General features: G+C 32.5%; 2 protein-coding genes and 1 long non-coding RNA gene across 4 annotated transcripts; all 3 read right to left on the reverse strand.

Annotated features, from left to right (window-relative positions):
* Positions 1 to 10,877: 10,877 nt before the first annotated feature.
* Positions 10,878 to 21,665, reverse strand: LOC148604788 (uncharacterized). Its single transcript, XM_088550375.1, has 10 exons — positions 19,928 to 21,665; positions 18,773 to 18,859; positions 17,590 to 17,625; positions 17,186 to 17,339; positions 16,698 to 16,927; positions 15,832 to 16,110; positions 14,797 to 14,859; positions 12,042 to 12,065; positions 11,577 to 11,612; positions 10,878 to 11,184 (listed from the first exon to the last, which is right to left on the reverse strand). The coding sequence occupies exons 2-10, from the start codon at positions 18,822 to 18,824 to the stop codon at positions 11,039 to 11,041; spliced, it is 1,020 nt and encodes a 339-aa protein (XP_088406501.1). The 5' UTR covers positions 18,825 to 18,859; positions 19,928 to 21,665; the 3' UTR covers positions 10,878 to 11,038.
* Positions 21,666 to 33,208: 11,543 nt separating this feature from the next.
* Positions 33,209 to 37,740, reverse strand: LOC148604789 (uncharacterized). Of its 2 annotated transcripts, XR_015916140.1 has the most exons (3): positions 37,586 to 37,740; positions 36,925 to 37,196; positions 33,209 to 35,152 (listed from the first exon to the last, which is right to left on the reverse strand). It is a non-coding gene; the product is annotated as an uncharacterized LOC148604789 (long non-coding RNA). The 2 variants fall into 2 exon arrangements; XR_015916141.1 differs by lacking the exon at positions 36,925 to 37,196.
* Positions 37,741 to 42,821: 5,081 nt separating this feature from the next.
* Positions 42,822 to 49,013, reverse strand: LOC148604790 (heavy metal-binding protein HIP-like). The gene is made up of 2 exons (XM_088550244.1): positions 48,951 to 49,013; positions 42,822 to 43,263 (listed from the first exon to the last, which is right to left on the reverse strand). Exons 1-2 carry the CDS (start codon positions 49,011 to 49,013, stop codon positions 42,850 to 42,852), a joined length of 477 nt encoding a protein of 158 aa, XP_088406370.1. The 3' UTR covers positions 42,822 to 42,849.
* Between the last annotated feature and the right edge of the window lie 23,076 nt (positions 49,014 to 72,089).

The raw sequence follows: 72,089 nt of genomic DNA on the forward strand, positions 1-72,089 counted from the left end.
GTGCCTGTACCAAGTCAGAATCATTGTGGTGCCAGCTCCCCCGGTGGTGTTATATCTATTTTGCCAGATTTATTTGGGACTTGACTTGATTATAAATCGGATTTGTGTTCGGTAATTTGTTGTTACCCTTATTGGTGCATCAGAGTTACCTCTTTTTAATAAAGTATTCAGAACATTCCAGAATTCTTTGCTATTTGAATTCAAGGTCTTTCTTAGCTTGTTCTCAAGTTTAAATTGAAAGTTTATAAGCTCTCTGTATTGTGTTTTATATTATTTTCTACACTCTAAAACTTCATTGCTGTTTTTTTTCGAAGGTATGCAAGTTGAACTTTTTCTTGTATTATGAAAAGTTTTCTTCGACTCTTATATGTACATGTATGTCAAGGTTTTGATCCTGGATTATGTGTTTGTTTTTTATTGTAACAGGGAAGGTTTCCTTTCTGCTTTTAATTTAAACTTGTGATATTTTGGACATAATTGTATCGACAACTTTTTTATCAACTTGATCAGAGGATTTTAGAGTTTCAAGGTCAATACATCGGTGATCTCGTTATGTTTGATATGTACACTGTTAATGAACTCGGTCTTTTTGTCGTTGATCCACCTTAGTGTATTCTGCCTATGATGTTTATCACGTTGTTGTGGTGGTGAACTGCATAGTGTATTAAATAAAATTGTAGTGCATTATGCACATATGACAAATCTAAATTGCAAATATCAACACGTTTTTTTTTTTGTATATTTTGGATTAAAGCTGCCTTAGCTATCATTTTCGTAAATTTTCGTTTCTTTTGAAATATACCTTAACTTTGAATTATTTCTACTAAATAGTACATTTCTTGTACAATTTCATTGGATATCCACAAATAATATGCATTAAATACCTGAAAAATGTGTCTATATACTTATTGTCTTGCAAGACAAAAAATCGACCTAGATAAGTTCTTATGCATGTGACTTCTGGTGACCTTAATCCGCGCATGTGCTATAATCTGATTGCAAAGCAAAAGTAGTTATTCAAAGGCAAGGAAGACCGACGGATTCAAGCCGTAAAAGAAAAAAAAGTTCGAATATAACACAAGGATCCTTTTGAAATTTACGTATTGTGATATAATGCGGCTCAAATATGATCATTATATATTTGAAAACTAATCAAGAAATAGATTAAATGAAATGAAAACAAGACACGTGCTTACCTGCGTATCCGTTTTTGTTATTTTTTTGCCAAGGTTAAAGTATGTTTAACCCTGATGAAGTTCTGTCGGTAATCTTTGGAAGTAATAATTTCTATTCAAATATCATATGTAAATGATTTTTTTTCTATGCACTCTTTTTAACGCAAAAGGTCCCAGAATGTAATCAAATGTAATTGAAAAGTAATCGATGATTACAGAGCTTCCCTAACAAAACAACCAAATTTTGCACGAAATAAAAAATAAGCTCCCTTTTCAATGAATTGAAATACATTTTCCGTTAATAACAATTTGATTTCTCTTTTGTCGTTGCAGTTAATAAAAAACCTAACATTCAACACTGAGAAAAGATGAAATGTGTTATGGAAAGGGCTGTAAAAATGTTTGAAAACAAAATTTGTGATGTGCCACTCACTGCATGGTTTTAATATGGACACACTCTCAAATAATTATTAGCAGACATTTAAGTAAATGTTGTTAAACTGGAACTACAGTAATTTCTTAAGCAAGGCAAAAATATTTTTACCCTTTAAAAACTTTTCTGTGCAATTTTTCTCTGTTTAATCCATACCAATTATTTCATATTTCTATACTTCACCCACTGTATCCAAAATTTTCAATTATAAAAGGCTATTGCAGAACCTCGAGATTGAGGACTTCAAGGCTAAACCACCTGACTGTTCTTGCAAAAACTTTCCATTCAAATATGGTCCTTCTGGTTACGTCGTTAGGGGAGATTTAACCATCATCGAAAACAAATCTCTGCGTAATATATTTTCTAAAGGTCCCAAGTACCGTGAACCACGCTCCATAAATTGGAATTATAACTTTAAAGTTTTATGGATGCCGTCGAGCACTATGCAAGAAAATGGATAAAACCAGAACAAGAAGACATTGATTCTCTGTCAGAGTGGTTAAAAGCCGTGAGGTCTTTAATTTTGAAACGAATGAAAGTTTTAAGTAGGTCAATCAGTGCCAAGGCTACATCAGTTTTCAAAGACCCCGATGTAGCAAAAACATTGTCTACTATACATGACAAACATGTTGTCGTACCAGCAGACAAAACCCAAAACAACATTGTTTTTGTCTGCAAAACGTTTTACATCAAATGTTTATTATCAGAGGTAGACGTAGAAAATAATAGCAGTGATAAGACCTATACAGCTACCACACTCTCCAAAGAAGAGATTGTGGAAAACCATAAATCTGTGGTATCCTCTTTTGGTCTCTCTACCAAGGACGATGATTGTGATTTACCGTCTATGTACTGGATTCCACAAGAATCAGTACAAACAACGTTTCATAGCTGGATCTGCAAAATGTACCACCAAACCTATTTCAAAACTTTTAACTTCTATACTCACAACTGTCAGAGAGGATCTGCAGTCCTACCACAACATTTGTTACTCCCGCAGTGGTATTAATTCAATGTGGATCCTGAAAAATTTCTGAAAGATCTTTTGGAGACAATCAGTTCAAGACTATTATCTGAATATGATAGCATTAAAACCTATAATTTTTCAACACTGTATACTTCTATTCCCCATACTCACTTAAAATCCCGACTTAAAAACACTATATATCGTTGTTTTTCCCAAAAAGATGGTACACCTAGATACAAATATATAGTTCTTGGTAGAGATTCCTCATTCTTTGTAAGAAATAATTCCAAATCATCTTCCAAATATACAGAGGAAGATATTTGCAAAATGCTGATCCAGTGTGGTGGACGTGTTTTTCAACAAACGGTCGGCATTCGAATGGGAACTAATTGTTCTCCTTTACTTGCTGACCTATTCCTTCACTCTTATGAGGTTGACTTTATAGCTGATCTGATCAGAAAGAAAGAAAATATCGTTTGGCGAGATCCTTTAATCTCAGTTTCCGATATATAAATGACGTATTATCGCTAATCAATCCTAATTTCGATTCTGATTCATCGCATCTACCCCAAAGAATTTGAGATAAAGGATGCTACAGACACTGTGAAGTCAGCCTCATATCTTGACCTACACTTAGAAATCGATGGTAAAGGAAAACTATTGACCAAACTTTCGACAAACGTGATGACTTTTCATTCAGAATTGTCAACTTTCCTTTCATTTGTGGCAACATTCCTTCAGCACCTGCGTATGGAATGTTCATATAAAAAATCATACGTTATGACAGAGCTTGCCGAAACTACGCAGACTTTTTGTATCGCGCTATAACTCTAACAAATAGGCTTCTACAACAGGTTTATGTTGCTACAAGATTGAAGTCATCACTACAGAAGTTTTATGGTCGTCATCATGAACTTGTGGATCGTTATGGTGTATTCAACTGCACCATGAAAACTGATTTATTCAACGGGTCATAGTTTTCCTTTCCTCGTTTGTCTTACCCGGACTTGACTTTTTATGAGCAACTCGGCGGGTGTTTCTAGAAAAGCAGAGCACGCTTACCCTACCGGTGCACCTGGTCCATGCTTCCAGTTTTTAGTGGAGTCCGAGTTGCTCATTTACTTTTGTTACTTTGTTTGTATGATTTTGGTTACTTTGTGTTCTTTGTTGTGTATGTCTGTTTTCCATGTCTGGTCTTTGTCCCTGGATTACATTCTTTTGATTACCGCTATAACCTTGGTTCCCTTGATTACTCTTTAATACACCGACAAGCTTACGGATAGATTTATGATAGCGTTTTCATTCAATAATGTATATTTCTAACACATTTACAAACTGTGAACCATCGACACTGAAGTAAATGATTGTACCACATTGCGGAACACGATATTATAAACTAACCGTGTCTGTCCATGCTGTATTTGATTGCGCTCCTTTTTGGTGGAATGAGGTCCATCCAGAAATGGGTGGTTGAGTTGCTATAGACGTTAATGATGTCATAGAGTTCACATGCCTATTTATTGATTTCTGTTCATATACATCAACATGGTCTTCGTATCTCTTGGTGTCATTAGATTCCAAGAATTCAAATACTAAATTCCGTGTCTCGTTTGCTGGGACCTCAATGCCTAACACAATTACACACCGCCCATGGTCATCACAATTACTTTCGTTAATTTTACCCCTTGCTGTGAAGGTGAAGGTATTTGAATGGTGTCTCTGAAACGGCATCAACGGGTAAATATTTACATAAGCCGACGCCACATGCATTCTGAATCATATTCGCTCTCATTCCTACGTAATTACTAAGCGAAAGTCTACTATGAGTAACCTTGACCTCTATTGAAAGAAACAAACCACAATTTATACAATGTAATACCCGTGACCTCTAGTGGCCAATACAAACTATACAACATGGGAAATACCTCTCTTTTTCTACTGGAGCGACTATGACCATGTAGGTTAGGACTTTGTTCATTGGAATTTTGTAATGTTTTTTAGTTCTTAAAGTGTTCTAAAATTTTAAAATCTTAGTGAATTTCTATACTGAACTTTATTGTATGGAGTGTTGGTTCCTTTAAATTCTACTCGTGTGTACAGGCAAAATTTTTAATTTTACTATAGTCGTACAAGTAGTGTAATACACTGGTGTTTTGTCATCGTGTGGTGCATGCCATTACTGAAAATAAATTACTGTTAATTTTGTCTGCGTGTGATGCATGACATATAAGTATTGCTGACGATAACCCTGACATTTTATTGCTTCATAATGAAGTGGAATGTCTCCAGGCGACATTGTTTTCCCGAGTGAGAAAGTGAAGCTTTTTGCTGCTGATTACTTTAGGAAAACAATAATAAGTTGTTAGATTCATGATATCTTATTGGGCATGAAAAATTATTTCCGTTTCAGAGAAGACGTTCGTTGATAAGGCCCAATTTGAATGACAAACTCAAATTCATCTGTAATAATGATGTACCTATTGATAATACAGTACACTATCCGCACCAAACTAAAACTGTATAACAGTTGCGTCTTGCCTATCCTGCTTTATGGGTCAGAGTGCTGGAGGATAACAGAGTTAGACCAACACAAACTCTCAACCTTTCACACCAGGAGTCTGAGGAGGATCCTAAGAATATTTTGGCCTCTTAAGATCAGTAATCAGGACCTCCTTAATAGATGCCAACAAGAAGACATGGCCACCATCATTATGAAACGAAGATGGAAGTGGTTAGGACATGTCCTGCGAAAAGACCCAAAAGACAACACAAAAACAGCCCTATTCTGGACACCTGAGGGAAAACGCAGGAGAGAACGCCCAAAGATCACCTGGAGACGCACCATTGAAGCAGAAGTCAAAGAACATAAAAAGACGTGGGGCACATTACAGAAACTTGCCAATGATAGACAAGAGTGGAGGAACTTCGTTGCTGCCCTACATGCCAGTGGCGTAAAGGGCAGTAAGTAAGTAAGTAAGTATTGATAATAATCGTTTTGGTAAAGATTGTATGAAAGAAGGAGTTGCGGATTATACTAAAATCCCCATTATATTTTAGCTCCAGCGGAAATTAAAAGAATGTAATCAATGCAAGAGAGACCAAAAGAGGATAGATAGCACAGATTCATGGTTTCCACTGTCTTTTCTTTACAGAGTGCAACAGCAGTATAGGTCTTATTTTTGCTGTTATTTTCTACGCCTCTTTCTGATATCAATGATAACTAAAATATTGGAAAAATATCTTGGATGATATCAAACCAATTAAATTTTTACTGTCTGGATCAATGTATAGAAAATTTAAATTCCTTAATGCATGCCTTTGATATCACAATCAGATTTTTTTTGATAATTTGTAGAATTATCAATTTTTGAAGTTTTTGAAAAGTAAAATCATGGAATTAGGATAAACCTATATCTCAATATTATTATTACATATAAAAATCCTTATGATATCTGAATCCATAATTACAGTATATGGAGGTAATTGAAGTAAGTTCAAATACGTTTTTTCATGACTTTTAACAAAACATTCTATTTTAGATATCTTGAATAATTACCATGAATACTACTTACACTACCGAAGTATTTATCAAACAGCTCTACATATCCATGAATAATCTCAAAGGCAAGTAATGCATTATCATCATCATTTTCTATTGCACAATAGAAATGTAAACTGGCATATCTGAAATTACAAGATTACAAAAAGCTAACGTTGGTTATTTGACAACCAATAAAAGTTCACGTACATGTACATTGTAAAAACAAATATTTAAGTATCAGCCTGTTTACGAATCTTGCAAAATCTGACAAAAATGTGATACACCTGCAAAATAGCTACATATTTTTATTTTTGTAATTAAGTTGTTTTATGGGTCTATATTATGAAATGTGTAATTATTCCAATTTTTCCAATCCGTCTGCTCTTAAAAGATTACCAAAATTGAAAATCCAATAGATTCTACTGTATTTGAGTATAAATTACAGAGTTACCACCCGTAAATTTACAGTGCATCCTATATAATTTTATTGTCTAAGAACATTGGTGATGTGAAAAACCAAGTGTTAATTTCTGTTAACAATGGCAATTTTAACATGATATCAAAAATATAAATATGTAGGGTTTTCACCCATGAATCACATTTTGCATGATTCTTATGTGGAGTGCTACATAACTACATATACAGATCTTGCTACTGAACGTACGTTTTAATATATATCTCGCAATACTCTTATGAAAAAATGTATTTTCTTTTAAATTCATAGTAAACATTTGCTTCTGATAATAAAATTGGATATAATACATTTGCAAACAAACACAATGTTGTTTTAGGTTTTGTCTACTGTCTTTTGTCAACACAATATTTGTCATGTATAGTAGACAATGTTTTACTACATCGGGGTCTTTGAAAACAAACGTAGCATTATTAATCATTGAACTAAAAACTTTCATACATTTCAAAATTAAAGACCTCACAGCCTTTACCCACTCTGACACAGTTTCAATGTCTTCTTGTTCTGGTTTTATCCATTTTATTGCATACTCCTCCATTGCATCCATAAGAACTATAAAGTTATAATTTATGGAGCGTGATTCACGGTACTTGGGACCTTTAGAAAGGAACTTACGGAGAGATTCGTTTTCTATGATGTTAAAATCTCCCTTAATGACGTGACCGGAAGGATTATATTTGAATGAAGAGTTTTTGCAAGAACAATTAGGTGGTTTTGCATTGAATTTCCTTGCATCGCCAATCTCTTTTTTTACTGGTTTGATATTTTATGCATGTAATGCGGTGATGCTTGGTCTATTACACCATACATGTTAAGAAAAGGATAAAATAAGGGCTTTAAAGACATGTGATGGTTTGATGACACGTTCAGTTGATTCCACACAGGAAGTGTTTCGGTGGGTTTCTATAAAATTTCTGAAGCCAACGGAAAATTAATTCGCCCTAATCGTATTGATTGCTGGATTGAAACTGATGTATCGCCATTAGGCTGGGTGCAAATTCTGAAGGTAGTCGGACGGGGTAGATGGAGCTTAGACGAAAATCGTATCATATAAATTATTAAGAGTTTTTAGCCATTTTTTTATTCCTGAAAGGGCTTTTTAAGTCCGAAAGTTCACTACATGTTAAAATTAAACCAGATAATGAGATGGGAGGTATGACTTCTGTTTCACTAGACTCATTGTATTCAGACATTATTTGAACAAGCAAATACTTAGTTTTGTATCATGGTCAATTGATCTCCAGGCAAAGTTAACTGATGCATTTTCTATTTCTTGGTCGAATTTCAGACTTTATATTTGTTAACCGTTCAGTTTGATCTTTTAGATTATTACTAAAACTATTAATGACAAAATTGAAAAAAGCAATTATTTTTAGCCCTTTTGGTCTACTCATAACTGCTTTTCAGTCCTATAATCTATCTTAATTTCTTTGCCCGCTAGGCTTCCATGGAGACCTTTAAGGATGCCACAAAATGGAGAAGTTTATCCATTTTTTAACCGACTAAATTTAATCATGTGTCTTATATCAGAATGGCCATCATTAGTACACCCTCAACAGCTAAACTTTACGAATATCCACAGAGGACATTTGCATTTTAATGCAGTAGGAGGGTTGTTCATTCCTTTCGTCCAATGGAAAAGGAAATGATTTTGTTTCGCATTTTTTCAGTCTTAGAAATGTTCTTAACCTGTAAAAAATGCAGCTAAGTCGATGCCTTTGAAAACTACATTTTGGGAGTGGAATTACGACAACAGCAGAACGTGTGCAGACACTTTCTGTATTAGATTTAAATACACATTTTCGAAATTGTAAATTCGGTTGTTTTTTTGCCATTTGCCAGTTATTGAAAATATCTAGACCGGGAAAGAATTCTTCTAAAAATATAATAGAAAATAACTTTGGGTAGTTACTTTGACTATCGACAATTTCAACTGACAAAGCATAAAGTGTACAGCGAAATATGGATAAATGTTGCGGGTCTAAGTTTCCCGTAAAAGGTCACGAGAATGTTAAATAAATACAGTAATTGTCATATCAGATTCGAAATAAATCACGGAAACTCCATTTTAATCATTGCTTAACGATGGGCGGAGCATTTATGCCGCTCTATTTTACCCGAGGGACAGCGAGGTGGAATAATAATAATGAAAAGTTTCCATGATTCAGTTCTTCATTTATTTCATCTATTCATATAAAATTATCATTAAAAAGTCAAAATGAAGTTCAAAATTTGAATACTTGTCAGGACATTTTTAGGTCTTTTAAAAGGTGCGCAGTGTTCCTTTAACTGTATTGATTGTAAGTTGATTGTTCCGTTTACAAAGTGTTAGCTTTTACTTTTGAGAAGTGACCCTTAAAAGAAAATGATTCATTAATATCCACTTCTACATGGATAGTTTAACATATATTGGTTAGTTAATCAACAAAACAAGGTATACAGAATTCCACCAACTTTGTAACAAATTTTACCTAAATGCAGCAAAGCTTCTGCAACAAATATAGAATATAATGTCCAGCGGATGTTATGTCATTGACTTGTTTACCTCCAATGAACCGCTGCGCTCCGAATAGCTGCAAAATCAGAACTACTACCGTTTTGTTATATTTTGTTATTTGAACAGTGGCAACTAGTAAATAAATAAAAAAAAAGAATAAATGAACAATCTTATCGGTTACATGTTTGCAGCAAGGATCTATAAAAATGTACATCTTAAAGTTTTATCAAATTGTAAAAAAAAATAATTTGAAGATGATGTAAAACTGTAATAGGTATGCATTTTTGTAAATTTCAATATATTCTACTTCGTGCTCTTACATATTACATCTGCCTCACATTAAACATGTATTTTTAATTTTACTTACCAGAATCAGCTCGTGCAATGTGCCAGTGGTAGCACAGTTCTTTCCTTGTCTGGTTTCTACTTCAATGCAGTAGATGCTGAAACATCATATAGAGTAATAATATATTATCCTCCAAAGTAGTTTTTATGTTTACAGCTGATCTACAAACAAACAACAGCTTCTTTGGGACAACATAGATTCTTTCGCAAGAAGTAGGAATATGCTTTTCTGGTATGGTATGATTACATGTGAATTGACTGTGAATGACGAACACTTTCTTAAGTATTTAGAGTGTCTGTTTTGCATGTGGTTATTGTTTTTTATCTTGAAACAAATGGACAAAATCCAAAAGATAAACAAAACTTCTTAGTGTAATGGGGCTGCCATTTTGCAATGAACTATTTTTCCTCAAGATTGAAGATTTTCAAAAATTGATAATTGTTCACCTTGTAGGGTACCAATAGGGAAAACCGGTTTATTTTATATCATTTAGGGAGTTTATTGGTAACACAACATAAGTAAAATACTAGAACTAGAATTCATGACCGGAGATGATCGTTACAAACAAATTATTCAATTGAAAATAATTTGCTACATATTTATTGAAACGTTAAGGTATATTTTAACAGTCATTTATTTCTAAACCGGGAAAACCCAAAAATGCAAATTTGCACATATATGAGGAAAACTTGGTTTAACAAAATCACTGTCAACAAAATGCTTTCATTCTTAGCTTTTATCCAGGGTAAAGTTGATACTAATTGAACCATAGGTCACGTGCGTGACGTCATTTCGCGTCGTTGCCACAGCAGCATGTCAATTACTATTTCAAATAAATGTAACTTAAACCAGATTTTATCATTTTTTTTTAAACATTTTAAGTGTTAGTTTGTGTATTTTACAATCACAAACCTAAAGTTGTCGTTTCATTTTTTCATTTTTGGCTCGATATTGTTCCTCATTTCTATGCATTTCAATTCCCCTTTTAAAATTATGGAAAAAAAAAACAGAAGACAATAGGACATGTATTTGTATCCTTTAAAACAGATATACTTTCAAAATCTAATACAAGTTTTAGGTTTGATAATACCGCAGAAAATTATATTTTTCTAAATTGCCTGGTTTTCTCGTAGAATGAAAGTTAAGAAAAGTAAAGTTTGGATTTGTATCTGGATGTCATACATATCAATAACGAATGTTTCCAAATCGATTTATTTTTTAAGTTAACAACTGCAAATTAAGTCATTACATTGACAATTACTTTCACTCAATGAAGAAATATATGAGTGTCAAACACTGTACCAAACCTTAATTTAGTACAAATCTGCATCATCATAAACCAGCCAACAACCCAACAACTGAGTTGCACTATTTCCGAGAATAACTTGTACATCAAATAGTCGTAAATATCGGAGAATTGTTCGTATGAAATAATTGCTAAAGCACTAAAAATCACCCAGTTTTGGTCTGAGCCGTTTCAGTTTGAGATATACATTTTGGACGTCTGCTCCTAATACTGACGCAACAATAGCTCCAAGAATGAGACCACCAACCCAACCAATCGCCTTTGATGACACGCGCGAATCGTCGGCAGAAATCAGTTTTCGTCAAACTGATGAAAGCACTGTTTCGTCGACTTTTAGTTCGTTCTTTATTTCATCTTGCATTTCTTTGATCTGTTCATTTGTAAGTGATGTTGAATTGCTTGATTGGCATAAACAAATACAACTCAGTTCAGAAGTGGTATATTCTCCTGTTAATTGAACACTGTATAGAATAACGTATTTTTAAAGATATAAACGATGATCTTGTTGCTAACAAAAGTTTAACTCCATTTAACGACATATATGTTCTGTTCGTTATTCTTGTGAAATAGTCAAAAACCTTGTAAAATTGAAACATTCCGGTGATTGACAGCTATTAATTATAAATGATTTTTTTACATTTAGGTAATTGATATTCAACAAAAAAAAACTGTGACACCAAACACTTTCGCATGACTTATAAAAGCATGTACAACTTACAGGCGTATTCAAAACATATGGAATTATTCAGTTTGCATCTTTTTAAATGAGTTAACCAGATATTTGACCATCAAGATGCTTACACTAAAATTTAACCTTTCTAACTGATCAATGAACTTACCAGTTGTTGTTGTTGTTTCATTACAGACACTTCCCGCTAAAACATGAAGCAGTCCCTTTTTGAAAATGGTATTTCACGTATGCATGGTTATTGTTGTGATAATTTAGTGACAAGTACCTCGAATAAAATTTACAAACCGCATTGATACATTTTTATCATGATCATATACTCATCATAATCTGTATTTAAATGTTTTTAAGTTTTTTTATTTATTATAGTGTAAATGGTATAGGAACAACGATGTACCAATTATGTGGTCAGGGTCTAAAGCAAAGCATAAAAGAATAAAAGTAAATGATCAGGTTTTTTTAAGAGTGTAAAATCATATGAAAAAACAATTTTAAGCCCACAACCTTTGCCAAACTTTAATTAATTGTGTGCGTTTGACCAAGAAACATAAATGTACATTGAAAAACAGTAGTCAGTACAATACTAACAACAACAACAATATGATAAGATTCTTACACTGACTTTTCTGGATATCGATACCTACAACGAAAATATGCTTTATCACCTTCTATGGAAATGGGCTATCAGTTCCACTAACTTATAATCAAAGTAAATCGTAATGTAAAATTGAATAATACAGTCATACGTGTGAAGTATATCGTAAGTTTGTATGCCACTGGAGAGGTTATTGTTCCCATTTTATTATTGGACTTTTGGTCCATCACAAAAACGTTAGGAAAAAAATTCCCCTTTATTTCAAAGACAAATCTATACAAATTATTTCACATTCCTATACTTCACCCATCGCATCCAAAATTTTCAATTATAAAAGGCTATTGCAGAACCTCGAGATTGAGGACTTCAAGGCTAAACCACTTGACTGTTCTTGCAAAACCTCTCCGTTCAAGTACAGTCCTTCTGGTCACGTCATTAGGGAAGATTTAACCATTATCGAAAACAAATCTCTGCATAATATCCTTTCTAAAAGTCCAAAGTACCGTGAACCACGCTCCATAAATTGGAATTATAACTTCAAAGTTCTTATGGATGCCGTCGAGGACTATGCAAGAAAATGGATAAAACGAGAACAAGAAGACATTGATTCTCTGTCAGAGTGGTTAAAGGCCGTGAGGTCTTTAATTTTGAAACGAATGAAAGTTTTAAGTAGGTCAATCAGTGCCAAAGCTACATCAGTTTTCAAAGACCCCGATGTAGCAAAAACATTGTCTACTATACATGACAAATATGTTGTCGTACCAGCAGACAAAGCCCAAAACAAGATTGTTTTTTCTGCAAAACGTTTTATATCCAATGTTTATTATCAGAGGTAGACGTAGAAAATAATAGCAGTGATAAGACCTACACTGCTACCACTCTCTCCATAGAAGAGATTGTGGAAAACCATAAATCTGTGGTATCCTCTTTTGATTGTGATTTACTGTCTATGTACTGGATTCCTAAACTTCTCAAGAATCCATACAAACAACGTTTCATAGCTGTATCTGCAAAATGTACCACCAAACCTCTTTCAAAACTTTTAACTTCTATACTCACAACTGTCAAAGAGGGTCTACAGTCCTACCACAACACTTGTTACTCCCATAGTAGTATTAATTCAATGTGGATCCTGAAAAATTTGAAAGATATTTTGGAGACAATCAGTTTAAGACTATTATCTGAATATAATAGCATTAAAACCAATGATTTTTCAACACTGTATACTTCTATTCCCCATACACACTTAAAATCCCGACTTAAAAACATTATACATCGTTGTTTTTCCAAAAAAGATGGTACACCTAGATACAAATATATAGTTCTTGGTAGAGATTCCTCATACTTTGTCAGAAATAATTCCAAATTATATTCCAAATATACAGAGGAAGAGTTTACAAAATGCTGGAATTTTTAATCGACAACATATTTGTCCAGTGTGGTGGACGTGTTTTTCAACAAACGGTCGACATTCCAATGGGAACAAATTGTGCTCCTTTACTTGCTGACCTATTCCTTCACTCTTATGAGGTTGACTTTATAGCTGATCTGATCAGAAAGACAGAATATCGTTTGGCTAGATCATTCAATCTCAGTTACCGCTATATAGATGACGTATTAGCTTTGAACAATCCTAATTTCGGGGATTTGATACATCGCATCTACCCAAAGAACTTGAGATACTACAGACACAGTGAAGTCAGCCTCATATCTTGACCTACACTTAGAAATCGATGGTAAAGGAAAACTATTGACCAAACTTTACGACAAACGTGATGACTTTTCATTCAGAATTGTCAACTTTCCTTTCATCTGTGGCAACATCCCTTCGGCTCCTGCGTATGGAGTGTTCATATCACAACTCATACGTTATGCCAGAGTTTGCCGAAACTACGCAGACTTTTTGTATCGCGCTAGAACTCTAACAAATAGGCTTCTGGAACAGGGTTATATTGCTACAAGATTGAAATCATCACTACAGAAGTTTTATGGTCGTCATCATGAACTTGTGGATCGTTATGGTGTATCCATCAGCACCATGAAAACTGATTTATTCAACGGGTCATGATTTTCCTTTCCTCGTTTGTCTACCCCGGGCTTGACTTTTTATGAGCAACTCGGCGGGTGTTTCTAGAAAAGCAGGGGACGCTTACCCTACCGGTGTACCTGGTCCATGTTCCCAGTTTTTAGTGGAGTCAGAGTTGCTCATTTACTTTAGTTACTTTATGTTCTTTGTTGTGTATGTCTGTTTCCCATGTCTGGTATTTGTCCCTGGATTACATTCTTTTGATTACCGCTATAACCTAGGTTCCCTTGATTACTCTTAATAAAAGATGGTTTACAATAAAAAGAAAACAAAACAAAACTAAACTAAAACAAAACAAAACAAAACAAAACCAAACCAAACAAACAAACAAAAACGAACAAGAACATCCTTTTAAAATAGATGCAAACTTTTATGCAAATAAATACAATTAATACAGTGAAGAAGCATAGAAGCTAATATAAAATATTGGTTATGCATGTTTGTATTGTGTGTATTTAGAGTTCGTAACATACTGATTTCATTTATCTAGAAAAAGTTTGGTTTTCTCTTTATATGAAGTTAATCTGGTAATTAATTACTGTACATTTTTACTGGTGGGGCACGTGTTCCTCTTTTGTAATGTAATTGTGCTATCGGTACTATTTTCATAAAAATATCGGTTAATTAGCAAACAAATTATGACCTAACACAAATTTGCTACACATTTATAATACTGTTGTAAATACTTACATGTAAATAGCCTGTCATCCAGCATAGTATGTTGACCGGTGAACGATCCAGCTTCAATGAAGACTGTAACAGAATATTTAAAAATCCTCCAGATGCAACAATAATGACAAAGTATGAGACAATTGTGAGAAGAATTATAGAATAATTGTTAATTTCAATTCCGATAAAACAATATCAAGCTGAATATCTCGACGAGCGTTGGTGCGAAAGTTGGGGTATTTTGCATGATATTGTCATTATTCTCTTTTTTGTTTTGTAATTATTGCATGTTTAATCATTTTTATGGTGTATTTTATTTTTGAACAAACTTTGTATCGCATACAAAATTGTAGCGGGATACACATTGTTGACGAGTGACGTCACTTTCATTCAATAACACTCAATGTTCAAATATCTTGTAATGCACGAAGAAGGAGAAATATTTGTCAACAAGATCAAACTACAAATCAGCAATAGCGTAAGAAGTTTCCAACTCCTCGATGGAGTCAAGGAAACATATGTCAGGGGAGGTAACTAAGTATGTAAGAGAGAAAATTAACTAAGATTGTAAGAGAGAGAACTCAAAACATAGCGTAATACAGGATAAAGTTTAACTTTCAAGTAAATTTCTTTACTTTTGAGAAAATAAATTGTTTATTTCGAAACTAACTTAATCAGTCTGCTTAAGTTTTGTATCAGTTGCATATACTAATATTGAGGCTGTACAAGTTTACCATAGCATAGTTTTGACTCTTTTAATTAATATCACCAACAATAAAATAAGCAACGCTTGTTTTGTAAAACAAATTCGGGTGTTTTGCTCATCCTGTCAATGTTAAAATGGTACAGTTTTCGTTTGGAAATTCAAAGGGTATTCCAATAAGTTATAAATCGCAGGCGGTCGAAAAAGTTATTTACGCTCTAACAATCTGGTGAATCAGTCATTTTTTTATTAGATTAACGAATGAATAATATTACAGATTTAGATTTATATATGCGGTTACTTTATATAGGATGCCCTTTTCATGTTACAATTTTGATTAGCTCTGAAGGTACCTCTTTGCCAAGACTTCCAGGAAAATTTTGTATACACCGAGGAGTTGTCTGTAAGCACGACCAGTTGCTTAAATCCAATTTCATAGTGTCCCAAGTTATAATATAAGTAGCACTGATTGGTATCCAGATCGAAATAAGAAGCAATGCAAAACAGCAGAAATTTGCATTTATTGTAACAGCTTTCTGATGTTAATTTATCTTGTATATAGGTACGTACAACGCCTTGCATCTCCCCTACAGATACATTTTGTCGTTTGAGTTCGAAAAAATCCGCATTTTCTACAACATCAAATGAAGGGTGATTTAATAAAAACAAATCGACCAATTCTAGGCAATTATCAAAAGGTTAACTAAAAAAATAGTCAGTATAACAAACAGCAATATTTAGGTAAATGAAGAAAGTTGAAACTAACGCAATGGTTAAGATTTGATCAGTAGAAAAAATTAGTTACACCAGGTTGTATAGTAAGCTAAACCTTCGATTTCATTACCTTTTATTATCATCCAACTTCGACACCTTTGGTGATATATTTGGAGGAGCAGGAATTATTGAATAACAAGACAGCATAATAAATCAATGTAACCATTAAATATTTTGTTCTTTATATATATATTTTTTTCACATAACATGTTCAAACATTTAAAACTAAACAAAACAAAACAAAAAGAAAACAAAAAAACATAAACAAAACAAAACAAACAAACGAAAACGGAAAAAAAACGCAGGTTGTTAATAGTTTCAACGACAGCATTCTTAATCATGTCCAAGCGTAATTAAAGTCGTATCGGAATAATATTTCATTCATCCACATTGTGTTAGACAGAGATACATGTAGCAGTTGTACTAAAAAGAAAGATCAGCTCACCAAGGTTGTACACTACGTAGGGATGAGGGGTCATACAATCGTCGTAGACATATTCCATTGGTTTATTCCATAATATGCTTGGTAAGTTCATTGCTACACATTCTCTTTGACTACAACTTGTAGGAAGATTCAGGTGGCTCTCATCTGCAGGCTCACAATCTGAATTGTAGATTAAACCGTCGTGTTCAGATTTAATTGCTCCTATCCATACCAGTGAATCATTGAAATAACTGGAAAGGAAACACACTAAATACAATCATATACTAGATGAAGTATGATTCGACGACAAACGTTGTCTCCCAGTAATATTTGAAATAGGACATACTTAAACAACTACTCAATGGTTGTCGAATTGATAAAAGCATATTCAAGAAGCTTGAAAATATGTTGTACTTTAATGACAAAAAGGGGCCATTAAATTGAAATTTTCTTTCAATAATTAGTTTGAGTCAGTTTGTATTTTGTTTTTTCATTTTTTATATACCTACCCATTTTGGATCATATAACGACCGACATGACCGATTATATTTTGTCTGTCAACTACATATTTTCCAAATTCATATGACGAATTTGCAGCAGCATACCACGTGACCGGATCTGGAACAATGATATATGTCCCGTATTCATTCCACCCTTTCCCAGCTGTTGAAAGTAAAGTAAAAACATTTAGAATAAATTGGTAGTTAATTCTTAAAATGTACAATTTGTGTTTTTTTGAAACATGTTTAATTGAAGGAATAATCACAAAAACTTAAACTACAACATTATATATCGCATTTGTTTAATTAAGAACGGTTGATAATGCAAGGTGCTGAATCATGATTTAATTTATCAGCGAAAAATGAATAATTCCACAGAGCGGAATTTTGATACTTTATAAAATATACTTTACCATAGATCGTGTCGTTAACTCCAAAACATTTATCAACTGAAAAAAAGTGAAAAATATGATATGTCTTTTAGTACCAGCACAGTAAAATCTGAAAGATGAACTTTGTAATCGACCCTTTCATAAAATCCCAACTAAAAGTCATTAAATGATATATTGTCACTGTAACAATCTAAAGCCATATAAATTAATTTGAGATAAATACCGTAATCTGATAGGTTTAAAAAATTTTGTTATATCTCAATGGATAAAAAACTAGTGACACGCCCCTATTCAGTTAAATTCAGAGCTACTTTTTTCATGTTTGCAGATAAAAATATGTTTCAAAATTAATTTATGAGAATTGGCAAAAATAAAAATTTTATCTATTGAAAAATAACATAAATTTTCCATGTGTATAATTTGTTTATTGCACTTCGCGCAATAAACAATTTGTACATAAAAAGTTATTTTTCGATAGACAACATTTTTATTATTGCCAATTCTTAAATGTAGAAATGAATACTTTCAGAAAATGATTTCTTGTTGTTTGTGTCCATTCAATATTTGATGATAGCAATCGATATTAAATTCAGACAGCGGTAGAGGTGTTTTCTTTCCTGGTGCCATAGAATCATCTCCCAAATCCGGACAACCAAACCAAGAACCCTTGCAAAGTGCAATTTCATTTATAATCTACATATTTATATCGAAATCCTAATTTACAACCACCCAAAGGAGAACTAAAATGGTCTTGTCATCCGTAATTCGTAATTTTTTTTAATACTAAAGTGAATTGTGCAGGTTTTTGACCTGCATAAACTTCTACTTTAAAGTTAGCTTAGGTCAACGCAAAACTCAACTGAAAACCGATATATTCACCTCTGTATTATGAAAACAAACAGAGCCGACGAAACCTCAATATTAACTAAAGTGATTCCTATCGATATAGAACCTTGAAAAATCCCAAACAAGTGTAAAACAGACATCTTTAAATATTTCTTAAAACAGTTTCATGTAAATTTGAACATATGTAAAGAAAAAACAAAACATTTGTCTTATTCAAATAAATTTTAATGTCCGGGAAAAATTAGGTAAAGATTAGTTTCTCTGTATAGAAATTAATACAATAAGCATTATAATGGTAAAAACACACACAAAAAAACTCCTACTACCAATGATGTCAATACATTTAATATAACCTTACCTGTCAGTGATAAAACTACACTGTACACAATCATATCTTTATCCAGGCACATATTCTGGTCGTTTGTGGGAATTTTTACAAGTATCGCTAAAAACAACAAAGCATTAATCGTTTAAAATTTACCTCAGCACTCTAACATATTAATCCATACAGTCTGAAATACAATTGGTTCGTTTCCAAGTCAGAAATTTATGAGTACCACTCCGTCTAAACATAATGCACAAAGGAACAACAAACATCTATGTCTCTTGGAAGATGTAGAAATCATTTTAGGGGACGATTCAAACGAAGAAAATAACTTATTGTTCAAGAATATTTTTATTTGAAGGTATGAAATATTTAATTAGAAAGTACGTGTTCTTTTGATGATTTTTTGTCTAAAAAACGAATGCATATCGAATGTCATACTAGTGAAAGTTTTCGTAAAGGATCTTACAAATCTGAAATGGCAATAGATCCATTAATCAAAATAGATCAACAGATCAAATACAAACAATCTTTACAAATAGTCTCCCCGTATTTGATCAGACATTATTCAATCATTTGTTCACCTTCGAATATACTTAAAAAAAAACTAATTTTCACACTGAAAATGACCCATTTTCACTCCTTTTTATGAATCTACAAGAATTTATTTGCTTAAAGTCAAAAGATAATTGGCCTTGATCTGACATTTTTTATCCCGTCTATCCCGTCGGGGTTATTGTCGCTTTGACATATTCACCATATCCATGTGCTGTTGATTTGGAAGCTCAAAAACATTTAAATTTGTGAGATTTATAAATAAAACTGTAGACATTAACTAAACTCATTTAGAGTTTATCGTAAATACAAAATAAAAAAAATGACAAGCCCGTGTATTGACTAACCATCCCGTCGCTATGAAACAGATTAGGCAAAAAAAAAGACTCAATCAATGCCACTTTGCTAATAAAAACCTGATTCATTTTACTCTTTTATCAGATAGTATTTAAATTCTGAAACGTTTTAACATCGTGATAAAGTTATATTTATATGCTTTGAATGAATTTCTAAATTGAATCAAAAACGATACTGGAGATATTTGAACTCTTGTCAACCGCAATTAAACTATGTTTTAAAGCACTTACGTCTTTTGTTTCAAATACTTCAACAAACTCTTTGATTGATATTTACTTGAATAGAACTTGTCGTTCCAATGTATGACCTTTCCTCATCTTCTCCTACAGCACATTCAAATTTACATCAATCTTGTCTTGCTCGGTGGTCATTAAATCACAACCAGCTTAGGAAAGATGGCAATAAAGATCATGCACACAGAGAAAATTGCAACATATATTTTCATATATTCAAAACATATGGAAACATAAATTATATTTAGGACTGGTATATAAACATATCTATTTTCCCCAATAAACTGCATATTTTGCCCTAATTCGGAAACATATACCTTCAATGATTTAAATCATCTGGGATATATTTGTTTACCTGTCAAGATTTAAATGAGAGTTTAATTTACACTTAAATTAAAAAAAAACATATGTTTTTCCTATGTATTTCATGTTGGTACTTAACATATAAGAAACACATGAAATATATTTATTATATAGATAGCGGTGTTCTATTGAATATTCCCAGTTTAATAAATTTCGATAATTCACACTGTGAAATAAATTTGATAATTTCACCTAGGGACTTTCTCCCGCCAAAACGTCACAACTTTGATATCAATCCGCCATTCACAGTATTTAATATTGATGTTGAAAATTTTGATACATTGTGAAAAAAATTTAAATAATAAATAGGATAATCTATTGGTTATCGTGAAAAACCAAAATATGATCACTCGTGCCAAGAACGCTTGAAGATTGTACTCTTGCGCGGAACAAGTTACGCACAGTCGTTAAATCTTGGCGTTCTTCGGCACTCGTAATGATATCTTGGTTATTCAATTAATTAATTATTCCAATTAATTATCCAATTAATGTTGCAATTTTCCTGTGTAATAAAACAACATCTACTTCACACAAAATACAAATATGCAATTCGTCAATATATGATGATGATGATATATACAGATGAACCATAGGAAGATTTCTGCAAAGATAGTTGATAAGATGCCACTGAAAACAAAACTGTATGGAATGAATACAAGCTTTTTTTATGTATTTATAAGATGACGGATGATTTGTTTTGTCGAACGTCAAGTAAAGGGAAATTGCTACTTGTACGTTGCTATTGTTTTCATATGTACAGGAAAGCTGTTAAGTAGTATAGTAATTTACTAGCTAAATACAACATGATTTTCATGAATTTCGGACAAAAAGAGTCCATAAAGATAGGAAGAGGACACGTCTTGCCTCCAACAACATATGGGCAACTTTAGCGACGAAATGTATTCTTTAAGTTAAAGTGATAAAAGAAAAATCCGGCAAAAAGATTTTGGTGAATAGGGTTTTGTGAATCGGGAAAATGCAAATACTATTCATGCATTTCTTGTTACGTGTGAATGATATAAACCGAAAGATATTTCGAATCGAACATTTTGTTTGTTTGTTTTTCTAAAAAAAATATTATATTCTAATTGACTGGGTATGAGGGAAATAGCAAGTTTATTGTTCCTCAAGACTGACTATTGCCCGAGGCATAGTCATCCTTTAATCACATCTCTAAGGTTTTCTCTTCCCCGATTACCAAAGTAAAATAAATATAAAAGAACACCCTTTTCTGCAGGGATTCTGGTGTGTCGCAAGAAAACTTTTGGTGATTGTACAGTTTTTGTAAGTCCTCACGTATAATGACGTCCTTGTGACGAACTGTCCCGTAACCTTCCTTTGATAATTTGACCAAAACTGACTTAAACATTTTATTTGCACCGGAAAACGCATCACAGTTTATATTGTCTTCATTTTTACTTTTTAAGAAAATGTTTCTGCAACCCAAAGCGAAGGGTTATCATGGATTTTTTGGCATAGTATGTACCATCCACCTTACGTACTTCACCGTAGAATTTCCTTAAAATTGTGTTTAAAGTAGCCACACCAACTTCAGCAGAATTAAGATCATCAATTGACGTAAATTCCCCATCTTTTTCCATTAGAAAGTCACTGAAAATCCTTTTCGACACGCGTATGACGGATTTTGTGTTTTAGAGTCCTTTTTGGTCAATAATTGTGTCCAAATCCTGGTCGGTAAAGGAGGCAAACCTTGCCATTTGTGATTCAGCAGACAAAACGAGCAGACGTGATAATTTCGGGGTTTTCATTAAGAGAGGGTGAAGTCCGAGCGTTCCGAATAAATATAAAACTTTTGTCCAATCCGGTGACGGAACTAAAATCCGCGAAAGCGGTTGACATTGCCGGTAAATAGTCCGAAAACTATGGACTGCTCAATAGTCAAACACTGAAAAAGGAGAAAAAATAGCAATTTTACTGTAGAAAATTTTGTATTGATGTTTATATACTGATGTATAATAAATTTTGTTATTCGTAATAACGACCTTTGTACTCTAATACTTAAAGGAAGTCTTTTTAACCAGACAGAAGTAGATTCATACATTAAAACACATTACAGTGTAACGATTTTTCCACGCAAACAAATCAAAGAGAAGCGACACTTACTGTCCTACATGTACCAATACAATATTAACATATATAAAGTTCCAAACTGTAATCAATAAATCATTTTACATTTGTGCATAACAAACTGTATCAAATCAATAAATCATTTTTCATTTGGCCCCGTGCAGGTCCGGTGTCAAAAGAATAGGCCTGCAGCGGTGCTAAGCTTGTCGTAAAAGTTGACTAAATAGTGCTCAGAAACCTAGCCGGGGACTAGGCGCTCTGCCCACAGAGCAACTGGGATGAGTGCCCCAGGTGGTGGAATGGGGTATCCCTGCCGTGTTACATGCTTGGGTTGTCAGGCTGCAATACGGAAAACCTGACCACAAACCATAGTGGTGCACCGTGTTGGGAAAGATGCCACGTTCCTTGCACGTTAAAGAACCCTGCTGTGGTATTCAATAGGAGTAGGAATCTTTGCGCTCTTCCGCCACAGGAGGCTAAATTGCCCGACCTTACCCATCCCTCCCTTTTTATAGTGGCAATCTAAATTTGTCGACCTTATTATCCTTGTGTCCCATCTCTTATTTTTTCATTTCACCATTCATGTTCATTTTATCATCCATTTCATGTTCAGTGTCTGAATATAGCTAAAATATTGCTGCTGGGATGTTAAACCCCAACAATCAATCATTTACATTTGTACTTTAAAAACTGTATCAAATTAATGTATCATTTTACATTTGTACTTCGTATAAGTTACTTATCATTCACTTGCACTGGATAAGTCATCTCTTTACACCTTTTGAAGTAAACTTCAATAATTTCATATCACTTGCCTATCAGACTATCTATTCGAATATTTAATTTATTATACTGATTTATCAATTGTATTTCCTTTCTTGCTCTTAAAATTCAGTCAGTATCAAGTTTTCGTAGATGGTTATCCTAGACAGACGTTTAATCGAACATAAATTATTGAGGGTTATTTTTTATCCAATTGTCCGAAATTCAACACCAAAACAAATATAAGGCATGCATTTGAACCAGGCTAAATTAACTAAAAGTAAGACGAAGAGCTTGATTTATTCTGCTTGTTTTGACCTCTAAATTTTATCATATTTTAAAATGATTTGTTCAACGTGTCATAGTTTTCCTTTCCCCTATCGTGTACCCCGGACTTAACTTTCTATGAGCAACTCGGTGGGTGTTTCTAGAGAGGAGGAGGTATCTGGTTCGTACTCCCTGTTTATAGTTTGTCTACTATGTTTGTATCATTTATTTATATTATATGCTCTTTGTTGTGTTTGTATATTTTCCATGTCTGTCCCTGGATTATATTCTTTTGATTTCCGCTAGAATCTTGGTTCCCTTAACAAAACATTTTTTCTTTATATAAGATCACCATTAAAGAAATCTTGATACAAAATAAACAAGGCAAAGACGGAAACGCAATTGATAAATTATCACTACAAACTTTCGGCAATAGTGCGCGATAAGCACAAACAGTTACCTAATTACATGCGTTTAAGACAGACGCGAATTAATTGAAGAGAAATACGATGTAAATGGTTTGTTCTATAATATAACAGGCAACAAAGTGAAGGGTAATTGGTAAAAGAAAGAAAAGTAAGTATCGTATAGTTTTTGTGTAGTTTGTTTAGAATTGTTATTGTAAGGTTTATATTATATCATATTTATTATTATTTTCAATTATTTTTTCTTATTGTTTGTTATATTTGTTTTGTTATTTAAGTTTTGTTTCGGTATATTTTATTTGTTGTTTATTTGATGTCATCACTCGTTTGCATTATAATACTAGGCACTCGACTCATTCATATTTTTGTTAAAATGTTATTTCGCGTCCCAAACCACAACACGCTGCGCAAAAATATAAACTGTCATCACTTTTGTAGTTAACAATTATTATTCGGAATGGTGCGGAATTATAATCATATGTTTGATACTATCTAAATCAAACCTAATAAGCACAAATATTTCCATCTGGAACGGTATTTATTATATTTTTTGAAACAAAATCGAACTTCCTATTATTTTTTCAAACAACCAAATATTTTAGAGAGGTATATTTATGATATAATAGAAAAATACAAACCAGTCAAGTATCTAAAATTTTAGATTTATAGATTCAACGAAATTACGTTTAATTGTATTGACAAATTCAAAATATCAATCAAACAGATATGTAATAGAATCTGGTTTAATCAATCCCCTTTTTGACTTTGAACTGTGATCAGATTTAAGGTTCCAAATACATATCAAATAAAATATAGAAATTTTAAGAAAACATCTGGTTTAAACAGGTTTTCAGATTATTCAGGTTAGGTTTGACAAGTCGCATCGTATTGCAAATTCTTTATGCTGTACACGTGTTTCATATATTGACCTGCAATCAGCAGCGATAGAGCAACAAATATTTGAAGATCTAAAAGTGGAATAGATTGTTTTTCTTGATTTTAAAATAGTTGAAAATTATAAAACTGAAAAAGTCGGATCATAATTTATGTTGTAAATCAGACATGTCTTACCAATTGTATTGTCAATACCATCTAGAACATAAGGTCCAGTATCAATGGTATTGTGGTATAGACCAAGCGGTTGCTAAGTACACATATTGATATTACAAATTACAGTATACTTACACGTTTCAAAAATTAACATCTCATCGGCAGGAAAAGAACCAAATTAACTGTTTCTGTTCTACATGTACCAATAATTATATAGGTACATATAGTATCAATTCAATAAATCATTTTACATTTGTACTTCGGATAAGTAAATATCATTCACTTGCACTTGATAAGTCATCTCTTTACACCTTTTCAAATATACTTTAATCATTTCATTTCATTAGGCTATCAGATTATCTATTACAAATATAGATACAACTCATATTGATATCACAAATTTCAGTATGCTTCGCATATGTTTCAAAAGGTAACATCTCACCGGCAAGATAAGAACAAAATACATAAGAATACATATGAATAAACAATATGAACAAGAAGCACCCAAAACAAAAATATAAATGGAAAGCAAAATCAAAAACTGAGAAGTGCAGCTATTTGCAAAACATGAAATGACGCCTCAGAGATTTTGTTTTAGCTTTTTCTTGTTTTTGTTTTTATAATACTTTAAACAGAAGTCACACACTTTCTTATTTTCAAATTATCCATTTTCTCAAAGGCTGTGAGTCAGCAATCTTTGTTTAATGATGTACTCGTAAAATGTCGACACTGAAATTGGATATAAAGAATGCCGTTATATAGTATCTGTTGTTTTTTACCTTGTCTTAATATCCGTGGATCACACTTGTGAAGCAGTTTGTTCAGTGTGCTCCATTGGATAGAGGTAATTTTTTCATCGACAAAAATAATGTACCAATCATACAGTACATTAAACTGTCTTAGATATAATTCCGGCCAAAAAAGTCTGATTACTGAGCTGCCAAATATTTCTCGCATTCAAATTACAATACAACCAGTGCACGTCTCCATTCTATTGCAATTCTGTGAATACCAATAAGACAACTGTACTTTGTAATTTTATATGACAATTAAATCAAGCTATGAAAATATCATATCTTATATTACTTGTGCACCTCTTTATAATTATTTCCACATAAATAATATGTCAATGTATCGATGTTGAACAGTGTCTTTGCCTTTCTTATCTCTGTTTAGTATTATGTGAAGGCCTGCAATTGAAACTTGTATCAAAGGGTATTCCAGCATTGTATATTTATCAGTAAGTTACCATTGGTAACAATAAAGTAAAACGTATGGAATAAAACACTACTTGTATCATTAAACTGTCATTGTTTTCACTCAACATATATTAAAACAAAGCACTAAACAACATTGATGTTACCTTATTATAAATTTGACAGACTCTATGCAAAACATGTCATCAGACTTACGTAAAAGCTTGTGACATCATCAGTTTTTCATATAGTGAAACGAATTTCAAATATTTAGTGTTTTATAAACTAAATATGACGAACTTACTTGATTATTTACCTGTTAAAAATTTATCGTGTTATCACATGCACGTGAACACAATTTTTTAAACAAATTTTCTGACTGCCATAAATGTACTCAAGTTTTTGAAGCCATACAACAACTAAAGTCGTACCAGATATCCCTCTTTTTACCTTTTAACTTTCAATTTTTGAAAGGACGAATAAATCATTTTTATGAAATTTTATTGTCTTCCTCCCTGTCTATGTCTGGCTAACCCACCTGTTGTTTTTACACTTTATTACATGTTTACCGTACCGTCTTTTCATGATTAACAATTGTAACATGACCAAGGAAAGATAGTTTTTTCTTTGAAAAACCCGATAGAGTTTGGAATCTATACGGTACTGATTAAATTGTACTAATAAAGTTTAAGGTAAAAAATAAGGAATGAATAAAGGCTTTATTCGGTACTTATTGATACTGAGTAATTACTCGGTCTTTTGATTCGTCCAGCATCGAAAATATTCGCCCATGAACTCTCCTACGGCTTAGTAGGTCATTTACCGCATACAGTGAATTCTATTTGTCTGACCAATTAAAACTATTTGGGTTATAAAGGCAGTCCGTAGTAAAAATTACGTAAACACGTAGTATAATCTGTCTGTTGACAGTTCCAAAAATTGAGTCGTCGGACGATAATTTTGAGTTCGAAGGATTTCCACAAAATGAAATCAATGCTACAGTTCAGTGTTTTAATGAATAGAACAAATATGAATCGGAGATTTTAGTTATTTAATAGATTCTGATGATAATAATGATAATGACCCCCTTGTTGATGAGAGAGGTGACTATGTTCAAGACAATCAAGTTGTAAATGATGATGGGTGGCACAATGGCTTCCGATTTTATGAAATAGGATGTCCTCATTTATTTCTCCCCTTGGAAATACTTGCCCAACAAAAGTACTAGGTGCAGATAAAAATTAATCTGACTTCTTCTAAGTGTCATTTCCTGACGAAACTGTTCAATTTGTCTTGCAAGAAAACTGACAAAGTTTTCCAAAAACAAATCAATGAAAACCCTGGTGAAAATAAATCTCCATGGCTGACTTGAACCATCCCTAAGCATGTTTTTTTCATGGAAAAAAATGTTTAACCCAATCTTAAATTTTATTGGTCAACAGACATATTGAATAAATTATTTTTGGGAAGCCATAAAAAAAACAGGTTTATGCAAATATTTGGTCATCTGCTTTTCTCAGAAGTAATCTAGCATCATAGCCTGGAGATGCAAAATTTTCTATATTGTATAAGGTCTCAGTATCGTATTAATTTTCCCATAGACTTCTATAGTGAAGTGCATATTTTTAGGATTTTTAAAAAAATATGTAAATTGATTCAATAAAACTTTCACTTATGTAGCATTTCTATGGACATGTGAAAAATAATTTCCCGCAAAGAAAATAGGGTGAGTCCACGAAGATCGGACAGAAAAGTAGTCTCGAACTATAAATAGCCATTTTCCCTACTTTCACTTTCGTTTTGCACTCACCAAACCAACCTTTTCAGTAGAACATTTTTATGATATTATGTTAGATTTTCTTTTAAAAAAGTTCTTCATCTTACAGTGTGATGTTTGCTCTATTTTATAAGTCATTGTTCATATCTTTTGACAAAATATTAGTTTGTAGAGAGGCAAAAAGAAAATGCATTATATTTTTATAGCATCCATGTTTTGACGTACACCTGCTCAGGGATGTGCAATACGATACTGGTACCTATTACTAATAAACATTTCAATATAATCATAAAAGTTGTTGTTTTTCTGCTAGAGTATTCATTTTCATACTGAAAAGTCAGAATATCATTGCCCTGCTATAAACATGAGTTTTTTATTAAAATTTTTATATAGGTACCCTATTCCAGGCATGAGACTAATATCTCAATGTTAGCCAGAAAATATTACTTTTGATAAAAAGCTGCTGCATTAGTCAAACTAAGCAAATTTGTAGTTTATTCTGACATGGTAGATACATGAGCTGTACTATGAGTTCCAAATCATTATTTAATCCCCACTTGTGAGTTCCATATATGGAAATATTAATATCCGAACCTCCTTTTTTGTCTTTAACCCAAGGGAGCCTCTTGTTTAAAGTAAAGTATAATGACCGGTACAACCAACTGTTTTAAACTATAGATATGGTCATTTCAATTATGATAAATCCAAAATAATACCATAGTTTTAAATATAGCTTTTCATATGCAGAAAATACAGATTTTAAGCCATTTTGGTACCCCAGGCAGATACAAATGGACCTCAATATGACAGGAAATGGACTTTTTCTTTAAAACAGATAGCTATGATGCAAGAAAAATAGTTTATTGGTATAAATATTATAACAAAAACTGTCTGCTTTAGACACTTTTTGAAAAAAAAAAATCAGTTTTTATATGAAAAAACACCTTTATTTTTCTTGCCGCATTAGAATCTGTCCATTTGAACCACTAAAAAAAGTCCACTAAAATTGACTGTTGACTTTTGTGACATTTCTGTGTTTAAATCAACCACATAGTTATATGGCAACTCATTTTAGCTATTTATTTGAAAGAAAAAAAAAAGAAAAAAAAATATTCATTTTTTCATATGTGAAAGGCAATGTATGGAAAATGACTATTTTCAAATCCAAACCACATACTTAAAATGTGTTGTAACTTGAAAACTATCCTTGATGCAGGAGTGTTACTTTCTTTAGGTTACATGAATATAGATATGCTCATCATAAACAGTCAAGATAATAATTTTATTGAACTGATATTATACAAATTCATGAAAACAAAATGCATTTCCAAATTTGGTAAAGATTAACCATAAATGCAAAGAACCAGAGCTACCATAATAAATCAGGTTCAAAAGTTGGCTAATTCATCTTAAAAGTGTTACTTGCATTGGGGTACTACTTTTTCAGCTGGTAAAGACCACTTGCTGAATATCCAACTTTACTTGAAAAACTGGCTTACTAGGTCTCAGTATCGTATTAATGTTCCCATAGACTTCTATAGTGGAGTGCATATTTAAAAAAAAAATATGTAAATTGATTCAATAAAACTTTCACTTATGTAGCATTTCTAAGGACATGTGAAAAAATAATTTCCCGCAAAGAAAATAGGGTGAGTCCACGAAGATCGGACAGAAAAGTAGTCTCGAACTATAAATAGCCATTTTCCCTACTTTCACTTTCGTTTTGCACTCACCAAACCAACCTTTTCAGTGGAACATTTTTTATGATATTATGTTAGATTTTCTTTTAAAAAAGTTCTTCATCTTACAGTGTGATGTTTGCTCTATTTTATAAGTCATTGTTCATAGCTTGAGACAAAATATTAGTTTGTAGAGAGGCAAAAAGAAAATGCACTATATTTTTATAGCATCCATGTTTTGACGTACACCTGCTCAGGAATATGCAATACGATACTGGTACCATAAAGTCAGTGCTATTTTGAGCAAATTTGTAGACAAGATGGCAGAACTGTGTTAACCCAAGAGACAAGTTCCTGTAGATGGAGTAATGATTTCTTTTAGAGCGAGGTTGTCTTTCAAGCAATACATGTCAGCTAAACCTAAAAATTGGGGAATCAAACTGTTGACTTAAGCAGAAGCTGACACTGGATTTATTTCGTTCTGCCTAATATAGAGTGGTGAACTGATAGAACATCTAATGGTCCTGCCCATCGTGCTGACAAATCTACCTTAAGAGGAACAGAATTCACAGGGCAGGCATACCATGTTTACATGAATCATTTTTAAAAAAAAACATCTGCATTACTAAGTGATCTTATTGAAAATCACAACACTGGTACCTGTGGTACAGTCAGATAAAATCGTAAGGAGCTATCCAGGGCCATTGTGAGAAAGAAACCTTAATGGAATACCCAGTCGTGGAAACATGCAGTTCAGGCAAAAATGGTACATCAGTGCAATAGTGATGATTGTTTTATCATCTTTAATCCAGGAAAAGCTGATTTATTCAACGTGTCATAGTTTTTAGTTTTCCCTCCCTCTTTCGTCTACACTGGACTTGACTTGACTTTTTATGAGCAACTGGGGGAGGGGTATTTCTAGAAAAGCAGGGGATGCTTACCCTACCGGTGCAGCTGGTCCATGCTCCCAGTTTTTAGTGGAGTCCGAGTTACTCATTTGTTTTTGTAACTTTGTAAGTGTGATTTTAGTTACTTCAAGTTCTTTGTTGTGTTGTGTTTTCCATGTTTGGTCTTTGTCCCTGGATTGCATTCTTTTGATAACCGCTATAACCTTGGTTCCCTTGATTTCTTTTTCAAACATACAAAAGATGTATTCCAAATGCTGGATTTTTTATCGACAACATATTTGTCCCGTGTATTGGACTTGTTTTTAACAAATGGTTTTCATTCCAATAAAAACAAATTGTGCTCCTCTATTTGCTGACCTAATATTTCAATCTTATGATGCGAACGGTTTAGCTAGATCTTTTAATCTCAGTTTCCGCTATAAATATGATGTATTATCGTTAAACAACCTTAGTTTTAGGGATTTGATATGTAGCATCTTCCCCCCAAGAATTTGAAATTGATTGTAAAGGAAAACTATTGACCAAACTATACGAAAAACGCGATGACTTTTCATTCAATATTATCAACCTGTCTTTAATCTGTGGCAACATCCACTCAGCATTTGCTTTTTTGGGTTTTCATATTGCAATTCATTCGTTATACCAGAGCTTGCCGTAACTACACACACAGACTTCCTGTGTCGCGTTCAACTTCTTACAATTAGGCTTCTGGAACACGGAATGTTGCTAAAAGATTGAAGGCATCACTACAGAAGTTGTATGGTCGTCAGCATAAACTCGTGGATCGTTACGGTGTAAACATCTGTACGGTGAAAACTGATTTGTTCAACGTATTCATGCTGCCAGTTTTAGAGTGGAGTCCGACTTGCTCATTTACATTTTACTTTGTATATATTATTTTGGTTATTTGATGTTTATGTTTATATGTTTTCTATATCTGGTCTTTGTCCCTAAATTACATTCTTTGATTTTTGCTAGAAATTTGGTTCCCTTGCTTACTCTTCCAATTAAGAATTTTGAAGTTTATTGTTTATTTAAATAACTCTTGACCTATAAAGAGTGGATGGGTCATTCTAAGATGACAGATGTGATCGGTAATTGCAAGAAAACAGCTCAAAATACAAATTCAATCCAAGAAGGGAAGAATATTTAAGTATTGAGTTTTTAACGTTTATTTCTTAAAATAATTAGCTTTTTGACATATATTATTGAATGACTATTCAGACCTATCCACTCCTGAAAAAGACCCCGACCAAAACCTAGATATTGAAAATCATGTTTAAGAAAGAATTGAAAACAGGGACTGCTCACACCCAACAAAGTCAATACTGTGACTTCGTGGTTTTTTTTCAAATAGTTTTGCAAGTCCATAGGTATAACTGCAGTCTGGAAAAAAAATATTTGAATAAACTAATCCTTAACAAAAAAAAATGCTTACAAAATAACAAGATTAAATAAATAACCTGAGTCCACTAAAAATCGGGAGCATTGACCAAGTAATGGCAGGTTAAACCGGGTTTTATATGCTGTTTCCTTAAAGGGTCTCTTTTTTGGAAAAAAGTTCTTCTATTGATTTGCTGTGAATATTTGTTCACCCTTTAACCCGAAATTTACTTGTATGATCGCTTTTTAACACTGAGTACACCGCTTGGAAAACAATAGAGGCAAAATATTCTAGACTAAGGTAGTACAATGCTGTTAGGTCATTTCTGAAAATTTTGTCTGATTTTGTTCCTTGGTGTGTGGATGCTCAAGTCATTTATAAAGTAATTTAGTGACTATTTTTATAAAATCCAGTAGCCATGGTAACATACTGAAAAAACATTACTGAGTTTTAGTACAAATTAGGGGGTGTCTTTCCAAAACTAACAGCCAAATACTATGTTTTGTAAAATATCAGGTACTTAGACACTACTACAGGATGAAAGCTTACATCGAATAGGTTGGAAAAGGGTAAAAATAATACGAATCGTTTGGATTCATTCTCTCACAAATTTAGTTCCAAAAGTTCATGCGAAATAAGATATTTTGAAAATCAGCCATCTGATGCTGAAAAGAAAACCTAATACGGAAAAAAGACTGAAATATTCCGGATAACATTCTTCATTTAAATTACATCTGTTTACCATTGCATATATTACATCTGTCTATGTATAAATGTTTAACTATATATAAACAATATATCCACCAAATTGCAACTTTTAATTTTAAAAGTAATCAAGGGAACCAAGGTTATAGTGGTAACCAAAAGAATGTAATCCAGGGACAAAGACCAGACATGGAAAACAGACATACACAACAAAGAACACAAAGCAACTAAAATTATACATACAAAGTAACAAAAGTAAATTAGCAACTCGGACTCCACTAAAAACTGGGAGCATGGACCAGGTGCACCGGTAGAGTAAGCGTCCTCTGTTTTTCTAGAAACACCCACCGAGTTGCTCATAAAAGGTCAAGTCCAGGGTAGACAAACGAGGAAAGGGAAACTATGACTCGTTGAATAAATCAGTTTTAACTTTGGTTCCCTTGATTACTCTTTCATGGTGCTGATGGATACGGGGTTATGTTGCTACAAGATTGAAGTCATCACTACAGAAGTTTTATTGTCGTCATCATGAACTCGTTGATCGTTATGATGTATACATCAGCACCATGAAAACTGATTTATTCAACGGGTCATAGTTTACCTTTCCTCGTTTGTCTACCCCGGACACCCAATGTGCTTGTCCGACGCGTAGAAAAGACGAATACCATTAGAACCATTGAGATCTACTTGATCCGTATATATGAATCTAAATTGTAAACAAAAAAAATATATATATATTTTTCAATTCTTAAATTATTAAGTGTTGAATAATTTCCGGTGCAGTATTTTGAAATACAGTTTTCCTTTTCTACATTTCGAAAGACTAAATCGAAATCTTAAAGCTGACCACAATGGCAAATTAGACCTTGTTATTTTCAATTTTTTTAAATAGCTTTTAATATTCCATACTTGACTTTAATCATTTTTCTGCATAAGCACTGATTTTGCCATATATTATCTCCTTTAAAACATTGGTTTACGCAAATAATAGCCCATACATTTAGAAATAGTTCTGAAACAACGTACTGGTCAATAACTTTCGGATGAACTGTTGAAATAAAATCTTAAAATGGAAATTATTTTGAATTTGAATATGGCTCAAATTCTCTGTAAAAATGTAAAGAAGCGCAGTGTATAATTAAAACTTTTGTCCATATATGATCACAATATATGGAGATTTACAAATTTATATACTGTGAGAGTAATATTGTTCATGGGGTTCCAATTTTCATGGTTTTCGTGGGTAGACCGAACCACGAAATTTAGTTGCCAACGAATAAGATATTCCCCATGGGTGTGTACACTGGAAACATTCAAACCAAGAATTCAAGAATCCACGAACTTGTGTTTCTTCCCTGGTCCACGGAAATTGGTGTCCACGAATTAAAGTACTTTAACAGTAATTGATACCTTAAAAGTTGTTGAAATATAATCGAAGTTACGTTGACAATCTCCTCTGTATCACCGATCCAACATTCATCATAGAACATAGCTTTGAATACTTGAGTTCTCATTGCTGGTATCATCTTGTGGGCCGGTATACTATTTGGGTTTGTTCTTGAAAGGTGAAGACGACACCTGCCATCTCTTCGTTTAAACACAGATGTCTGAGATATTCCAAGACATTCCAAAATACTGTCATTTTGTTGTCCTGTATCTGACTCTGCGCCTTGAGCGTCTCTCTCTCTCTCTCTCTCGCTCTCTCTCTCTCTCATCCCACACTTCACTCAAAACCAGAGAAGTTAACATTGATACATCGCCAATAAAAATGGAAGCTAAGCGTTTTTTGAAGTCTTAAGTCTTCTACCAAATTCAAAACCATTTGAACACTCGCAGGTGCATATCTGACCTTTGACTCCCTGATTATCGCCCATTGCCATCACAAACGCCTTCATAACTTTTAAAAGTTTAAACCATACGGTTGGGGGTTTCTCTTGAGTCGATACATAAGAGGATAAATTGATGTCAGCAGACAATCTACGGATTATTTTGTTTGATTGGATGTGTGTAGTTTCTGTCACACTTGCATTTTGTGTGTAGCCTGTTGACATTAGTCTACGACTGTTTTCCTTTTCCTGAAAGGTTTGTTCAATGGGTATTCTTATATGACCTTTGTCTGTTCTAGGTTTTATTCGAAATTTGCTTGTAGGGTCTTTTTGTTTCAATGTTATAGTCTTGAAAAGAAACAGCTGCTCTTCGTCACTTAGTACATCACTTGGAACTACAAAAGAAGTAAAATCTTCTAGATCTAGGGAAGACGAAGCCATTAGTTACAACAGATTTGGTAACAACAAACATTCTTTTGTTAAAAGCAGTTGCCGGCAGTTTTGTCTTTGATAACTGTGTTTCAACCCATTTATTTACCGCTCGGAATATGTCTATTTCTTGAATGTGTAATGCATCAATCTTTAAAATGCCTTCAAGGTCTTCTGTCGACAGAGACAAAACAGTTTTGGCATTTGCTTGAATGAAGGCCCTGTTTTGTTTTGTTTAATTCGTTTTTTCTTTAAAATGTTCTTAGCATTAGCATATATGGTGCAAACATTTCCAGCACATGAGACTCGCACAAGTCACTCAAGCGTTTAATTTGGTACTCGTCAGCAGCGTGAAGAAAGATGCACAGCAATAGAACAGGATAGATCCAATTGGTTTGTACAAATAAATCTGAAAATCAAAAACAAGCACAAGATAAGATAATTTCATGGTTAGATTAAACCCGTTCTCTATTGAGGCTCGGAAGAATCCTATCTAACCCAAGGCTGTCTGATATTTCCCAATCTTGCATGAAAAAAGCTGGTGTTTGATTTTTTTTATAATCAAATATATATATAAACACCGACGCGTCAGCAATTGGATGATTTAAATAGATAAAAGTGTAAAATAAACGTGACCAGAACGGGAAGAAGGGAACAAAAACGATCTACATACACCATAAAGCGTCTTATTTCGTTAATTTCTGAACCTTAGAAATAACTCTCATTATTTTAAAAGTGACTTTCTGAAATAGTGTATGGCAAAGGGTTGATACAAAAATCATGTTACTGTATTGTCCTTAATTTTCTTTTGGGGAGAAACTTTACTGAAAATGGTTCCTAAAAAATAAACAAAAACTAGTCCGTTTTAAAAAGCTGGTAAAGAAAGCCGTATTATATTTCAGTGGTTTTCAAAAATGTGCTCCGCTCCTTCACTGTCTTCGGGTAGGATCTAAAATGTTCGAAGTATGTGGCCAATACATGCAAAGATCATTAAAAATGAAAGGTTTTACAAAAAACTGCTTAAAAGCATAATTCCTTTTATAACATAATCAAGACATGAAAAAAGACAACTCTTTCTTGCCTTGAACTGGAATGGTCTTGTATGGGCTTGTTTCATTGTACAGCAACACAATGTAATTATTTTTTTTCTTTAAATAATCATTGAGCACGTAATTAAATTCACACAAATATCATATACTTAGATTAAAATATACGTGTTTTGTATGTGCATTAAACGTGATTGTTTAAACCGTATATTGCATACACTTTATCACTCCATAGAACTATATCGCATTCCCTACTTAGAATCCTTAATCGGAACACACAGTATGGTTAAGGTATATGATATAATATACATTTCATGTCAAAATACTGTATCACATGTGGTATCAACCCTCGACATTTACAACTCAGTGGCTCTTTGGAAGATATAGGAATCTCGGGTTGTTTCGGCATGTGATACAAAATTTGGCATTCAGTATTCAGTATGTGAAGCACTCTTTTCGCTATACACTGATCCATTGGTTAATGTATGATACAATGAAGATAACGTAAGCATAGGAGGGTCTAAACAATCTCGACGATTTTAAAACTATCAAATTTACAAAGCCAATTTGTTTTTTGTTTTTTGTTGTTTTTTTTGTTTTTGTTTTCATGGGATACGAACTCTTACCGTTTTGACAACAATGGTAGCATCACGTATATTAAGTCTTTCAAGCGTACGTTTTTTTTATATTTTACTATCAGATATAAGAACAACTTAAAAGATAATATTTAAAATTATCTAACATATAGTTCACTCTAGACTATGTAGGGAAAAAACATTCCTCATGAAAGCCATCATTATTTTTTCTAATTGTGGAAATAGGAAACAGTTGGTTAGAGAATGGATTTATATAGGTATAAAGTTACTTTTTAATGAAACTAAATTCACTTTGTAATTGTAATTTGTAATTTTGAGCTGGCTTTGCACAGTCTTTTTGGTAATCATACAAAGATATATATTGAATACAATAAAAATGAACCATATGGAAGTCTACAAAAATCTCACAAGGAAATTATGAATTATGCCGTCCCCTGTCTGAGAATGTTATGTCAACTGTATGATATTTATTGTTTATATCAGAGAAAAATGATGTAAAAACCAAAACGATTATTTGCATATCAAATATATATAAATACCTAAGCATATGCTGAAATATCAATGGGGTTATATCTGAAACCTCCACAGTATTACTACAATCATTATAGAACATAGATTTGAACTCTGGACTTCTCATCGCTATTATCACTTTGTGGGCACGAATTCTTGCTGGCTTTTGTGCTCGAAAGGTAAAAATAATATCTGCCATCTCATTGTTTAAACAAAGATGTTTGAGACATTCCAAAATACTCTCATTTCGTTGTCATGTGTCTGATTCTGCACATTGAGCAGATCTTTGAACATCCAAACTCTAAATCAAAATTCACAAATAATCTCCCTTTAAATTGTATTTGTACGATATTGTAAAAAATAGTCAAGGGAATCAATCTTATAGCGGTAATCAAAAGAATTTAGTACAACATAACCAAGAACATGAAGTAACTAAAATCATACATACAAGGTAACAAAAGCAATGAGCAACTCGGACTCCACTAAAAACTGAGAGCATGGACCAGGTGCACCGGTAGGGTAAGCGAATAAGCAAAGAATAGCTTACTCTAAATACTCTTTGAATACTAAGTGATATTTCTCATGTTAAGCATTGTCTTATGCTTTGTTTTGATAGTATTGTTCCTACATTTATTTTCATTAACATAAAGCACAACGTTTGAATATTTTGACTTATGGCTTAGTACTTACCCGAACTCTGTCCATTATCGAAAAGAACTGCTACCATTCTGTTATATCATGTATTAAGTGAACGAATTATTGAACGGCATTATGTACAAAACAATAAATGAACATTTAATTGATCTTCCGAAATAGCCTAAATCAATAACAATCAGTCCTTGCAATTCAACTCTTTAAAATAGTATAGTATTTATTGGATAGGTTTGATTTTTTGAAAACCAATCTATTTAAATGTAAATAATTTCCAGAAGACTTTATATAGGAAGTTCTAAAACGCATTCTCTTGCTTGGTGGAGGTCTTTTGTTTTAATTCTAAAATTGTCTTTGCCACACCAATCCCCCCCAATAAATATAGACAGACTTTTTTTACAATTTTGATATCGTGTGTAATATCTCGACGAGCATATGTTATTGTCAGTATCAAAATCGAAAGTAAGTATTTTTATGTTAATCAATAACCCAATAATTGCATTTTAAATCATTTTCATGTTTTATTTTGAACTACTTCTGGCGCGCACAAAACTTAGTAGTGTGACTCTACATTATTGGTACTCAAAGTCATCCATTAAGAAGATCTGATGACACAGTCACAATCACTCTCTATTTTTGACGGATATTTTCTAATATTTTCTCATGTACGATAAATTGAAAAAAATATCTGTCAACAACATCAAAGGAAAAAACTAATGATTACCGAAAACAAAATTGGTACACCCAGCATATTATACACCAACAGATTATTTTAGGCTCAGGAATAAGGCACCATACGTTATAGTGTAATACCAATTTTAAAAGCTCATTACTTTCTATGTTTAATTAAGCAATGTTCATGGTCACTATTATTTTAAAAATTTGTTAAGATTAACTTTTAAGTATAATATACATCAAAAATCATTAAAGTATTTCTATTGCATAAAACATATTAAGATATAAACTGAAGAACAAAATGACAAAAATTGAAATTACAGACAAAACGTTGAAAATTTGACAAAAATGTACTTTTTTGATAACCAATCAACATTAAAAAAAAATATAATGGCGAAATGACATGAAATGTGCATATAAGATGTAAATAAATAAAATTATGGCAAAGGAATTTATATTTTGTTTTGCACATTTCTTGTAATAGGTGTAACACCACTATTAAAAGCCCAATTACTTTCCATGTTAAATTAAGCAATTTTCATGGTGTCTATCTTTTCCAAAAAATGTTCAATTGAACTTTAACGTTTTTTTTTTTTTTTTTTTTTTTTTTTTTTTTTTTTTTTTTTTTTTTTTTTTTTTATATAAAATGGTCCCGTCAAAGATTCTTTTATTAAAATTGCACATGCCTTCTAAGAAAAAACCGTGAAGTAAAAGTAGAAAGGTACTTAAGGTGCTACTTTCGTTATGAAATTTTGACAAATCAATTGGGGTTAAGGTCAAGGCTCTAAAATTATTCTCTACATCTAAGTTAAAAACTGTTGTATTCAGTATGTACCTGGCATGATAAGCCCTCAGATGATACCAAGTTTGCATATACTGGCTATATCACGAAAATATATTATGCATTCCAGTTACAACTTTGTTTTACGGACTACTCTCAGGTATGTGCAGGCGACTGGTTCATAATAACAGTTGAATTATATCTTATCTGAGATTGTCTGCAGAAAGTTACTGAAGATTATAGTTTGATCAGTTTGTTTTATAACAAAAATAGCACTAAAGTCTGACTATGACTCTAATTACTGTGATGCATCATTAGATTGCAACAAATACAATATCTCTCCCCCAGTAAAATAGTCTTTACTTTTGCTGTAACAGTTTTCATTTTTCTAATAACCATTATGCAGTCTGAATTTCATTCCTTGCATTATATTGAGGAATGCTTTTGAAACCTATCAGTATCATTTTTATTTTGAAGAGAGAAACAGTTTAATGTAATTCCTGAAACTATTAAAGCTGGTTAAGTTGTGGTAGTTTTTTGTTAAACTTGGAATACGGAAAGAGAACACTTTATGAGATTACACGAATTAAACTTACCATCTTGATTGCAACTTGTTGAGACTTATTCTTGAGCTTTATTGCTTTATAGTTGTCACAACGAAGGCCTGTTATGTCTCCTCAGATTGTTTGTATGCATATTTCCGAATTTGAATTTGCTACATTTATGTTTGAACCCTTTCTTAACATCTTTGTTTAAGAAGGACTACTTTCTTCTACATTCATATTTCACATGTTATTTTTGTTTTTGTTTTTGTTTTTTGTTTTTTGTTTTTTTTGTTAAAAAAGATACTTGTTGATTATCTTTAGTAGAAATACTTCCGCGTGGAAATAGTTATCACATAAAAGATAACTTGACAAACAAACACAAATTCCTGGTGTTTTCGATGTAAGTGCTTGCTATCGCATGCGAAACTGGATTGGAAAGTTTACTTGAAGAAAGTTGATTCACCATTTTCTTTCCATTTTCTTCCATACTGAGGAGATTTTAGTGGGGTAAGGAGTGCCATTCTTTAGCCTAAATGATTATGAATAATTTTAATTGAACATCATTTTGGCTCATTAGAAGGCTTATATATTCAAAAGCATGTTGGCAATATGGTATTTGAAAAAAAATCGTTTATAGGTTAAATGGAAGAGCATATGAAATTCCAAAAATTCCCTTTATTATAAATAAGACATTAATGTCACTTTGAAAGAGTATTCAAGGGAACCAAGGTTATAGCGGTAATCAAAATAATGTAATCCAGGGACAAAGACCAGACATGGAAAACAGACATACACAACAAAGAACATAAAGTAACTAAAATCATACATACAAAGTAACAAAAGTAAATGAGCAACTCGGACTCCACTAAAAACTGGGAGCATTTCCAGGTGCACCGGTAGGGTAAGCGTCCTCTGCTTTTCTAGAAACACCCGCCGTTCATGATGACGACCATAAAACTTCTGTAGTGATGACTTCAATCTTGTAGCAACATAATCCTGTTCCAGAAGCCTATTTGTTAGAGTTCTAGCGCGATACATAAAGTCTGCGTAGTTTCGGCAAGCTCTGGCATAAAGCATGAGTTATGAACACTCCATAAGCAGGTGCTGAAGGGATGTTACCACAGATGAAAGGAAAGTTGACAATTCTGAATGAAAAGTCATCACGTTTGTCGTAAAGTTTGGTCAATAGTTTTTCTTTGCCGTCGATTTCTAAGTGTAGATGAAGATATAAGGCTGACTTCACAGTGTCTATAGTATCCTTTATCTCAAGTTCTTTGTGGTAAATGCGATGTATCAAATCCAAAAAATAAGGATTGTTTAGAAATAATACGCCATCTATATAGAGGAAGCTGAGATTAAAGGATCTAGCTAAACGGTATTCTTTCTTTCGGATCAGATCAGCTATAAAGTCAGCCTCTTAAGAGTGTAGGAATAGGTCAGCAGGTAAAGGAGCACAATTTGTTTCCATTGGAATGCCGACCGTTTGTTGAAAAATGCGTCCACCACACTGGACAAATATGTTTTCGATTAAAAATTCCAGCATTTTTGTAAACATCTCTTCCTCTGTATATTTGGAAAATGATTTGGAATTATTTCTTACAAAATATGAGGAATCTCTACTGAGAACTATATATTTGTATCTAGGTGTACCATCTTTTTTTGTTGAAAAACAACGATGGAAAATGTTTTTAAGTCGGGGTTTTAAGTGAGTATGGGGAACAGTAGTATACAGTGTTGAAAACTCATAGGTTTTAATGCTATTATCTTATGATAATAGTTTCGAACTGATTGACTTGAATATTTCAGGACCCACATTGAATTAATACCACTACAAAAAAAGAAAGTATTGTGGTAGGACTGCAGACCTTCTTTGACAGCTGTGAGTATAGAAGTTAAAAGTTTCGAAAGAGGCTTGGTAGTATATTTTGCAGATCCAGCTATGTAGCTTTGTTTGCATGGATTCTTGTAGAGTTTAGGAATCCAGTACATAGACGGTAAATCACAATCATCGTCCTTGGTAGAGAGACTTGAAGAGGATATCACAGATTTATGGTTTCCCACAATCTCTTCTTTGGAGAATGTGGTAACATTTAAGTTTTTATCACTGTTATTATTTTCTGTGTCTACTTCTGATAATAGGTATTGGATGTAAGACGGTTTGCAGACTAAAACAATGTTGTTTTGCGCTTTTTCTGCTGGTACAAAAACATATTTGTCACGTATAGTAGACATTGTTTTAGCTACATCGGGGTCTTTGAAAACCGATGTAGCCTTGGCACACATTGACCTACTTAAAACTTTCATTCGTTTCAAAATTAAAGACCTCATGGCTTTTAACCACTCTGACAAAGAATCAATGTCTTCTTGTTCTCGTTTTATCCATTTTCTTGCGTAGTCCTCCACGGTATCCATAAGAACTTTAAAGTTATAATTCCAATTTATGGATCGCGGTTCACGGTACTTGGATCTTTAGAAAGGATATTATGCAAAGATTCGTTTTCGATAATGGACAAATCCCCAGTATCCACGTGGCCGGATCGACCATATTTGAACGGAGAGTTTTTGCAAGAACAGTCAGGTAGTTTAGCCTTGAAGTCCTCAATCTCGAGGTTCTGCAATAGCCTTTTATAATTGAAAATTTTGCATGCAATGGGTGAAGTTAGGAATATGAAATGATTGGTATGGATTTGTCTTTGAAATATGGGGGAATTTTGTTGGTAACGTTTTTGTGATGGAGGATGTTGCATCTACACGTATATTGACAAACGGTAGTGGAAGCGACCATTTTTCTACATCTTGACTTTTCACAAAAACTGGTTTAAAGAGTCTGTGGAAACCAATATCTAAAATGATGGCAACAAGTTTGTATAATAATGAGGTAAGGTCAGAAACAGGAGTGTCAAGACTTGTTTTGTAAAGGGAGTGTAGTAGACTTAGAGATATAGAATAGAGTTTGGTTCTAATGTGATGAAGTCAAAGAGGTTTTTGTATGAAAGGAAGGAGACCATCTATGGAGACATCATGTAACTTAGGTGACGTATAGTGGCGATGGCCATGACTTCTTTCCCGTCATGAAAAATTCACTAAAAACGAATTTCATGCGAACATTTCGTGTGAATTTCACGTGAAGGCTCCATTCACCCGAATTTCACGTGAACTCTGTCACTCAGTTAATTTGCTCAATTCAGGTGAAAATCATGTAAAATTCACGTGAAAATCACAATGTTTTAACGTTTAACATTAAGAAATTTATACCTCTTTTAAAAAATAAATCTTCAATAACCGATTTTATTGTTACAGCATCATTCAAGAAACAAACCAGTGAATGTACTCCAATCCTGCTGAATATAAAAGGATCTTGAACCAAAGGACTCAGACTTTTTTATTCTCACTAGATCACCTTTTTCAAGATTAACGATAAGACTGTTGGTGGCACTATTATGTGGTACGGATGTGCACGAAGTGTACATAAACATTTTTGGTGCATCATTAACGTACAATTTCATCACAACAGTTGAGGATTCCATAGTCAAAATTGTGGAAGTGAAATAATAAGCGCCACCGTTTGGCGCAATAAAGATGCCAGTAGAAGGGTCGTACGCATTTCCCGCATTAATTAAAGCATCATCAAAAACTACCGTTTCGCCAGGATTCATACTACGAATTGTTTTGCCAAGACGTGCGGAAAAGAAAACATGTTTTTTTTTTATTCTGTAAATCTGAAAAAAAGAAAAAAAAGTATCTTATTCACAAACTTTAAAAAAAAAAAGAAAAAACAAATACAATATATTAACAAATGGAGAAATAACATGACATTAAAAGTACTTATCAGAAACTTAAAATGAAAAACGGAATCATTAATCTAGCACTGGCAACGTCTGTTATCAAAATTAATTGTCAAGTTACACGCTAGAAAAAGTTTGATAACATTTATGAAAACAAATGTAAGTCAAAAATAGGCTTTTGACCAAGGTATATTTGTCATTGTTTGGCATTCAAGAGGTTATCGATTTGAGACCACATACTACACATTGTATTTTCGCCTATAAATGTCGTCAATTACATTATACAAACTTGGTCAGTTGATGGTAAACTTTTCGTGAAGGAAAAGAATGACAGAATAGTAGTTACTAACACTGAGGCAGCTTTAAGGAAATTTGTTCATGATCGATGTCCTCCTCAAGCCATGAATTTGATGACAAGGTATCGGTATTGAACCTAGAGAGTGGGTCTCTTTAAAATACCCCTAAAATACAATAGAGCACAGAACCTGTTATTATTTGATGTAATATGTGTTAATCTTTTTTGCACTTTACAGGCTTGATTCTTTACCCAGGATATTTGTGTTATTGTTACATTCAAAATTATCCAAACTCTCGTTCATTATATATTGTTATAACAGTTCTACTGTTATTTATAATAGTGATGTCACTTCTTATGTTTGGGTTGGAATTCAATCCAGGCCCTTTTGGTCCTGAAAGCGAATCAGGGGATAGTATATCTGCGATGGTTCAGAGTTTTCACACATTTATGAATTATTATCTAAGTGACGTTTCTACATTTGAACGTACAGACTTTATTACCCAAATTAGACATTATATTAGCAGAATACTGTGAGTTTGACATATTGTCTTTTACAGAACCATGGTTGAAACAATCCGACACGGATGATTCTGCAGAACTAATTATCAAAAACCATTTCAAAGGGACAGGGAAGGAGATAGAACGGTGGTGGGGTGGGGTATGTCAAGGACAACAGTAACGCCGTCAGGCGCCCTGATTTAGAGTTACCATACCTTGAGGTTATATAGAACCAATTAAAGATCCGTAACAAAAATAGTTTTATATGGGACTCTTTACATTCCGCCTCATGGTAGTAACGAGGTATGGAGTAAAATAGAACATTCTGTGGAATCAGCCGTCAATGACGTCTCTTGTGACTATGTCTAATAAACTGGTGATTTTAATGATAACCAGGAAAATCCTAATCCGGGAATGCATCATATTTGTACTACATTCAGCCTAGAGCAAATGATTAATTATCCCACAATGTTACTGATAACACATCGTCTGTCATTGATTCAATTAGTAGCATATATTTCTGCCTTGTACTGGGATGGGTCCTCCTTTATAAGACCAGATTAGATGTCACTGTCCCATTATTGGGATACTAAATTAGCCCAAACAACCCATTGTTCATTCAGGCGTAGAATTTGGTTGTATGACTGAGTTGATTATGATAACTACAGGCAATTATTATCAGATACTAACTGAAACCGCGCGTTCCTGTCGGGCGATATTGACCAAATAATGTCCGATTTTTCAGATGTCATCCTGGGTTTAGCTGGCGAGTCGATTCCAAATAAACTGGCGACGATCTGGAAGGCGGCCTGGGATGGCTAACGAACGATTTAAGGAGACTTATCCATAAAAAGAGACGCTTGCACTCTAAAGCGCGACGTACAGATAACGCAAGCGACTGGGCAAAAGACCGCTTTTTCCGAAATGAAAGGTCCATTATGTAGACTTTTTAACTTATCGCTCTCGAAGTCATTCTTTCCCACTATGTGAAACAGGAACGTGCAAGAGGTTAAAAATTATCGGCCTATTTCTTTACTCAGTATCATATCAAAGTTTTTGGAACGTTGCGTACTGTTTTGAATACTGATTATATCCGGTCGCAAGTTTTGATACATGTTTGTATTAAATAAAAATAATGAACCGTAATCGAAGTGGGGAGTTTGGCGGGCTTTTGAAATCTGGCTCAACCCTACCGCTTTTCCATCATATTAGAAAAGCCTGTACCAAGTCAGGACCATGGCGGTGGCTTCTAATTTTCCTGTTTTTCTTGATATTTCCATTTGTCATACATAATGTTTTTTTTACTATTGCATAGATTTTAGTAGCTTGGTCATTTTGTTAGCACCATTCATTTTGCTCTTCGGATAATATTAGCCTGTCTTTTCAACTTTTGTAGGACAAGTAATTACAATGTGACCTAATAAACTAAGAGTGCAGACTATCTTTTTCTAAGCATGTAAGTCTGGGAATGATTATGGTAAGTCCAGCAAAAAAACATCCGTTGCCGTCCCACGAATTCGCATTACTGCAACAAGATCTACAGCCTACATGACTACATTGAAAAAAATATATATGCATAAATTTAAAGGTATTTGTTGTTGTTTTGTACAATTATTAAAAAATCAATTCGAAATGAGAAATTTAATTCTTATTTTAACCGTCATATGTCTTTAATGAATATGTTTTAATATGATCTAATAATATTGATATGGGTTGGACGTCTTACTAAATCTACTGCTAGCGTTATTAAACTGGCTACATATTCAATATTATACAAATACAACAGTTCTATTCAAAATCAGAACTAATTTACTTCCATGTGCAGTTAAGGGAACAGTCTTGACAAAATTATTGAAGGAATGACAGTTATATTTTTCGGTCTATGAAAAAATGACCTAAATCAGGTGGTGCACGCTAAATAATCTATTTAGCAGGTTATTTTCAAGTATACATCACGGGCATTGAGGCTATTTCAAATAGACCGAAAAAATATAACCGTCATTCCTTTATTTAATATTACTATGGAAATTTAACGAGTAAATCATCAAAAATGGTTGATGACATCACAGTCGCATAACAAAATTTTGTCCATGAGATGATGGACAAACTTTTCATTCATTCAGAAAGCGCGTTACATATGATATTAAATATGTACTTATATATGTTTCTACTTTTTCCATAAATGTTTAAGTATCAGAATCTTTTCATTCCTTAATATCCTTGACAAACACAATTACAATTTGATGTACCGTTGGTTCGTGTGATTTATAAAAAAAATCCTAGGCAAACCCAGTTATTTCCTTTGATATCTATGCATTAAAGATATTATTTTTGTATTATGAAAATAAATGACACTTATGACCTTTCAAAAACACAATCTGGCACGTAGTCGTGTATAGTATTTAAATTGATTAAAGACTTCATTTACCTGTCCTTAGCATTTTTGCTTCCTGTTCTAATTTTCCATTAATAAACCTAAGTTCCTGAACATCTTCTGACACTATCGACAAGGTTTTAAGTGTGAAAGCTAATACTAAAATAATAATGCTCTTTCCATTTGGCACAATTTGAATTTTACACAAGTGAATACACTTTTTCAGAAACGCATCCGGAAGACAACCATTTTATATACCATTTGTTTTGTTTACAGTGGTTACCAATGGTTGCGAACTGTGTTGAATACACCAATGAGTATTCGAACCGACAACAAGTGATGATAAAAGGAACAAAATTAGTTTCTTTTGAATCTCTAAAGATTTAAGGAAGACGATAGCCAGGATAGCAGTAGCAAATATAGATGACTGCGCCAATAACGACGATAGTCGAATTTGTTTAGTACACTTGGAGTAGAGTTCACGATCCAACTGATGTAAACATTGTTCAAATACAGAGTTAAGATCACTTCTGATCGATGACACTTCCACAAACAGAAGTAACAGACAACTGAAGAGAAACTTGTTACAGGATATTACTACCTATGATTTTTTCCGGCCCACTCTAGCATATTTTATTGTGTTTTTTTTAAATGCTGCTTTACTATTATTGTATTTCTTTAATTTGCCTTAAATAGATACTTAAACTGTTGGGGTCCAGGGATAAAATGTCACCAGCACCTAACTACACTTTTTACAAACTATACTTGGCATGGATTTGTTGAATTAAATAGTGCTCAGCAACAACTTTACAACTATATACATTTCTTATTATTTCATATAATATATAGGGTCGTACTCAAATACCCCTGCATACGACTGCCAGGTTAAAATACACATGCAGAATAAAAACATACGCCTGCAGCCAGGCTTAATAAAATATAGCTTTCGCTCACTGGGTCATTCTTCCTCCTAGGATTAATCTAACTTAGTACAAAGTGTATGGTAGTACGGGACAGCTCATCTAGGGTGTTGTTATGTAGGATATTATTTATAGCCTAGCTGGCTCTGGACTTTGTGCAGGCGGTGTTGCCATAAATGCTACAGCGGTACGATTTCGAGTCCCGTGGAGGGAGCAAAAAAAATTGTTTTACAAATTTGACAATTCTAACATCGTTGGGAATTTTTCAGACCATATTATGCTTACATTATCTTCCCTGTATCAATTTGATCCGATGGAGCAGTGTAGCTAATTGAGGCGTCACATTTCGAGGGGTTTGTATAATATTGATTTGCTGTGACATGTATCGTTAATTTGATCCTCTATCCTACATAATACCACCTAGATGAGCTGTCCCGCACTACCATACATCGTGTACTAAGTTACAGGCCTAGATTAATCCTACGAGGAGGAATGACCCGGCGAGCGAAAGCTATATTTTATATAGCCAAGCTGGCCGAGTAGTCTAGGGTGCTGGAGTTTGTGCAGGCTATCACAGCGGTACGGGTTCGAGTCCGCGGAGGGAACGACAAAAACTTTGTTTTGCAAATTTGACAGTTATAACATCGTTAGGAATTTTCAGACCCTTCTATATATAGGTGCGATTTATCACATCCCGAAATTAGGATTTTTTAAAGATAATATGTCATCTATACAGAGGAAACTAAGATTAATGATCTAGCTAAACGACGTTGTTTCTTTTGGATCAGATCAGCTATACAAGTCAGCCTTATGAGAGTGAAGGAATAAGTCAGCAAGTAGAGGAGCACAATTTGTTCCCGTTGAAATGCCGACCGTTTGTTGAAAAACGCGTCCATAACACTGGACAAATATGTTGTCGATTAAAAATTCCAGCATTTTGTGAACATATTCTGTATATTTGAAAGATGATTTGGAATTATTTCTTACAAAATATGAGGAATCTCTACCAAGAACTACATATTTATATCTAGGTGTGGAAAAAACAACGATGTATAATGTTTTGAAGTCGGGATTTTAATTGAGTATGGGGAATAGAAGTATACGGTGTTGAAAAATCATAGGTTTTAATACAACTATATTTTGATAATAGTCTTGAACTGATTGTCTCCAAAAGATCTTTCGAATTTTGCATCATACACTTTGAATTAATACCACTACGGGAGTAACAAGTGTAGTGGTAAAATTGCAGATCCTATTTGAAAGCTGTGAGTATAGAAGTTAAAAGTTTTGAAAGAGGTTTGGTGTTACATTTTGCAGCATCTATGTAAGCAACCTGATGAGTATCCTTAGCATGCACAAAACAGTTTTTATACTCCTGTCAATTTTGACCGGACATATTTCTTTATAATGGTATACTCTGGTCCATAATATAGTTATATTTCTGTGTTTGTGCTCCATCTATTTATGAAGTTAGAAATAATTAATGTTTGGTATAGCAGCCGATGGGCATGTCATGTATTCATGGCGCAGCGCTTTTTAAGTTAATGGATTGGTAAAACAATGCACACAACATTAGTATTTCCGTTTTCATGCATTTTCATTGTGCTTGAAGTCCACCATGCAGTTTCTATCATTCAGTTTTACTTTTTTTTCATTTACTTTTGTTACTTTATATGTATGATTTTAGTTACTTTATGTTCTTTGATGTGTATGTCTGTTTTCCATGTCTGGTCTTTGTTCCTGGAATTCATTCTTTTGATTACCGCTATAACCTTGGTTCCCTTGATTACTCATTCAGTAAAGTTGACTTGGTTAACTTAAAAATTCAGCAATTACAAGCCTATTTAATTTATCAACAATTTTATGCAAATTTCAAAAAGGGTTTTATTTCAGTTCCATCAAACCAAAGGAAAAAAAAGATGAAGTATTGGGTAGGACCAAAGAAAACCAGTTTCTCAGTAAATCAATGGCCGTATGCAGCATCTCTGATTACTATAAATTTGCATATTTTCAAATTAAAGGTATATATTAAAGGATATAGGTCAGTATATATTCATATATGTACATGTATTTAGTATTTTATATTGAACTTATATCAAACAATCATCTAATAATTTTATAATCTTACAGTTTTTTTTATTATCTTTGATAAACAACTTACTTTCCATCTTCATATATAGATAATCAGGTACTGTTGTAACGTGTATTTCTGGAACATGGTCAGGAATATTCCATAGATGAGTAAATTCTATATCAAACCGGTTTTCTTAAAGTGCTACACATGATAATCATGAGTTGCCTGATTAATAAGAACATTTACATCTGATGAATCTCATGAGAATCACATATTGCTATCTATATGATTATGTGATACGTTGACTGTTTATGTGCAATTGGTTCCCGTTATCATTACATTAGTCCTGTAATTATATACAAATCTTTAATTTATTTTTCTATATTTTAAGGTGCTATGTAATATTTAATCTGCAAATAAAAGATTACGCTATTTATTCGTGTATTTGTTATATTTCTATATTGAAGTAGAAAATTGGTTTTTATAACGTTTCTTTTACCAGGTTTAACTTATTGTTTTGAAAATGTTTTGAATTGTCAGAATAAATAATGAAAAAATATGTTTGCTATGTGAAAAGTATTATTTTTATACAGGTATTTGAAAATATATACCTCAGCTCCCTCAAGTGGGAAATTGTCCTGGAAACATAAAGGTTTCTGTCACTAGGATGGCGGGGATCAAAACCAGATATACCGCTAGTACATGTATCAAGAACAGGTCCAGCAGTGTTAAAAACTAAAGGTGTTAAAGGCTTCCGTTTTGGTAAGGTGCTCATCGGCCTTGGCTAAACTGGAACATTTCACCCACACAGCTTTGATGTACATGATTTTTCTGCTGTCATGTCTGTTACCTTTGCATTGCCATTTTGGCTACATGTAAAATCTGAAAAAGATATATAAATAACAGAAACTACATGTACATGTAATCAGATCAACTCTCAAGTATGCAAGGGAAAACTTTTACCATATGTTTTCATATGTTTTAAAACGTGATACATATGTTTAGGATCACTAAGAGAATTTATGTTGTTGTGCCTATAAAATCACAAGGAAACAAATATTTTGCTAAATCATACAAAAAAAACATACATTTCTCATATATTAAATCATTTGGTAGACATATAATTATCATTTGATTTTGTTGTACCTTTTTCATGAATTATTTCTTAGTCCTGAACATATGTTTTTTTGTGATGGTCCTAAACATGTGAAAAACAAGTGAGAAGTATGTATTTTTCAGGTGCTCATAAAACATATGTTACAGTTTTTCCTGCGTATCGTGCTAATATACACACGATTTATAAAATATGTACCGTAGTGATGTTCAGATGATGATGTTCTTTGGTGTGTTTGTCTGTTTTTCATGTCTGGTCTTTGTCACTGGATAACCGCTAAAATCTTCGTTCACCTGATTTCTTTCAATCTTATCTCCAACAAGATTTCATTAGGTCCCCGTTGTTATTATATATTAAACAAAAATTGAACAGGTAATCTGATATTATCAAAAAGAGCCTATAATGAAAACTTTATTTCCAAAACGTACATCATTACAGCTTTGACATCATAGAAAACACTAAGTTAATTTTAATCCACTGTCAAAAGTAAACTTCTTTGATGCGCGAATCTTGAAGTGGCCTATCTACACCCCAATTAACAAAATATATGTCAATACATCTGCTGCAAAAATCATTTATTTGAACCGAACTTTCAATTAAGACCGTAGTACACACCAAATGTCAATCATCTAAACCCTTTAAAGAAAAACCGTTACAACCTAGTCACAATCGGGACCAAACAGAGAGACAATTATATTAAGGGCTGAACCCTAACTAGTAACAAAGGTTATTGGCGTTTATTGAAAGAAAACCGTTGACAAGGAAGCAGGAAATGTGTTTTTGTCATCATACATTTTTATGGAGGCAGTGCCAGAAAATTGCCTTTGCTGATTTTCTCATGAAAACAAAAAACGCCCTTTCTATATTGAAAATTATTGATAAATTCAAAGGTGAATTTTTCTCATGCGAAAAGTCTTTAAGTCATAGCAGAAAATAAATAATTATTGATGACGAATATAATTTAGTTTCAGTACTAAATAGTTAAACTTTTCAACAGCTGGTTGTGACCTTTATAAGGTGACTACTTTTCTGATAAGTCTATTTAACCGGAGATATTCGATCTTAAACGTATGAAAAACGAAATAATAGGCGGAAAGATATTTTACTTTAACTTCAGCTTAAAACGAACAATTTCTCTTTTTGTCGTATTCTATTCATTTTGTGATAAAAGTGAAATAAAAAAACGTTAATATTTGAAATATTGGGGGACGAAGTGTGATTCATTTTTAGGCCAATCTCCAAAGCCTGACGTAATGCCTAATATCCGGAAAACCAAAATAATCATTGAAACTGGCACTTGGTTTGCATCTAAAGTCATTCTTTTGTGTGTATATTTTATTTTACCCATAGTTTTGTCTAGCGTTTCAAATATTTTGAAAGTCTCAGCTGTACTTCACTCTGAGTAATTAATGTAACTGATATTCTTGCACGCCACTCAAATATCGATTAGAATTTAGTGTTTGTCTAGAACTAATTTTTCGACTGACTCAAGTCAAAGTGCATTAGAGATATCGGGGCATATTAGCTCAATTTGTGCATAGTGGTATCCCATACCTGACATTTAATGAACAACTCGAGAGGGCTCCTACCATACCGGTTCACTTTGTAAATGCTCCTATGGCCAGTTTCAGAGGAGTCAAGGTTGCTCATTTACATTTACTTCTGTGTTATTATGGTAATTTCACGTTCTTTGATGTATGTGTCTATGTTCTATATCTAGTCTTTATCCATGGAATATTTCCTTTTTTGTTTTCGCTCGAATTTTGGTTCCCCTTATTACTTCTGACTTAGAGTCTAGATACTTGAATGAGACAAAGTCATGCTACATCAGATTGTGTTTTTATTTTTCAATTATACAGAAACATAGATAGAAAAATCATACCACCTGAAGTGACAAAATAAATATTTGACAATGCATTGAACATGATAATGGAGAAAACAGTGTTTATCAGGGTTGCAAATGATATAATGAAAAGACGGGTGATGTTGCTGGAATATTTCATAATAGTTGCCATGATAAGTCCATTTATTGCCTGAAAACGTTTAAATAAATAGCAAACATGATATTTTAAGGTGAACTATGTCATAAAGTAGAACAAACAGATATTTTTGGTACGATTTTAGTAAAACGTTTTAGTAGTTTTATAGTTATTTAAGCAAAAGCATTTCCATTAATTCATGATGATAATTATTATTTCTTTTTATAATGAATGATTAGCGTGCCCCAATTGTTTTGATTTTCAACATCAGTAATAATATGCTAAATAAAACAAATTTAAAAATACTTATCATAATTTGAGCTTTATGCTTTAACGCATTATTCGGGATTTTAATATCGAGCTATTCAAAATAAACCTTATACACCATTAATTTGTAAGTTTGCATTTTTTTAAAAATAAATATTAACACAAAACATGTAATATATATGTATATCCTTTTGAGATTCATTTTATTTCCTTTGAAACTTTCGGGTTAATTTTTGATACGATGTTAATTTTTATCTCGTGATTTGTTCTAGTTAGTTCAAGATGAAATCCCGACGTTATAACAGCTGGTAATATCGTACGTATGTAATCTAAATTTTATTTTTGTCTATTTCCAACTTTCCACAACTTCCATAATTATTTTCTTTGTTTACATGATGATACTTTGTTGAATGGAAATATTCGCTCTAGTGTGAATAGTTGTTGACGGAACCTCTTTATGAAATTGTGTCGATGAGCTGCATTATTGTTGCCAGACCGAATTTTACATCCGTGCCACAAGCGGAGAAGGACATGCTTATACTTCTGGATCACCTGAGATCACTCCTGGCGATTTTTGGGATTTCATATTGTTTGTTTGTGTATGACGTCATGTTTACCCCATTTTTTGTGTAAACTGTTTTATTCGGCTTGCTACATAATGTATGAAAATATTCTGTTTCATGTGGCCATGCTAAGGCCACGTTTTGACGTAGTGCATTGGTAAAATATGTCTCCATCAGGAACAATAATATACAATACAGGTTAAATGATTAAAAAAACAAACCTGTGTTACAATGATAACAAACGTGGTTCCTGTGTATCCCTTAAATAAGGAGTGGTTCACGTCTACCACAACTGTAATTATGTCAAACATGTACATAGGTGTAATATTAAGCTTAGATACTGGTAGATCCCAAAGTGTAAACCAAAAAAACTCCCAAAATGCTCTTTAAAACATCAAAAATTTCTCACAAACTAAATCTCTTGTATTCCAGTTATAATTAGCAGTCTAATACACAAAACGCCATTCGTACAATACTAATTTAATCAAACAGCATATTAGCAAAATTGAAAAACATTGGTTTATTACCAACATACACCAATATCATAAGAAAAACAATCGTAATCTTGTGATATATTATGATTGTCTGAGTAAGCATCAAAAGCGGACAGGTACCTTAATACCTATATCGTTACAAAAGTCATAGCAAGGAGGCCATAATCCCACCACGGAAGAGTATAACCATGATGGATACATAGACTTAAACGAGAAAACAAACAAAATGCGCAAAATTACAAAAGAAAATAATAATAAGAACAACCGAAAAATAAAGATGCAACCCGGATATTATAAAAAATATAACTTTGGAGTATTAACTAGATGCACTATAAAGTATAAAGCGACATCGGTTTTTCTAGAAACAGTCACACAGTTGCTTACATGATGTACATAGAATATTCAAGTTAAAATGATAGAAATACAATTGAAATGTCCAACTTTGTTTTTTATCATTAAAATGTGAAATTTACATTAGAACACACGTAAAATCATATATTTTCAGGCTATTTTGTTCAATTATGAACTCATCAAAATTATAAAACATGTCTTTTTAATCAGTTTGATTTTGGTTTATTGAATTTCTCAGTGTACTTGATAAGTTAATACTTGCCATTATTTCCATATTCATTGTAACACCATACCATTAGATTCAAAAACACTCCTGTCACATGACACATTATGTTTTGCATCTTTAAACATACCTCAGAATATTTTTTGATGATATATTCAGAATATACTCCTGATAAGCCTGATATTGTAGAGTAAGCAACTACCATATATATTCCAGATAAATCAATGTTCATTTGATCAGTCCTCGGGGATGTTGTATGTGAAAAACTGCCATAGCTAAAACAGAAATTAAATATGTATAATGAATAGATAAGAAGAATGAAATATCTTTGATTCAATGTTAAGGTGATGTTAAATGTATTTTAGATATATACAAATGATTTTAATGGAAAACCGATTGAAATCTACAGGTATTGAAACGACGGCGCGGCCACGATTAATAAATATGGCAAAATTGGCTCATTTACATACGTCGGCCATTTTATTACAAAATGGCGTCTACAATAGCACAAATCAGGGGGCTCAATCTTCCGGTTGCCGCCATGTTAAAAATTTCTATATGACTTAAAGATTTTAAACACAACTTTTTCAAAATGTAATTTCTAGCGATCGAATGGACAGATTTACGTGAAGTTGTAATATATCGATTTAGAAAGTTGTAAATTTTGGATTTATCATAAGGAGATACACAAATTTGGTAGATATAAAAAGAAATTAACCAGGTAAGTTGAAAAGCCATGTTTATTATTGTCTTGGTAAAACCGAGCCTTGGTTTTATGAAAAAACTGGATTTTGCCCATTTGTACCTAATGTTTTCATAATTATGATAAGGTTTTACTATTATTTATCATCATTTATGATATTTATTTGCATTTTAGAGAAATTTTATTGATCTAGCTCACATTTACAGCTCATTCCACACATGGCTAGTTTGTTGTTCATATTTTGCTAGTCCGCCATTTCTTATGTGTGTTTTTAGGAACCGCCCATTGAAATACATAATGTATGAGATGCTGCGATCGTAAACAAGATTAATTTCATCAACGATATTAATTTTCGTAATATTGATGCAGTTACTAAGATAGAAATTTAATCATAAAAGGCAGTATTATGAAATTAACCTTCGTTTACAAAATGTACATTTATTTCAAACACGTTACCAGTCAAGTTGTCTTAATTAAATTATTAAAAAGATGCTTAGAAACTACAGTACTACAAACCAAAAATAACAGACAACAGTAAGTCAGTAATACATGGTATCATTTACACTCTACATGTATGTGTGTGTGTGTTTTTTTTGTGGGGGGAGGTATGCTAAAAAAATAAAATAAAAAAGAAACATTGAAATATTCACTTTATGAAACATGCAATTTATAATCTTATATAGATATTATAAGCTTACAATTATGAAAAAGCTTTCAATTTTTACATGTATATTGATATTGGTTTGTTTTAATTTTCAGCATCCTAAGCAGTGTGAATTGAATTAATAGACAATGCACATGTATATGAAGCAGAAGGAAACATGACTTGCATGTAAATTATTCAACTGATTTGACCCATCTCAACAGTATATTGGACACACAATGACTTAAATTCAGTAAATGTTTAGTATGGGAGAATCAACACATTATATTTTGAGCATGAGGGAGGCGCAGATAAAATATTACATGTATTTACCTATTTCCAGCGGAAAGTATCTGTCCAAGACTGACACTTAGTATCAAAATGTGAAACAATACAGTTGTAAAAGTTTTCAGTATCTGCTATAAGACATATTGTGGTAAAATGTGATACATTGTACATGTATAATAAAAGAAAATTGAATACCTTAAGTATGTTCTTGTTTCTTATATGTGGGAAATTTCATTATTCTGATATCGGGTACATTTACTATATACATTTGTGCATGCATATACAGTATGCATTAAGGTGTCTATCTCTTTTTTTTCCACTTGTGTTTACACATTAAGCCAACACAATTGACAGTCCAATTAAACCATACTTTTAAATTTAAACTTAACCATTACTGGGAACAAGGTTTTATATATAACTCTGTGCTGTGAACACAAATTTTGCATAACCAACCAGTTTATTACTCAAAGCAGTCTTCTAGAATTCCTATTCCCGTTACCCAGGGCAAGTGAAATTTGGGTCAGGGAAAGTTAGGTACTTGGTTACACTTTCCTGTGGCAAGTTGAAAACTTCATATGCTGTAAGGATTTGTTTTGTTAGGAAAGCAGTCATTGACTGTGGGAATGTTGATTTTATATGGATTTTTCCCAAGGAAACCTCAATTTTTGAAAAATCCTAGAACACTGGACTTAGTACATGTACATTTGTATATATTGATTTGACCTAGGAGTAAGATATATGGTCAGCAGTTTAAAAAATAGAAAATGACATTTCAAGTTCATAATAACAAAATTCCAGGAAGCCATGCAGTCAACAGAGGCTAATTTTGGTATCACTATCGCCTGCGCTTGTGACTTTATTGTTACAGGAGTGACATACAGGCTCCTCTAATTAAAGTATATTATTTTTCATTATTGCCAAATGTTACATTAAAAATAAAAATGTAGCATTATACCACTGCGAATATCAGGGATATGGGTATCTGGACTTACATTATATTACTGTACTGAAAGTTGTACAGTATGAAAAATTAATATGGATGGTTTTTAACATCATGAAAATGAACTGCTATATGTACAAAAAATGTATGTAAGATTTTTTCTTATTGTTGCAACCTCTGCAAAGTCTACTTAAAACCTTGCAATCCCTTGTTTACATGGATTTTCAGATTAGTCTCTGTACTCTCATTGTGTAACAGACCTAATTAAGATTACAATATAAGTAAAGTTGCCACATTTTGATCATTTTAATGTATAAAATTGGTACATTATCTGTATCTTGAAATTTACAAAATAAATTATAGCACACCTTCCAAGTCATCCAATTATTAGTGGTATAAATTACATGCAAATGAAGAATTTTCCAGGAGGAAACATGCAATATCAAGACTCAATATCATCAGTCATCACATACATGATTGATCATAATCATCAGTCATCACATACATGATTGATCATAATCATCAGTCATCACATATATGATTGATCATAATCATCAGTCATCACATATATGATTGATCATAATCATCAGTCATCACATACATGATTGATCATAATCATCAGTCATCACATATATGATTGATCATATTGAATACATGTAGGTAGAATGTAATAAAGAGTATAAAGTTAATTAGAAATTTACCATGACATTAAATTTAATGTGAGCATTTTAAACGGTGTCATTTCTTTTATTAAATTTCACAAATGATAATAACACATTATGATATCAGAATCAAAACAAGTCCAAATATAAAGAATATTAAAATAATGTCCATATAAGTAAGCATCTCAATTTAAATGTCCATAATTAACACAAATATTATTCATATAAACCATGCGCAACGAGAAAGTCAGGTAACTCCGTCCACATTGCTTCCAAGTCCACACACAATACACGTAGTCTATGCGTTTGCACTTATTTAAAGCAGGTGTGTACATTATATGTCTATTTGAATAACAAAAAAGTGAACTTTACTTTTGAATATTCAATCATTCAGTATGCAAATTATCTGTCGTAGTAAGTTATCTGAACCAATAAAACAAATCCGGAACTGTTCTGGTTTACTTAATTTTTCTCTGAAATAGATGGCAATAATTAGGTTCCGATGATGTACACCATATTTCATTAACATCTGAGGCGACTTAGGTTCTCCTATCTATGAACTCCCCTGCACAAATCTTATCACCTCATTCATGTTTTAGTCAAGTTTAGGCCACATAGAATACCTTCAATCGAGTGCGATGCCATACAAATATTCACAAAACTGATTAAAACAAACACATAAAATTTCATTAGTATAACCGTTAAAATGTAGGTTGCGCGGCCATTTAGGCAAATTTCATTATTTTCTATTTCAAAGCAACACAAACCCTTCAATCGGCAGTAATATCAGCTTGAAAAAATAATTAGGAATGATGTCAATGACAGTTGCGATGTAAAATGTTGACAGATCTGGTTGCAATTTTTTTCAAAAATATATAATATGTTGGTTTTTGTGGCACATTATGGGTTCCTGGGTGATACAAACAAACCTAACTTTCAGAAGTTTCAATAGAATCTATTTAAAAAGGTGTCTGAATAGTGAAATAGCTCGCATTTACACTAAAACTGTCTGAAAAAAATGTCATCGTCTGCATCAGGTTAAAAATTAGAACGTTTACCGGAAGTAGCGTTTGTGTCCTTCAATTTCGTGTTCCAAACAGGTTATTATGATATAATTTTATGTAATATCGTTTTTGGAACTTCGTTTGAACGTCAAATTGTCCGACTATTTCTCGAAATTTATCTATTATGACATCAACGACGTCATGAATATTCATTACCTCGTGAATAAAAAAGTGGGGCCTGATTTTGCCATATGAGCTGTTGAAGACATTGTTACTCACGAATGAGGCACCTAGTTGGTTAAGTGGCTAGGATAATATTTTAAAGTGATAATAAATTACATTACACATCCTTTAATTGAAACCGCATTTAAATATTTTATTTACTTTGTTTCTTACATACGTTGTCATATAGTATCGTCAACGAATCTTTATAACAATGCGATGATATAGAGAATCAAACTGCTTACTTTATCAAAAAATGATTAGATGGGACTTTAAGTGCAAGCCTTCTACCGTTTTAAGAACCAGTCATCGTTGAGATTTAAGCAATCAAAATTCCTCGTTGAAGGTCACAGAAATATAATAATTTTCTATCAGATATTTTTCATCCCGGTTGCCTTGTTGTCTCTTTGAAATATTCAACAAATATATCTTTCTACTTACAATTGATTACCCAAAGCTTAATTGATAAAATCTAAGGTCTTGTAACATGTGATTCGCAAACGTGCACCATTTTGTTTTACAATGTTCGTGTCTGCATTGTATCAAAACCTTTTTTTTGTGTTATCTTAATTTCAGTAAACCCAGTTCTTTACCTATTTACTACTCCACCACACATGAGAAATGACAGGGCAATCCACTGACGATTCGATAGAGGTCTGCAAATATATAGTTTTTACGCTTAAAATGGCCTTGAATTAAAATAAAATTATCTTTCAACTACATGTAGATAGTTAATTACCATTGACTTACTAGAAATGAAATTTGCATTGCAGTGTTTATAATATGTGATAACTACTTTTTTACGAATCATTTTCAAAAAAAAATTATACTGCAAATTGTTTTAAGGTATATAAAATGAGTTAAAATATCCCAAGATAGATATATATATTTAAAGAATATTATAGGAATTTATTTTCACCTAATTCGTGCAAAACAAGTTAAGAACAAACCATATATTGACTAGGTGAATAAAAACTATGTACTGATTGTTTTTAATTATCTTAGATACCTCCATATTAGATTAAAAACCCATAAAAACTGTCTTTTTACGATCGCAAGCACATATGAACGGACCCGTGAACAAGTTTCTCTTTATTATATTGCATTTTACATATTGACCCTTAGACCCAGTGCGATTTTTGAGTTTTTGCTGCTATGAATTTTATTACCTTTTCATTATAAGCCTGTACAATATTGCTGTTGTGACAATCTTTATATTTGAAAGTAACTGTAATATACAAATCGCATAACATGTACACTTCAAATGGACGAACAACAATACTCGATGGTAGAAGCTGTAATACAAGAAGGATCAACAGTGTGTCTACCACAAGCTTTAAGTTTGTTTGTTTGTTGGGGTTTAACGTCCGAGCAGCAATATTTCAGCTATATTCAGACGATCAAGCTTTAAGTTAATCACTGGTTAACATTTAGTGTAATGGTACCACAAATCGGTCAAATATTGAATGAACAACAACAAAAAACAAAACAAATAAAATACACATTCCAAAAACAAAACAAAAACAAAAACAAAACAAAACAAAACAAATACAACAACAAAACCATATACAGTTCGCACTGTTAACTATTATGATGATAAAATGATTTCGGCTACAGGATCCTCCCATTATAAATCTCATATTACGTATTTTTATCTTCAAAAAACTTCCAGATTCCATTCTTTTTAATATAAACCTTATCTACGAAATTTAAAATAGGATAGAATGTAAAATCTGTTCATTCATAAAAAGGAAAATACGCTCTGGACAGCTGTAAGATACTTTATATCATAACCCTTCTATCACATAAAAAAAATAATTGAAAAATTTACCTGATATGTTGAAGCGTCCATGTGACATTGTGTTAAAAATGACAAATTATTGTTTCTTGCATACAACACTGATGGGATTGCTGAAAACAACCAGATCTTTAGTTTTGGGATATAGAACTGTTTGATTGGTGTCTGGTATAAATACATAAGCAACGATAGTATTAACTGAAATGAAAACAATGAAAAATTTATTTTTGTTGCTGTTTTGTCGTTGATATATGAGGAAAGAGATTGAAAAAATAAATGATCTATACAGGAAAAAAATTGATTATTTCAGACCTATCGTACGTGTACGTCCGGTCCCAGAGATGTTTTCTTTTGTATTTTGTTTTGTTTTCTTCTTTTTAATTTTTTTTTAGATGATTTTGTTTTTTCTTAGTAACAACCAAACTTCTTTTCTTTTAACGTCATTGTATTTTTATTGCATGTTCATATCATGATTAATAAAATGGCAAATACCTCTAGCACTTCTATCATGAGAACCATTGAAACTGGACTAAATGGCAAGTTTCCATCAATTTACATAAAAACTAGTATCGAGTACGTATTATATGTATTACAATATTGATGATCAACATTTTTACTCCTTCTTCAATTTCTTCATAATTTGAAGAGGTAAATCACATGGTTGCCTGAAATACAATGCATTGGACGGATACTAACTACATTTCGAGGAAATACCTTTTTATTTTTCTATATAGCTGCAATTTTATATTTCAAAGTGCAGATTACTCGAATGCTACTCGCCGTCATCTTTTTTCATAATACAGATTTTGTAATTATTTAACAATGGCGCGTAAAAATCTGGTTTAACACATTGTATTTATTCACTTTTCTTGTAGAAAGCAAGCCTCAATACTTCAGTAAAGGCAGCATGTTCTCTCGAATCTATGACCGAACTTAATAAACCCATATAATGCGCTTATGAATATGAGTTACAAAAACAAACCAAATAATAATAATAATAATAATAAAAATAAAAAAAAATAAAATAAAATAAAAAAAAATTAAAAAAAAAGCAAAGAAAATTAAATGAATAAAAATAATGAAATAAAATAAAAAAATAAAGAAAGAAAAAACATAATATTTTTCTCTTTTTTCAAGTCCTACAGACTATTAATGCTACAGATTATTCGGTATTTGGTTGCCGCTATTTAGTTTCAAATATAATACTGTTTGGTTGGGTTTTTATGTAGCCTTTTGTTAAATCCTTTGTCTAAATTTTGATATATTGGTTAAAACGGAGCTTTTGTGACGGTAAGAAAAGTGGAGAACAAGTTGACACACAGATGAAAAGCACTTACAGGATATGTATGATAGATTGAGTATCTTGAAAAAATGTGTATATAAACATGTCGACAATATAAAGATTATTAAGTCACTAGTCTACAAAATAAACAATGTTACAATTTCAAACAATAAGCATGACTTTGTCAGTTGCCTAAGTCCAAAATTTTCTCCAAATGGTAGTATAGTTTTCCAGTAAATTATTAGCAAAAACCTGTCAAAATTGCCATTTGTTGAAGAGCTGATAATCAGCTGGCTACTAGGTTGGCGGCTATCTTATAAAGATCCATACATACATACATACATACATATATACATACATACATACATTTTCAGTTGATAAAAAACCTGCTCTAAACTTAGAAATTCTGATGGTATATCATTTACAAAATATTCTCCTGTGTTAAGTTATTCCATACCCAGTCAATAAAACATATATCCACAAAACTTTATTAAATGTATTCTCTAATGCAGGAGTCTTCTGTTGGTTTTTGAGAGGAATTATATGGAATGTTTTCTGAAATATAGCAAACACGTTATGAGTACTTGAATTGTCAAAGCACCTTAGATATTTTTAATATTTACATGGTGACTCGAAATTTTTAAAAAAAATATATGTATTCAATGTTGTTTATTGCATTGAGGAATGCATCGAGTATAAAATACAGTTTAACTCTTCATGAATAATTCGTTAAGAAGGGAAGGGGACAGATCTAGTTTAAAACATTTTTCATTTTGAAATTACAAGTGATTCCTACTTTCAGGGTTTTACCCAGATATTGCAATTTGTTATATGAACTTTCTTCTTGACTGCTCCTTTTGACTACTTCCTAGATTTGATCTGTTCGGTAAATTTGTTATTACCTTCACACTTCAATCTACAATGAAAAATTGATTATTTTTTTTCTTTGTCCAACATCCAAACCAAAGCTTTTAAAAAAAAATCATCTAGAACCGGTATTTAAGTGGTGTTAAAAAAAAACAGAACAAAACAATTTAACAACATTAAGAACAACAAAACAATAATAATATCATAATTAGAAATTAGAAATATAATAAAACTTAAATAAATAAAATTCTAAAAAATCTTTTAATCGAGAGTTTAACTTGTTTTTTTTCCTCATATGCTTTTAGAACCTCCTTTAAAAAAGTAAAACAAAAACAAAAACAAAAACAAAAATAAAGAAACAACAAACAAACACAAAAAAGAAACCCAAAAAATATACAAACAAACAAAATGTGATAGGGTTGATTTTTATTTTTATAAGCAGTCATAATGTGTACTGCTATTATCAATTCACTCATTAAAAATCACATATGTATTGTCCGTTGAAACCGTTAAAGTGATCTCCAACTAACTTTTTGATTTTACTACATGTATAGGTATAGAGTGAACACGAATTGGTCACGTGACTTATATAGGGTCATTCTATCTACGATGTAATGTTACTGTTAGGTGTGACATAATATTGTATAATGTATGTCTAATCGAATGATCTTATTGGTTAACTTTAGTGTGTGAGTGATGTAAGAGCTAGCTTTGAGGTGTGATGTAGTGGTGTCTGAGAGTTGTCATTGGTTGTATGGGTCATGAGGTGTGAGAAGCGTTTATGATTGGTTGAAAGTATTGGAGGGAATTTGGATTCTTTCATTTTCTATCTAAGTAATATCTATCATTGATATTTTCTTATATTTTTGTGGAACATATCTGCAAATCATTGTTTGGATTTGTGTTATTTGGAACCCTGTTATTCCATCAAGTAAATGTATTTATATTTCACTCTTCTGAATACTTATTTGTGTACATTTGTAGAATTATTAAGCAGATTGATTTGTATATGTACTATGAGAAATGCTGCAAATTAAAATTGTATTTTTAAATTATTTATCTATTTATTTATTTATGTTCATTTATTTGTAAACCTGGAATCATATAAGTAATCATTACGGTAAAGGTTAATGTGAAGATTTTGATTTTAATAATATTTTTCTATTTTGTGCTATGATTGTATATTGTGCTTACATAGGAATAGTCTATGCGTATTTCATTATAACGCACATATATATAATGTTTCAGACCTAAATAACTGTTTCCATAGAGATAAAGACGGTTGTGTCGTTGTATAACCTTACTCCTATAGACATGTACTTAGTCCATATTTTTGTATTTATGTGAAAGAGTAATCAAGGGAACCAAGGTTGTAGCGGTAATCAAAAGAATGTATTCCAGGGACAAAGACCAGACATGGAAAACAGACACACACAACAAAGAACATAAAGTAACTAAAATCATACATACAAAGTAAAAAAAGCAAATGAGCAACTCGGACTCTACTAAAAACTGGGAGCATGGACCAGTGCACCGGTAGGGTTAGCGTCCTCTGCTTTTCTAGAAACACCCGCCGAAATGCTCATAAAAAGTCAAGTCCGGGGTAGACAAACGAGGAAAGGAAAACTATGAACCGTTGAATAAATCAGATCCACGAGTTCATGATGACGACCATAAAACTTCTGTAGTGATGACTTCAATCTTGTAGCAACATAACCCTGTTCCAGAAGCCTATTTGTTAGAGTTCTAGCGCGATACATAAAGTCTGCGTAGTTTCGGCAAGCTCTGACATAACGTATGAGTTGTGATATGAACACTCCATACGCAGGAGCCGAAGGAATGTTGCCACAGATGGAAGGAAAGTTGACAAGTGTGAATGAAAAGTCATCACGTTTGTCGTAAAGTTTGGTCAATTGTTTTCCTTTACCATCGATTTCTAAGTGTAGGTCAAGATATGAAAGTTCAGATTGCTTACCTTGCATTAAGTTATTCATAATTGAATTAATTTGGTAATGGCCAAAGTCGTGGTTCTCACGTTTATGCTGCTTAACATTATTCATATTTATCACTAATACTCCGGGTATATATTTGAAACCGTTATAGTAGTTTAATATACATAACTATTGATATTGCATATTGATAAAATCTACAATACCTATAGTGCATATTTACTATTGTCTTATTTGCATAATATGATTTCGTTGTATACAATAAACATTAACCGAGAACTGTGTTTCTTTCCTCAAACTATCCCCGGTTACAAAAAACATAAAAAAAACAACAAAAGGCAAAAAAACAAAAAACAAAACAAAAAACAAAAACAAACAAAAAAAATAAGCCCCCCCCCCAATGTTTTCACTTCATTTCAGCAATTTATGAATTGATTAAATTGACTCCTTCCGTAAATGTGCTATACACGAGTACTTTTTTTCTGTCGACAACTTCTCTCACATACCGCCCCGTGCAGATCCGGATGTCAAAAGAATAGGTGTACAGCAGCGCTAAGCTTGACGTAAAAGGCGACTAAATAGTGCTCAGAAACCTAGCCGGGGGCTATGCGCCCTGCTCACAGAGCAACTGGGAATGTGCCCCAGGTGGTGGAATGGGGTACTCCTGACTTGTTACATGCTGAGATTATAAAGCTATCCTGAAAACCTGACCGCAAACCACAGTGGAGCACCTTGTTGGGAAAGATGCCTCGTTCCTCCCACGTTAAAGAACCATTCTGTGGTATTCTAGCGGAGTATGAACCATAAGGTTCTGCCACAAGAGGCTACCAAACTCTCCCTATTTCCTGTGGCAATCAAAATTTGTCGACCCCATTATCCTTGTGTCCCATCCAATTTTTCATTTCATCATCATTTCATGTTCATTTCACCATCCATTTCATGTTCATAGCCTGATTATAACTGAAATATTGCTGCTCGGGCGTTAAACACCAACAATCAATCATATCACATAACTTTAAAGACAAGTTAAATTAAGTTCGTGTTAAAATTTTTCCTGCAGTGTAGAGTCACCCGTTTAGTTTTACATACTTCAACAGAACTTTGTTTACACATTTGTAAATCATCAAAAATTTGTAACAAGTTTGTTTAAACTCCAGGTAAGAATTATACATATGTGATTCATGGTTTAAGAAGGTAGGCCTAGGGTAAGGGACACAACTCATAAAACCAGTGATATGTTTTTATTATATCCCTTTTTTACCAAAGCCTCTCAAACTTTCGTTTGAAGCAGAATAAAATGAATCGAAGATAATTAGGCGCTTACATAAGATTGATGTAAAATGCTGAATACAAGAGTTCCAATGATTTTTAAGAGTTGTGTCTCGTAACCTAGGTCTACCTCCTTAAAAGCCTACATATTTTTATTTTTGATAATTTGTTTAAAATGTTACAATAAATAGACATCAACAAGAGGACTTTCATATAACCCCTGTTATAGGATATATTAGTTATAAAGAATGTACTATAGAATTCAAAATGAAAGAAGATAACTCTGTAAAAGAGACTGAAACACAATAGAAACTATTGAATTTTCAATGTGAATCATCTCCGTACAGCAGCCAGATCGGAATGAATGATAATATATTTCATCATGTAAACCCACAAAACAACTTAATAACAAAAATAAAAGTGTGTTGCCTCTTTTGGGTGTATCACATACTACAGACTTTGCATGATTCTTTCAAAGCTTTCAACTTAAATTGCCTTTCTGCCCTTTTTGTATTCATCTTTATTATTTATTTTTGTTAATTGGTTTATTATTTACTAGATACCCAATATTTTGATTATCGTAGAATGGGCATTAAAATGTGTATCAAAAATATGTATTGGGCTATCATACTTTACAACATTAGGCTACATTACATCAGCTTACCTTATGTGGTAATAGCGTGATAAATGTGATTGATACACCTTGTATACAATTTAATATTCAGGTTAGTATTATTCTAATCATCAGATTCTTCATGTTTATAGCCGTTTTTGTTTGGTAGAGAACGTCTTTGTCAGAAAGTTCATACTTGTATAAACTTCTTCTGATCGTTCATACATACATGAACGCCAGTCAACTTGAAAACTTGAAACCAATATGGCGGCCGTAGTTCAAAAGAGCGGCAACAAACTGAACGGCATAATATAGCCGTAATAATAGTTTATTACATGCACATTAATTTTACTGGTCAAGTTTGTTTACAGAGAGTAATTTTCAGCTCGGGGAAAGAAACTAAGTCTGACTGAACTCTTGAAAAAAATTTCCTTCATTCTTGTTGTATTTTCTTAATAATTATATTCCTTTTGAATTCTTTACATCTCGTATTTTTCAATGCCAACTAGCACGCACTTCGTCCATGCCGCCCGCCTTCACCGTCGTTGTTCAGCCGATTATGTGTAAATATTCGTCCACGCTCCCATCTGTGTGCCAAGGAATGTGTGTGTATTGAAGCGTAAACATAAACACAGTATATCAATATAACCGACTGAGGCTCTCAGAGGGTAACTTTGACTGTTGGATAGAATTATAAGGATTGAACGGCGGTTCAGTGAGTTTGGGAGCTCGGAGATCCTTTCATACATTCATGAACAAACGACCGAAAATAGCTGTTCAATCCTATCGTAAATTCGCCCCCAAATTAAATTGTCTCAGAACTAAATTCTATAAATGCATTTACCGATTCAACACATTTAACAAAAATATTCCCTAATGTCAGGATAGAATTATAAGGATTAAACAGCTATTTTCGGTCGTTCATGCATGTATGAACGGATCTCTCCACTCCCAACATTATATGAACGGCCTTTTGTTGTTCATTGAGTTTGAGAGCTCCGAGATCCGTTCATAAATGCATGAACGACCGAAACCAGCTGTTTAATTCTATAGTAGTTAAAAAAAAACCAACCAACATAATTATAGAAAACAAAAACAGTTATGAAAGAGTTGACTAAAATAAAATACTATCAATACTACCATTCTATACCATCAAATACATATCGACGTAAATGTTGACACAAGTCAATAAAAATCATTTGTCGATAATCAATAGTTCAAGTTAACCTCAAAATCATGCAAATAAAGAAAATGTTGTTAAGTAGTAATTCATTTTGTACATAAAATTACATGCCATATCAATGATCAAAATACCATTCAAAAATGTATCTAAGCTTGGTAAAAACAAATTAGTAAGCCTGCTAAATATTTTGAATTAACACTATTAAATTTGAGTTTCAAGCTAAACATCAACTTGCAATGTCTATTTTTCTACAACAAGATCTATAAATCGATTTTACCAGAACGGTTTATCGAACATTTAACTTCCAAGATAATATGCAAGTGAAATTGAACAAAAAAGAACTAAAAAACTGCAATGAACATTACCCTTCCCCAAAACACAGATGATAAAATTAAAATTGAAGGCGTCAAACAAGAAAATGATGTCGCTATAGTCTGAAACTGTCTCCGCGATATGACATACCTTTATAAGACTACTGTCAAAATAAGAAGTGGCTGTAAGTAGACGCAGAATAAACTGTAAAAAAAGTTAAGGACGGATGAACGGACAAACGGACAGACAGGAGGAAGGACACAATAGTCATTATAAATCAAATAAGTCAAATTCGGGATAAAATAAGACAAATCGTAGCCACACTTACTTTCGCATTAATATCAACGTCATAAAATTGAAACCCCCTGAAAAAAAATGTATACAATTGCTATTTATTGTTTCAATTCTAAATCTCTCACCACTTCGTCTTTAAATGAAAATTCTGCATGAACATTTGAAGGAACAGTTATTATTTTCGGAGGACCATTGAAGTATCATTCAACTTTCCGTATTTTGTCCTGATATTGCCATTTGTTATGAGGAATTTCATTTTTTACTTTTGTCCAGGGTAAATCTGCCCGAAAATTTGTTATTATAGCTTGAAGAAGCAAAACCTGACGTAAAATAACTGACCAAAATACGCCTTCTTCTATTTATGTGTTTCAAACATACTGATAACATAGGAGGAGTGTTTAAGTAGTTGTCTTTGTAACAATTATGCAAAATCTGAAAAAAATGTGATACACACCCAAAAAAGGGCTACGTATTTTTATTTTTGGAAATAAGTTGTTTTATGGGTCTATATTATGAAATGTGTAATTATGCATTCAAATCTGCCTGCTCTTAGGAGATAATCAAAGTTGAAAATCCAATAGATTCTATTGTATTTGATCATCATTTACAGAGTTATCTCCCTTAATGTTGAAATCTACAGTGCATTCTATATAATTATTATCTCCTAAGACGCAGATTATATGAAAACCAAATGTTAATTTCGGTTTACCTGATTGTTAGCTGGAGAGATACTTAAAAAGAACAGTAATCAATAAGCAATATTTACTTTCGCTTTCACAAAAAATTCCTTGATACCACTCGGCATTTTTAACGTCAACTTTTAAATTCTCATATTACTTCGTTAATAAAATAAAAAAAAACAAACATTTGTATTAATACTTGTAACAACAACTGTTATTATTTTAGAAGAAATCAATGACAAGTAAATTAAAAAAATAATGAAAACATTTTCAAAGGAATTTTTATAATACATTTATTTATATTTTACAAGAAATATACCGAACGCAAATGTGTTATTCGGAATTATACAATTCATTTTTAGTGTTTACTATCAGGGTAGTAAAAAAGAAAAAAAATATACCATAACATTTTGCCAGTAGCTTTATTTCTGTTTATTTGGCACCTCTCTTAAAAGTGCTAAAATTAAACACTCCAAAATATGATATTTTTGAAGTTTCAGACATCCAGTTTGTATCGGTGTTTTGGTATGTATGGACAAAAAAAAGATTTATATCGTAGTATGTGTCTGTATAGCAATTGCATTGACCCTCCGAGGTGAAACACAGTCATGAATAAGAAAACTAAGGATAGATGGACTCAGCTGTGATAACTAAGGATAGATGGACTCAACTGTGATAACTAAGGATAGATGGACTCAGCTGTGATAACTAAGGATAGATGGACTCAGCTGTAAAGATAACATAGAAAACCAACCAATCATTCTGAAAGCACCAGAATTACACACCCCAAAATTAAACATCAACATTTTGACCGAAAAACGCCACAATTACCCAGCGCAAAATTGTTAACAATTGCGGAATGGTTTGATAATGGCCAAAGATTGAGTGCAATGCTAAAATTCGATGATCTACACCTTTTGTTAAACAAATGTTATGGTTTCATTGCTTTTCACCGTAGCCACCACAAACCAACAATAAATTGCAAATTTGAAATAATGTAATCGGTCCATTAACAGATATTCATGTAACTATCACAAATATTTGTATGTATAAGACATATACGGAACAGAAATGTTTTATACAGTATTACATTGTTTGGAGTAATGAATTCATCTATAGTGTTAATAAGCAGGATTGTTAAAAAGAAAAAAAAATATATTTCAATATAAATAGCACTAGTAGTTAAGTATCATGCTTAATTCGACGACGTCTACCATCATTAAACAATTGTATATTTTTGTTTATTGTTTTAGCCACAAACTACCAAAAACGATTTTCTTTAAATTAATTTATTTTTTTTAAATCCAACACATGTAGCACAATTGATTCAGAAATACAGAACACACAATAAAACATGTCACCAATTGCATTGGTTTGTGTTAAAAAATAAGTGTTGTAGGTAGAAGTGAAAAGCGAAATTGTTAAAATAGTTGGAATGATGGAGATATTGAATTTAGAATACAAATTTTGCATGAAACATGAAACTAAGAAATTTATAAATTTAACACATTTGCAGATGAAGAAGGCTATATCGAGATAAATACTCAAAACTATGCAAAAGTCAGCTAAATTTATCTAGTCTATTTTTACAGCAACACTTTTCTCTAAATTATATACATATTTCAAATATTCGAACACACGTGTCTTGGAAGTGAAAACATCAGGAATCAAAGACGATCAACATTCACAATGTAGTAAACAGAATATGAATTATTACATATTAAACTTAAACTTGATGCATAGATGATAAAATGTCATCATGAAAATACGTTTACATATATTTTATCGAAAATATATCAACCAAACAGTTCGGCATTACTATGTCGTTGTTCAAGGTTAATTTGTTTTAAGCACGAATTGCATCTTGGGTATCGTGTAAGTTGGCCTGAAAATTTGGAATTATAAAATATCCAGCAATCGTGCTTATTCCCTTTTACAAAATGTATTTGTTAGGAATATTGTAGTTAGTTGTTAAATGTAAAATTTATCTCCTTGTGTGTAGAAAAAGCGAGAGAATGATACGAGATATAAGTTCCATGAAACATGTACAAAATCACCACATAATGCCCGGACCATTTGAATTTAAATTAAAAATAGAACTACAAGTTCAAACTTACCGATTTGAAATGATTTAGATCCACCGTCTTAAATGTATCATACAATTTGAGTTAATTAGCCGATGCCATTAAAATCTAAAATTGCAATGTTTATATTTTCAAACCAGTCGATATTCTGTTACCAAGGCGGTCTTAAATTGTTAGAAGTTCGACCAAAGTCATAACTTACCGCCTTTTTGCGTCTTAAACTATAATGCTGGTTGTTGTCTCAACCAAGAATTTTCTTATTTTCAAATTCCGTGAAAAACTGCATTTATGTCAACACTGAGTTATGGGCTTTTCAACGCAATAACAATTTTTTAAAGTTTTACTGTGAAAGTACTTTAATTCGTAGATACCAATTTTCGTGGATTAGGCATGAAACACAAGTTCATGGATTCTTGAATTTGTGGTTTTGAAGATTTCATTTTAAACATCTATGCAAATATCCTTTTCGTTGGGATCAAAATTTCATGGTTTGATCTTTCCACGAAAACCACGAAAATTGGTACCGCTCAAACAAAATACACAGTAATGTATATCATAAGTTTTTCGAATGTATATTATCACAAAGGTAAGCATTTTCGTATGTAGATGCATATTTTTCCCCATTTTTTTACCATTCTTTTGTACAAACTTAAACCTAAAAGTCTCACTGAAATAATGCCAAATTGATGATGTGTCGGTTCCCGCTCTTATCTCATCATATCATATCCCAAAACCGGATATCAGAAATTGAGACGTGCACAGAAGCCTCTTGCACAAAAAAGGGATCGGCTTGAAGTTTGTGTAAGCAT

The sequence above is a fragment of the Perna viridis genome, chromosome 10 (assembly GCF_037379345.1).
Source record: "Perna viridis isolate PV_CMFRI_1.1 ecotype Kerala chromosome 10, ASM3737934v1, whole genome shotgun sequence".
In the NCBI taxonomy this organism is placed as follows: Eukaryota; Metazoa; Mollusca; class Bivalvia; order Mytilida; family Mytilidae; genus Perna; species Perna viridis.

Bases quoted from the DNA above. Each gene is read 5' to 3' on its own strand.
- LOC148604790 (XM_088550244.1), bottom strand. From the start codon at position 49,013: ATGAAAACGGAAATACTAATGTTGTGTGCATTGTTTTACCAATCCATT. The intron at 43,264-48,950 runs GCGCCATGAATA...TTTTTTCAGATT, and splicing joins CCATTAACTTAAAAAGCGCT to TACAGAATAAAAAAAAAACA.
- LOC148604788 (XM_088550375.1), bottom strand. From the start codon at position 18,824: ATGTGCCTGGATAAAGATATGATTGTGTACAGTGTAGTTTTATCACTG. The intron at 16,111-16,697 runs GTGAGCTGATCT...TTGATGTTGTAG, and splicing joins CTACGTAGTGTACAACCTTG to AAAATGCGGATTTTTTCGAA. The intron at 11,613-12,041 runs GTAAGAATCTTA...TTCATGTTTTAG, and splicing joins CGATATCCAGAAAAGTCAGT to CGGGAAGTGTCTGTAATGAA.